We start from the raw sequence: 72,089 nt of genomic DNA, 5'->3' as shown, positions 1-72,089 counted from the left end.
GCCATGTATGAATTTCTCTCTATGTGAAATAGAATGGGTTCGAGGGGAATAATTGGAATAATTAATTTCGTAGCGATTTTCTCCCTTCTCTTCCGAGACTCGTGACAACTCTCCTCTCTCTCTCTCTCTCTCTCTCTCTCTCTCTCCTTTGAATCTGAAGGTTTGATTATCGGCCCCCCTCTCTCTCACTCTCCCTCACTCTCCCTCTCGCTCTCCTCAAACTAAAGTCAGAATCAAAATCAAACTCATACTCTCAAACTCATACTATCAAACTCAAACTCAGACAAAACACAAACCCAGATTGTTAAAAGAAAATTTGAAGTAGTTCATAGCAACAACAAGAAATGCACACCCACCCCAAAATGGCAAGATGGCTACTAGCCTTGAATATGCATTTAATGTAGGCTAAATGTGATTCAAATCCATAATTTGAAAAGTGTCAAATTACTAAACCACCATCTCATCCAAATTTCTTAGATATGCAACATAAAAAAAAAAAAAAAAAAGAATAATTAGCAATCATATTGGAGTGTTTTCTGAGTAGGAAAGCTTGAAGTGGAAGATGATAATCTACATAAGAGGATAGTAGGAAGAGTTCCACAGAAGTCAATAGGACCAATAAAAAAACAAAGGAGCTGAAGAAGGCACAAAAAAAAAAAAAAAAAAAACCATAAACAAAAACAACATAAAACTAATCGATGGGAGACAAACAAGAAAAAAAAAATCGAATGTTTTACGATTAACTCCATATGTATAGGCAAATTGTGTGGTAAACGTAACAATCTACTTACAGAGATTAGGGAAAAATCAAAGGGAGGAAAAATCAATTTCCAATCGCGACTTGTGTTTTGGCTAGTAGATGGGTTCCAAATTTCCAATCGCTTCTTGTGCTCTGGCTAAAGTAGATGGGAGAGAGAAGCTTAAGGAGATGAGAGAGAGACGGAAGAAAATTGAACGTAAGAAGCCTTTCCTTAAGGAGAATGATACAGAAATAGGGGTACTAGTCTAAAGTTACACACATGATAAATAAAGTGAACTTCTTATGTGTACCCTGTCTATTGGATGGTGTAAATAGAAATTTACACCATCATCGATTTGAAGCTTTTCTCGAAATCCTTGGAGCCGGTTGTCGTTAAAATATGTTTTTACAGCCAACCAATAATAAGTCGCCACATATGCATTTCATAAAATTCATCCTTGCGCCTGGCTACACCTGATTTTCCTCTGTTTCTTTCTCCCCCTCTCTGCCGAAAGACGACTCCTTCTCCTTCTCCTTCTCTGTTGAAAACACTCAAAAGAGTTTTCCATCTCCCGCACGGGCTCACAGTCCTGCTTTCCTGCACACATCACGCAGGTATATTCATTGCAATTCCTCTGTTTCTTTCTCCCCTCTCTGCCAAAATGTCTTATCCTTCTCTGCGTAAAACACTCTCATCTCTCCATCTCCCACCAGCTCAGTCCTGCTCTCCCGCACGCATGATGCAGGTAATTTCTTCTGCATTTTACGTAGGTGAGTTTCTTCTCTTCATTTTCTTGAAATTATAATTTTTTTTTTCTTGAGGGGGAGAGAGAAAAAAAAACGGTGCTGACAGACACCCAGCCACCCACAGAAGAACCCGACGGCCACAAAATCACCCTCCGACGACGCCGACGAGCACCAAGGTTGCCGATAGACCCAAAAATGACAACCCACAACCGAGAACCAATGTCCACTCCAAAAAAAAAAAAAAATCAATGTTCACCAGCAAATTCAAACCCACAAGGTTTGATGCTACAGAAATCAACGACTCCCACAAAGTCGTTGAATTTGTGGCTATCGGTAAGGTATGATTGTAAATTTGAGGCTATCGGTAAGGTATGGTTTGTGCTCTCTGGTTCAGTCGCCGTGAGCTAGATTTCATTTGCCGTATTTGTGGCCATCAGTAGCTTCTGAGGGTAGCAGTGTGCCTGTTGGCACCTTCTGTTAGTGGATACTCTTCGTGGATTTCAGATTCGGCAGAGAGGGGGAGAAAGAAACAGAGGAAAATCGGATGTAGCTGGCGCTAGGATGGATTTTATGAAATGCATACGTGGTGATTTATTATTTGTTAGCTGTAAAAACAGATTTTAAAGATGACCGGCTCCAAACTTTATTCTTTCTCAAAACGGTATCATATTTTGAGTGATTTCATAAATCAGTTACTTAAATAAAATAAAAAAAATGATCTATACAGATTTAAAATGTACAAATCCTACACAGCTAGGCTTAAATAAATAGATTTTTTAAAAAAAATATTATCCAACTTTTCTCAGGCTGCATGAAACTTAAGCACTCTAACCAAGATCTAGTTAAAAAAAAAAAAAGTTACTTCAATTATAAAAATATCTGATCATAAAAATAAACTTACAAACTGGCGTAACTTGATATGATATATTAGATATATTTTATAATAAAAATTATTTTATAATATAAAATAACACATCAACTTACATTAATTTATAAATTTATTTTTATAAAATATATCTATTGCTAAAGCATTTTTCTAAAAAAAATATTAAAAATGTTACATGCCAATTGGCAATCGTAATTAAAAAAAAAAAAAGTCATTCTACAAGTACAGTGAGAAAAACAAAATGGACAGCTCACATATGGGTTACTGTTTATATTTATTGTTCGTAAATAATAATGACCTATATTATCACACGTGAGTACAGTTTAGATAAAATTCGGTCAATATGCCACTTTTTTATTTTGACTAATTATTCAAAACTTAAACTCTATATTAGATTAGTCATATTATTTTATATAATAATAAAATATTATTTTTTTTAAAAAAAATTTATTTACTTTTTTAGTGTATTTATTTATTTATTAAATATTTTTTATTTTCATTTTTATAATTTTCAACAATCTATAAATCAAAATACATAAAACCCATCTATCAACCTAAATTAACTTCATTTTCAATACAAAACATTAAAATATATACAAAATCAACTTCAAGCTCGTATCATATCCAAGAACCTAGAAATATAAATCAAAATATGTAAAAATTATGTCAAATTGAAACACCTATTTGATATACAAGAAAAAGGAGAGATCTCTTAGGCTGTTGAAATTGTAAATTGTTCAAATACTATAACTAACTCAAACTGGGATTTTTTATTTTTTTATTTTTTATTTTTTTTCTCTATTGTTATTATTATTATTATTGTATGGGCAATTCATGTACTGTAATTATAGTATGGGCAATTCATGTGTAATATCTAACTCAAATATGTTTCGTGCCTTAGCCGTTAGCCATATATACTGTAATTATAGCAAGCAATTGAGCCATTTCCAGTTCTGGGGGAGGTGGTGTTTAGTGGAATTAAACGTAATTGGGCTGCTTCTTTATAGGATCAACAAACACGTACAATGATAATATCAAAATGGGTCCGTTTTCAAGCTGAAATCGGTATTTATTTATTCTTTGGATATGATAAAAGTGCATTAAATATCGTCACATATTGACACCTTAATTTTTGGGTGACTCGTGGAATCGGGCTTGATAACAATTTCAAGGAACTCAACACTAAATATAATCCTGACTAAATTTTTTAGAGAATTAAGCCTAAATATGGCTTTGGAGTTTTCTTTCGGTCGTTGCAATTTACCTCATGTATGCATTTGCGTGGTTTATTGCTGTCTGTTTTGCGATTAATAGGCCGAAAACTTCAACAATTTCATTATTTGATTGCCTTTCAAATGTAAGTATTGCGGGTTAAAGGCTCGGAAACTTAAAAAGGCAGGGGTCGAAAGTTGGTAAACCGTTCATGTGGACTTGTGACACTACAAGTTAAATTTGGATATGCTCTAAAGTCTTAGGCGAAAAGCATCTTATATATGTTTATCATGGGACACTGGGTTTTGACATGGCTGCACTTTCAATGCTTTCGGACGATATTAGTTTCTAAAGCTGCCTCTGGTCCAGTTCTTGTTGAGCTTGTTGATTTTATATCAAAGATGGCATAGTCCTTCCTCGGTCTGGTGGTCCAAAACTTGCAATTTGATTTTAAAGGATGGAGACTTGATTGGGTGCGGGAGATGGAAAGCTTTCTTATTTCTTATTTCTTATATTTATTATTATTTTTATTTTTATTTTTTAAAATAGAAAACAAATTTTATCAACCGACATCAGCCTTATAAGTGTTTTTCAATCCAAAAAACTTGAAAAATTACATTAGAGAAGTTCCCCACCATAAACTAATATCATTGACATTCCAATCAAATCTTGAAACCTATGTGCGGCGTTATTACACATCCTTCCCACTTGTCTAACATCATAGTTTTGAAACCGTGTCATCGGCTCTTTTGTATCCTTAATGACATTGTGTAACGACTTGATTCAATAATTCTAACGTCAAGATATTAATAATTTTTATTAGGCCTAAATTACATTTAATGGGCCATATTAGATAAGCCCACGAGGAATAAATTAATGAGGTTGATTAAGAGTTTTTAATTAGATTCAATAACTTGGTTAAATCTCATTTATTATTTATTGAATGAGTTAGACTCATTTTAAAATTTAAAGATTGACTATTAGAAATTTATTTCAATTTAAACTCATCATTGATTGAAGTTCCCTATATAGTTTTAGTCATTGCCAATCCTACATTTAATGAACTACTAGATCATGTTTTAAATTTAGACTCTCTTCTTAAATGATTGCAATCGAGTCAAACTCGAACTCAAACTTGCTGGCATCCTATTCCTACAAGGATAGAACTCTACAAGTCAACTTCATGTTAAAACTTTTTAACCGAGTCCAACTCAAACTAGTCGTAACCCTCTCCCAAATCTCTCTATAAATATCTCTCTAGTCAATGTTATTTGAAACAAAAAACCATAACCCTCCCAGTTCAGCACCGTGATCAATTTTGTGTAGGAGATTTTAGGAAGCAACACTATACGGTAAGTAACTTGATCATAAATTAGGATTAGCATACAATACCTAATTATATATATATATATATATATATTATTAAAGCCAATTCCTTTGAAGCCAGTATTTACGTATCACGCATATCATGATATTTGCAAGCATATCATTCATCATGTTTCATTCTACATACTATAGTTATGTATGTATTATGCACCTCATGCGTCTCATATTGCATAAGACACGTAAGCTATCTTAAGTTCAAGTGCAAGATAAGATCATATTAGTTAATATGATGGCCATTCAGATGTATGGTATAAATGCAGTTTTAGGGTGGGCGTGCAAGCCACGGACTTAAGTGTGGTCCACCATAGTACTCTAGAGTACTGCACAGTTAGCTTCTTTTGCTGCAGTAGGGGAAGTTAGTGCACAACCTTGTACATAGGGTTAACTGTGTTGACCAGCCAAATAAGTCAGATTAGTCAAATAAATCAAATCAATCATTTAATTTAGATAAATCAGTCATATGCATAGCATAAGCTTGAATATGATCAGACATGATTTTAAATTCTTAGCATTAAATGGTTTTTGAAAAAAACCTTATGTTAAATATGTTTACATTATGATGAGTTTTTTTTTTAAGTCATTGACTCATTTTAGTTTTTTAATGTTTTTAAACCACCTCAAATCAGGATATTTATGAAGGTAGAGTTTTAGGACGGGAGTCAGTTCAAGGAGGCGTGACAGTGGCTTAGATCATATATAGAGATTTTAAGTTATGAATTTTTTATGGCACAGATTTTGAGAAATTTTAATAAACACTTCCGCGCACTCTCATTTATGATTTTAGTATTTTAATTCAAAACAACTTTATTCATTATAAATAATCTTTGTACTTGGCACTTCCTTTAGAATAAAAGAAAAGGAAAATATTTTTAACTAAAGTTCAGTACTAGCACTTCGGCACCTAACAATTCTAAAAGTGATTTTTATTATTAATTGTGGGGAGCGGGGTGTTACATATTGCCTAAGATAGACATGGAAGGCTCAGCCTGTTGCACCTCCTTCCCCATGATCAAGAAGTCACTTTCTATGATAAAGTTATTGATTCCCAAGTGGACACTCAGTTGAAGAGCTCTAAGAATAGTTAGCATCTCAATTCTTGTTGTATCACTGACTTCCTGCTCTTTCTTACTAGCTGTCATAAGAACCACACCAAGGCAATCTCTAAGAATTACTCCAATACCTGCACTGTGATGTGGTGGAAATATGGCTCCATCAACATTTAATTTAAACACCCTTGGAGGGGGGTGTTCCTATTGGCAGTGGTGTCTCACTAATTTTAATGGCTTTCATTTAGTCTCTTTAAAAATCTTCCGCATAGCCATAGCATGTTTGATAGTTTGTTTAGGATGAAGGCACTTGTTCTAAAAAATCAATAAATTTCTTCTATACCAACAACTCCAAGATATCATAAAGAAAAGTTCAAGATCTTCCTTCACCCCATCCCACTTAGGTGCCCTGCAATGTCGCCATACTATTTGTGAGAGTCAGCAACTCTAACAAAAGATAGATACTTGTCCCAGCATTCTTGGATGGTAGGACAATAGCAAAGAGTAGGGCCACATCCTCCACCTCAGTACTAGAGAATTGACATATCTTCTCAGTCAATTCCCGTCTCCTCTTCAAATTATGTTTGGTAGGTAAACTCTCTTTACAAACTTTCCAAGCGAATATCTTAATTTTACTAAAAGCATTCACATTGGTTTATGCATGTGGATATGCAAAATCATCTCTTTTGGAGATCCACTTTGCCATATAAGCAAAACTCTCACATTAACTTATGCAAATTTGAGACAAAATAATAAAAAAATATTATCATTTTATTATTTTTTTGCCTAATTTTTTGTATCGAGTTTGTAATTTCCTTGTATTGGGTTAATACATGCAATTAGCACCCAAAAAAATTCTATTAGCATCCAATACATGTACTCAGAACCTGTGAGAGAGATGTGCACGGGTTTGATTTTCAAATATGTAAAATATTTGAATAAAATATTTTTTAGGGAGTGAATGAGTAAAATATGTAAAGGTAAAATATGTAGAGTGGGAGAAGAGAGAAAAAATGAGTAAAATATGTTTTAGACAGTGAATATTAGATCTTCAAATATGTAAAAGTACTGCTCATAACTATGCAAATATTTGAATATATATAATTCAATGTAGATGAATTTAGGCTCATATTAAGCAAATATGACTTTGCATATGCATATGCATAGACCAATGTGGATGCTCTAGAGCTGTATAGATCATATACTTCTCCACAATTGCAAGGACATATTCTTCGAGCATTCACTTCCATGCTGATTTTTTTGACTCTGAACAACTAGTATGCACTTTTCACACTAAAATTTCCATTGTTTTTAGGAGCCCAAATTACCTTGTCATCTGGGGTACCAAGGCTAAGTATCAGTTTTAGCACCTCATTAGTTGCTTTTGTAGGTAACACAGTTCTCACTTTCTCAACATCCCACCACTTTGTATAATGGTCATTAGGCTGTCCATAGTTGCATTGTTGTCAGTGATTTCCTCTTCTTGAATGTTGTTAACAAGTTTAATGTGACCAAGAATCCAATAGTCTCTCTAGATATTAATGGACTTACTCGTGCCTACTTTCCACCCCCACCCCAATGCAATATGCTTTTTGGCTTCCTATATTCCTTTCCATGCAAAAGAGAGATTTAAGAGTCCAAAAACTGAACCCTTGAAAAGTATTTGGTTTTAAAAACTTGGTGTAGCAGGGTTGTGGTTTCGCATAATCTTCCATCCCTGCTTGGCTAATAGAGTATCATTGAAGGTTCTAAGATCCTTAAAACCCATTCCCCCAGCCTATTTAGTCTCACACATCTTAGCCAACTTATCCAATGAATTTTATGTTCCTCTTTTTTCTGACCCCACTAAAATCTTGCCATCATTTGTTCAAGCTCATGACACAAGCTTCCAGGGAATTTGAAACAGCTCATAGAGTAAATAGAGATTGAGAGAGCTACAACTTTGATAAGAACCTCTTTACCTCACTAAGACAATATCTTCAACTTCCAGTTTTGCAATTTTGTCTACACTTTATGTTTGATATTTGAGAATGCTTTTGTTTTAGCTCTACCAACCAAGGGAGGCAAGTCTAAATATTTTTCATACTGTAAGAACTGATGCACACCCTAGAAGGACATAAGCTACTATTAGTTCGCAGAATCCACATTCCTGTTGAATACCATTGTATTCTTTTCTCTATTAATGTTTTGCCCCAAAGCCTCCTCATATCTGCCTAGTAACTATTGAATTCGATTGTTTTATTCTATATTAGTCTTGCAAAAAAGGATACTATCATTAGCAAATAGAAGATGAGAGATTCTAGGAGCCCATTGAGATGTTTGAATTATAGACAATTGCCTTTCGGTTTCAGCTTGGTGAAGTAAAGTGATAAGACTTTCTGTGCACAGCAAAAAGAGGTATGGAGATAAGCGGTCCCCTTATCTTATCCCTCGTGTGGGTACAATATGACCCTTTGGCTCACCATTTATCAGCATTGAAAAGGTAACATATTTGATACAAATCATCATAATTGCAATCCATTTAGCTTGAAACCCCATCTTGCCTATAACAATCTCTAAGTATCCACATTCAAAACGATCATAGGCTTTACTCCTGTCCAGCTTAGTAGACATGTAACCATCCTTGCCTTGTCTCATGTTCCTCAATAAATGAATAATTTCATATGCTATTAGGACATTGTCAGTAATGAGGCAACCTAGTTCAAAGGCACTTTGGGAACTGGATATAATATAATTCAAGATAAACTTGAGCCTATTAGCTAACACCTTAGAAATTAGTTTATAAACAACATTACACAAGCTAATAGGCCTAAATTTAGTAATTTTCTCAGACTTCTTTTTTTTTGGAATCAAAGTAATAAAAGTGTGGTTAAGAGAATAAAGAATTGTACCATTCCGTGGGACCTTAAGAATAGCATTAGTGACAGCATCACCAACAATGCGCTGGTATTGTTGGGAAAAAAAATGGGTGCCATTCTATCAAGACCTGAGGCTTTGGTAGGATGCATTTGGTCAAGTGCAGCTTTCACTTCTTCTCTCTTGAACTCCTTTAACAGCTCCTTATTCATATCATCAGTGACTGGAAGTAGTTTAAAATCACTTGGTCCCTTCCCTCTTCAAATTGCCAAGCTTTTTCTCATCCTTTAAACATTTGATCCAATTTTTATTTATCCTTTGGGATGCCTTATGATGGAAAATTTTGATTTTTCAATCTCCCTCTTTTAACCAAAGTGCCTTGGATCTTTATTTTTAAAGGATTTCCTCCCTTTGCAGCCAACATTGTAAGTTATTTTGAGCAGCCTGGTGATCATTCACTCTAACACAATGTGGATCACTGATCTGAATTTGCTAAAGCTAGTCTCGAGCATGCTTGATCTTTTTGTGGATAAGACCCAACTTCCATTTATTCAATGCTTCCAACCTCTACCTCCAACCTTCATGCTCCCCTGGCCATGATCTAGCAATCACACATTCACAATCGTCATCTTTCACCCACATAACTTCAAATTTGAAAGGCTTTTTCTTGCTTCTCAATATTTCATTGCTCTCATACAAAATGATTGGTATATAGTCAGAATGTGTTGTTGTTCCATGTAAGACACAAGCATATGGAAAAGCGCTAGACCAATTCTCATTAGCCAGGAACCTATCTAGCCTTTCACTGATACTATTATGCATTCCCCTCCTGCTACACCATGTGAATTTAGGACTCTTATAGCCCAGGTCACTTAAAAGGCAGTCATCCAATAGCTGCCTGAATTTCCTTATTTGTCTCTCAAGCCTGGCTCTTCCTCCCATTTTCTCTTATCCACAGAGAATTTAATTAAAGTCTCCAAAGACCAACCATGCTTGAGTCCCCTCCCTCTTTAGTGATTTGGTAAGGTTCCATGTGTCACTTCTCTTCTCAGTTTCAGGGTTCCCATAAACACTAGTTAAATGCCACTCATTTCCACTATCAGCTTCATAAACCATAGCATCTATATGATGTTTAGAGAAACTTTTAATCCTGAGTTGAATCTCTTGCTTCCACGTTAGAGCTAGACCACCACTTCTTCCTTCACTTGCTTCTGCAAAACAATATTCAAATCCCACCTTAAGTCTTATGTATTCCATATTTTTCACAAAGAGTTTTGTTTCTTGAATAAAAAGCACCACGGAAACTTCTTTCCTGACTAAGTCACGAAATGCTTGAACTCCTTGCAGGTTTTCAAGCTCACGAGAGTTCCAACTTATGATTTTCATAACTTTTGGCGGGGCTGATCCACAGCCTCCACCATTTGTGATTGTAGGATACTTGGTTCTTGCATTCCCATTTTTGGGCTTTCCTTCCCCATTGTCCATATGTTGTCTCGGAGCAATGCAACTTCCTTTTTGCCTTTAAGTTCTGTTGTACTTAGGAAGTAACAATTGAGTCTTGGTTATTTTTCTTCACATGTTGCCACTTCCTCCCACTATTGGGCCCTGTGGGCTTGATCAGTTGGGCTAGTGGGCCTTCCTCATCAGCCCTCTCAATCATCACTAGATAGTCACACTCAGAACTCACGTGCACTTCCTTTCTCTACATGCAGTCTATCTTATCAGCCTTAATTTACTTAGCACCATATTTTCACCTTCCATACCTAGCTCATTTCCCTCTACCTTTGTATTAACGTGGCTAGCACCATTTATGGGATCCTGGACAATCCCCTGCCCCTCCTTAACCGAATTGTCCTCTTGCTTAGTAATCAACTTCCTTCCCTAATATTCTCTTTAGAAATCATGTTCTGGGAACCCTTCATAGCAGATTTGCACTCTGAGTCCACCTTTTCTCCTGCCATGAATTCAGCAATCCTCCAATCAGACTCCATCGATCGGACCGGCAAGGAATTCCAACCAACATAACCCTTTTGCGTCTTGTACTCTCTTCCCTATCCGATAGTGCCCCTTACACATATCCATGGACCAAATGGCAGGCAATCATCCTTTTGCATGTCATGTTGAGTGTGCTACAGGGTGCATTCTTTATGGTTATGGCCTAATTTCCCCAAAGTATGGCAGAAATTAGGCAGTCGTTCATATGCAAATTTGATCCAACATGAACCAAGCGCACCAAGATCGATCCTTATACAACACATTAATGGTTAAGTTATATCCATTTTCACTCTTATCCGCAAGTATTCTCCCCATGCAACATCTCCCTGTTCTACAACGACTTCCTTCACAGTGCCAATTACACTACAAATTAGTCTCCCCACCCACTCATTCATAGTGTGTAATAGCATATCATATAATCTGACCCAAAATGAGGCTTTTGTAATTTTGATCTTCGTAACCTGTAACTCTTCTTCCATTGCTTTCAGAAGTACAAGATTCCTATCAAAAGACCAAGGCTCTTCTCTTAGAACTCAATGTTTATCAAGTTCATCTTAACTTAATTGGCATTAATCTGGATCCCAACTCTTTGAACGCGATTTTTCTAATAGGCTGCCAAACTTTCTTCAACGTACTCTTAAATGCTTCTCGATTGTAATACCGCTATGTAAGAAGGGATAAAATTAAGCATTTTTCCCCACATGCAACTGTTAGCTCAATGATATGAGAATCCACCAATAATTCCCATTTTCCTTCTCCAATAGAGACATTCTTGTAAAATGTTTCAAACTCGTTAGCCATCATCACCGAATGGCAAAACCTATACTACAACAGGAGAGAGACCTCTACAAAGAAAGGAGATTAATGATGACTGTTTTTGGATGTTAATTTTGCTTTCTTATTTCAATGCAAGTATTTTTTTTAGTAGGACTTTCAGCTTGTTTCTTACCTTTCGATTGTATGGTAGCGGTAAATTATTGGGAGCTTTTACGTTGTACATGTTTTTATATTTGTGAAAACTTTTATTTGTTGTAAAAAAAATCTAAATTTAGGGTAATTTTGTATATCTAAATAGGCCCTTATCTTAAGTGGTCTTTGTAATCATCATTTGGATAGAATTTAAAATAATAATATAAAAGCACACGTCTCCTTGTAGGAGACTTGAAGGTGGCTTATGTGCCACACCCTTTCAAATATATTATATATATTTATTTAATAGTTTTATATTTAGATTAAAACTCTGGGTAATTAAAATAAAGATACTACTCATTTAAAACCCAATAGTTACATTCTTTGATGGAAGGAAGCAACACTTAGAAAACAGTGGATAAGGGTCTTGGCCTATCTATATATAAATGCCTGTGATTTTCCATCAGTCACAATTTTCATGATCTAAAAAAGATAGGCTGAAAACCCCTACCCAATACTCTCCATATAGAAATCTGTGAGGGTTCACAATCCAGAAACAATTGGTTCCTGCAAATACTTGATCAACGATGGCCAGAGGTTAGTGTTCTAACGATTCTTTTTATTATTAGATATTATCCAAAATCTTACAATAGTGGTATCAAAACAAACTCTTGCGCCACGTTGTTTAGTATGGATTTCGATTGTTACACGGATTGTTAATTGGTAGAATACATGTTTGGATATTTGGATTATTCTGATCTGTGCGTTATGGTTAGAGTTCATTTCTGTGAATTAAAAAAAATGTATGTTGGGGCATATACGGAAGAACACAGATCGAATATATATTAGAGTTCATCTTCGTTTTTGAGTCTTTGACCCAAAGATTTTTTTTTTTTTTATTCATCAAGGTTTATTTCGATTTGTGTTTTTACTCCTTTCCTTTAGATCTGAAATGTTTTGACTTTGTAAATCAAAAACTTTTATGAATTTTTGATACTTAAGAGTGGATTTATGTTTTGGGTCTTACGTTCAAACTTTATAAACTGGGTTTAGGTTCAAAATTTGATATGTTATTTTTTGTATCCATATATTTTTTGTATCCATATATTTTTTAAACTCATCATTAGTGGTGATTTGAGATTTTTCCGAAGAAAAAGAAAATCTTTCGATTTTTTGACCAAAAGATTAGAATAGAAACTGAAATTGAATTACAGAGCGGTCTGAAGGTTAGGGATGAGTACGAAATGGTACCTTTTGGTGATAAGACGTTTGGATTTAAAAAAAAAAAAAAAGTTTTGAGTGAAGTGGTACTGACTTTTGGTGAAATTAGCAATTGTTAATTCATTTTCGATGGGCAGGGGTTTGCACTTTCATTTCAGAAATGTGATATGAAATTAAATCGCTTTGACCCATGTGATAAATAAACACGTGTTTGACTGACTCTTGGGCAACAGATTTTGATTTATCATGAATAATTTATTCGGTTAAGGTTTAAAAACTCACATGTAGTTTCGTGCAATGATACTAGTCAGTGTATATATATATTTTGAATCATCTTGATGTTTGATTATTAGTCGATGTAATAGCATCATGATTAAGTACGTTATAGTGAATAATGCCATATTAGAATATAAATATTATTGTGTATTGAGAATGGCCACAGCATCTTAACACATAATAATATTTTAATATATTATTCTGTTTGATTTTATCATGGCATTTTCTATTGCAATTAAATCATTCTAGTAATTACTTGGCCCTACAGGGAGGTAATTATTATAAAATATATATATATATATATATATGATTTAATTAGAATAAGATAGTGAAAAACAATATTAGGGAAATGAGATTTCCTATACCCATAGGTGCGGGATCTCGTTTCCTAAGTATTTGTAAAACACTAGTCTTATTATAAAGAAAATATAAGCAAATCTTATGCATATTGCAATCTTTACCCACAGGGAGATTTAGATTTGTTTTTTGAATTAGACATTGGTCAATTCAAACTATAGTTATTGTTTGATTCAAAGCATTGATATATGTTATTGGTTATGTTATTGCAGCTACTATGTCTTCCTTTTTAAATAGTGAATCTTCTAATATTCCAATTCTGAATGGGGAAAATTTTTCGGACTGGAAAGAAAAGGTTCTTTTAACATTAGGGTGCATGGATTTGGACTTGGCACTCCGTGTGGATGAACCACCTATACCCACTGAATCAAGTTCATTGATAGATAAAAATACCTATGAAAGGTGGGAGCGGTCTAACCGATTAAGTCTAATGCTCATCAAGTCACATGTGAGTAAGAGCATTAGAGGTTCAATCCCAGAGTGTGATAAAGTCAAAGACTACATAAAGGCTATTGAAGAGCAATTTGTTAGTTCTGATAAGGCATTGGCTAGCACCTTAATGAATAAATTATCAGTTATGAAGCATGGCAAATCCAAAAGTGTGCGTGAGCACATAATGGAAATGAGGGATATTGCAGCCCAACTAAAGTCTTTAGAGATTGAGATTTCAGAGTCATTCCTTGTCCATTTCATACTCAACTCTCTTCCTACAGAATATGGACCATTTAAGATTTCCTATAACACAAATAAGGAAAAATGGTCCATCAATGAACTTTTAACCATGTGTGTACAAGAAGAAGAGAGATTGAAACATGAAAATATTGAGAGTGCTCATTTTGTTACTCAAAGAAAGGGACAATGGAAGAAAGGCAAAAGTGTCGGTATTAATAAGTGGAAGAAGGACGGGAAAGCGACATTCAAACGCTATAAAGACAATGATGCATGCTTCTTCTGCAAGAAAAAAGGGCACAAAAAGAAAGATTGCATAAAGTATAAATCATGGCTTGAGAAAAAAGGTAATCTCAATTCTCTTGTGTGCTATGAGTCCAATTTTGTAGACTCTCATCATAATACATGGTGGATTGATTCGGGTACCTCAATTCATGTTGTCAATATCATGCAGGGTTTTCTCAGCCTAAGGAAACCGATGGGAAGTGAACAAGGCATCTACTCAGGAAATGGGATGCGTTCGCACGTCGAGGCTGTAGGAACTTTTAGACTTATTTTAAATAATGGTTATATTTTGGATCTTGAAAACACATTTTATGTACCTTCATTTTCTAGAAACTTGGTCTCTATATCTAGATTAGTACCTTTGGGATTTAAATTTAATTTTGTGAATTCAAATGTTTATGTATTTAAAAACTCCACATTTGTAGGATCTGGGACCTTGTTAAATGGTTTGTATAAATTAAATTTAGATTCTATTTTTGAAAAAAGTCTATTAACTCTGCATGATGATATTGGCACTAAACGTAATATTGTTGATGAGTCCTCCTCTATATTATGGCATAGGAGATTGGGACATATCTCCATAGAGAGAATTAAAAGATTAGTAAATGATGAAGTCCTAAAGACTTTAGACTTCTCAGATTTTGGTACATGTGTGGATTGCATAAAGGGTAAGCAAACCAACAAAACAAGTAAAGGTGCCAAGAGGAGTGACGAAATTCTTGGGATCATACACACTGACATCTGTGGACCGTTTAGTACCCCTTGCATAAATGGTTAGAGATATTTTATCTCATTTATTGATGACTATTCACGGTTTATGTATCTTTACCTCCTTTTTGATAAATCTGAAGCACTAGATGCTTTCAGAATATATAAAAAGGAAGTAGAGAAACAATTAGATAAGAAAATAAAGATCGTAAGATCTGACAGGGGTGGAGAATATTATGGTAGATATACAGAGTCAGGGCAACGACCGGGTCCATTTGCAAATTTTCTTAAAGAAGAAGGTATTATTGCTCAGTATACAATGCCAGGTTCACCTCACCAAAACGGTGTTGTTGAAAGGCGAAACCGTACCCTTATGGATATGGTAAGAAGTATGCTCAGTAATTGTAATCTTCCTCTATATTTGTGGAGTGAGGCCTTAAAAACTGCAGTGTATATCTTAAATAGGGTTCCATCTAAGGTTGTTCCCAAAACACCATTTGAATTATGGAAAGGATGGAAACCTAGTTTAAGGCATATGCGCATATGGGGTTGTCAAGTTGAAGTTAGGGTCTATAATCCACAACTAAAGAAATTGGATCCAAGGACAGTCAGTGGTTATTTCATTGGCTATGCAGAAAATTCTAAGGGCTACAGATTTTATTGTCCCTCACATACACCTAGAATTGTGGAAGCCAGAAATGCAAAATTTATTGAGGATTTTGGAATAAGTTGGAATAATGTTTCTCGAAAGATAGAGTGGGAGGAAACACGAAATTCAGATACTACATCCGTGAATGGAAATGAAATGATTGTCATTCAAGGAAATCAATATGATATTCTTGAAGATCAATCAATTCAAGAACCACCATCATCTCATGAGGAACATACCAACTTTGACTCTACATTGCAACATCCACATAATATAGATGAAAATGTAGAATTAAGAAGATCCTCTAGAACAAGGAAGCCTGCTATTTCTGATGATTATTATGTGTACCTACTAGAGTCCGACTTTGATGTGGGACCTAAAGATGATCCAATCTCTTTTTCACATGCCATGAGTGGAGAAAATTCAAAATTTTGGCATGATGCTATGATAGAAGAAATGGAATCCATGGCTAAAAATCAAGTTTGGGAAATTGTCAATTTACCTAAAGGAGTTAAAGTCATTGGTTGTAAATGGGTTTATAAAACCAAGAAAGACTCAAATGGTAATATCGATAGATATAAAGCCAGACTTGTAGCTAAAGGATTTACACAAAGAGAAGGTATTGACTACCATGATACTTTCTCTCTAGTTTCTAAAAAGGATTCATTTAGAGTGATCATGGCATTAGTAGCTCACTTTGATTTAGAGCTACATCAAATGGATGTGAAAACAGCTTTTTTAAATGGGATTCTTGAAGAAGAGGTATACATGAAGCAACCTGAAGGGTTTCATTCTGATAAAGGTGATCATTTAGTTTGCAAGTTAAAGAAATCAATTTATGGACTAAAACAAGCATCCCGTCAATGGTATTTGAAGTTTCATGATGTTATTACTTCATTTGGTTTTACAGAGAACATCGTGGATAATTGCATATACCATAAATTTAGTGGGAGTAAGTTCATTTTCTTAGTCATATATGTTGATGATATTTTGCTTGCAACTAATGATTTGGGTCTACTACATGACACCAAAAAATTTCTATTCCAAAGCTTTGAAATGAAGGATTTAGGCGAATCTTCTTATGTTTTAGGCATAGAGATTCACCGAGATAGGTCTAAAAGAATTTTAGGACTTTCTCATAAAGCCTACATTGAAAAGCTGTTGAAAAAATTCAGAATGAATGAATGTACACCCAATGCAGCACCCATATTAAAGGGTGATAAATTCAGTTTAAGTCAATGTCCGAAAAATGCTTTGGAAAAGAAAGAAGTAGAAAACATTCCATATGCATCTGCTGTTGGTAGTTTAATACATGCACAGGTTTGTATAAGACCTGATATTGTATGTGCTGTGGGAATGTTGGGAAGATACCAAAGCAATCCTGGAATAGAACATTGGAAGGCTGCTAAAAAGGTTATGAGATATTTACAAGGAACCAAGAATCATATGCTTACTTATAAGCATGTTGATTGTCTAGAAGTGGTTGGATATTCAGACTCAGATTTTGCGGGTTGTCATGACTTCAGAAAGTCCACTTCAGGGTATGTCTTCATGTTAGCAGGAGGTGTCATATCATGGAAAAGTACTAAACAGACAGTCATTGCATCATCTACCATGGAGGCAGAGTTTATAGCATGCTTTGAAGCAACTTCACAGGCAAAATGGTTGAGGAGTTTCATCACAGGGCTTCAAGTTGTGGATTCAATATCTAAGCCATTAAGAATTTACTGTGATAATTTGGCAGCAGTTTTCTTTTCTAAGAATAACAAGAGTGGGAGCAAAAGCAAACATATTGACATAAAGTATCTTGCTGTCAGAGAGAGAGTTAAGGAACAAGAAGTCACTATAGAACATATAAGTACATCCTTTATGATTGCAGATCCCATGACAAAAGAGCTCTCAATAAAAATGTTTTTGAAACATGTAGAGAGCATGGGATTAATGAGCTCATTTTATGTTTGATTTAATTATTGTATACAGTACTTGTTGTTGTCAAGAATAATATTTTTTATTTGTGCACATAAAGTATTTGCTCCTAATCTATGATGTATAGACCCATAATGACTTATAGGAAGTCATTCATAAAGAGATATTTCACATATGGAAATTAATTTAGAGAGGTTAATACAGTGTAATACATGGAAGGAAATGTTAATATAATAACATAACCGCCATGATTCATGTATTATATCTTTCTACTACAGTTTATGGTTTGAGTAGTTTTATTTGTGGCCATATTCGGTTTTGGTTACCCAGATAATTTTAAATGACTGTCACGTAAGCCAAGTGGGAGAATGAAAGCACACGTCTCCTTGTAGGAGATTTGAAGGTGGCTTACGTGCCACACCCTTTCAAATATATTATATATATTTATTTAATAGTTTTATATTTATATTAAAACTCTGGGTAATTAAAATAAAGATACTACTCATTTAAAACCCAATAGTTACATTCTTTGATGGAAGGAAGCAACACTTAGAAAACAGTGGATAAGGGTCTTGGCCTATCTATATATAAATGCCTGTGATTTTCCATCAGTCACAATTTTCATGATCTAAAAAAGATAGGTTGAAAACCCCTACCCAATACTCTCCATATAGAAATCTGTGAGGGTTCACAATCCAGAAACAATTGGTTCCTGCAAATACTTGATCAACGATGGCCAGAGGTTAGTGTTCTAACGATTCTTTTTATTATTAGATATTATCCAAAATCTTACATAATATACATTGAAATGAAACGAGAAGAATGAGATCAGGGAAACTTTGAAGATTCTCAATAAAATGAATATGGAATATAAATAATAGATTCTTATTTATTGAAAAATTACATTGGGATGAGATAAGAAAAATATCATGATAATTAATTACAAAATTAAATATCTTGAATTAGATAAGGATAATTTCATGATTTAAGATTTGAAAGCTTCTAAATATAAAAGTTATGGGCTTAGGGTGGAATTGTTGCTGTCATGCATGCAAAGAATCATTGGATTGGAGCCTGTTTGGTGGGAAAGCAAAGATTGTGAAGAAGATCATGGAGGTTTTTTTTTTTTCTTTTTTTTTTTTTTTAAATATTTTTAAGTTAAGTGTGTTTCAAGCAAGTTTTAGCCTACTTTTTTCGTTTTCTTTTCTTTTATTTTTTTTTTATTTTTTTAACTCATTGTCGTTAACCCAACATAAAGCTTTTGAGGCTTAAAAAAAAAAAAGGAATAGAGAAAAATAGAAAAGTATATTCGAACTTATCTCTCTTTGGAAGGTATAATCAAATCAAAGCTATATGTTGTTATTTTCTATATTCTATGTCTGCGGTCTAAACGCTAAGAATCCAGACGATTATTTAACTTTTCTTTTATTTGTATTCATGGCTTGAGAGTGTTGGGGGTTGCGAGGAATTAAATATTTCTGCTTTGCAGCTCACTTGGACGTTGTTTCTGAGCAGTGTACTCCTCGAATATCACGGTTTGGTTAGTAAGACGAAATAAGATAATTTTAGATAAAAGTTATTAATTAAATAAAATATTATTTTTTAATATTTTTATTTTTTAAAATTTTAAAAAATTAAATTATTTATTATATTTTGTGTAAAAATTTATTAAATTATAACGATGAAAGATGAGATGAAATGAAATACTTTCACCGTCCAAATGGGACATTAAAGCTATACAAGGATATTAAGATCACTTTAATTTATTTTAAATTAATTATTGATAGAATTTGTTACTTTTTTAAAGTTTCTTTTGAAAAGTTAAATCAATTCCAACATATTTCATATATTCAAATACTCATCTTAATCTATTTGCAATATGGCTATGTTTGGAATATGAACCAAACTCAATTCATTTCAAACTAATCATTAATAAGACTCATTACTTTTTTAATTTCCCTTAAAAAAGTTAGAGCCAGTTTGGATAGTAGAGTATGAATACTTTACTACTATTTATTATTTTATCATTATTTTTCACTTACCTTTTACTATTTTGTATGACTATTCACTACTATTCAATATTTTATGATTACTTTTTCACTACTTTTTCCCTTCTATTCATAGAGTATCTGAAATTATCTCACTACCTAAACACAACCTTAAACTTATCTCAACCTACTTCATACATTTCAACCAAAAAATTTAAACTTATTTCAATCTAAAAAAGTTAAGAATTACAAAATATTATTATTCACAACTCAATTCAACATCAAAATGTAGTCTCAAACACATCTCAATGAGACTCACAAAATATTACTATTTATAGACCAACTCAGATTATCTGAAATCACCTTAACATCACCTTTAAATACCTACTGGATACAAGATTAAGGGGTTATTTGAAAAACTAATCTCATCATCTCGTTCCAAAAATTTTCTTAATTTTCTTACCAAATATCACTACAAATTTTAATCATTACAAAATTTTCAAACTTACAGAAAAAACATAAAAAATAATACTACTTTTCAAATTTTAAAACAAAAATTATATTTCAACAAAATTTTAATTTTAAAATATTTTTCTTCAAGTTTTTTTTTTCTCGTTTATCAAAATCTAATAAAACATCTTAACTTAAATCATTTCATTATTATTCATAGTTTGCCAACTTATCTCATTTCTCAAGTGTCCCCTAAAAATTAGTGAAGTTAAGAGCTAAATAAACTCATGAAGTAGGTGAGTCCTCATTTGGACGTTGAGTTGAGATGATACGATATGAGAAATTTGTAAATAATAGTGAATGTATTTGTAAATAGTAATGAAATTATTTGAGTTAAGATGGTTTATGGAGATTTAGAAAATAAGAGAAAAAATGTTGAATAAAAATATTATAAAATTGAAATATTATTAAAATATAATTTTTTAATATAAATTTTGTTTTGAGATTGTAAAAACTTAAATTATTTTTTGTATTTTGTTGGAATTTTGAGAAAATTGTAAATTTTATGTAACAATACTGCTACGGACAGGTGAGTTCACGCACGAAGTTTGGCACACATGCGAATAAGTTCTGATTAAAAAAAAATATTAGGAGAATAAAAAAACTTTCACTATGTTTGTCTGTTTTGAATCTTCTAATTCGATTCATCTCCCTTTCACAACAAGTGATTCCAACCCCACTTTCACTCCGCGACCCATGTCGTTCCTTGATTGCGCTGCACTCCTCTGCCAGCCACCCCACCATCATCTCCATCTCTGCCAATCGTCTAGGCGTAATCCCTGCCGATCAACGTAATGGAAAAGCTCTTGTTACATGACTTGGCACACACCCCTGTGCACGAAGATCCAACGAATCCCATGTAGAAAATGACACGGTGCGTTTCAAGTGGGTTTTCTAAATGGTCCATTTCGTGTTTTGCTCTCCATTTCCCTAATTCCCTCCTTAATTCTTACTCTACTCCATCTCCCTCCTCCATCTCCTCCATCCCGTGACCCGATGTAGTCACCACTAAATTCGTACTACTTTCATATGAAACTACTACTGAAGTGAAGACATCTTTTAGGAAAAAAAAAATGACAACATCACCGCCATCTCTGTAAGTCATCTAGGCATCAACCTTGCCAGGAAAGCAATCTGATCCTTGAAAACTTGCCTCATGGGTCTAATGAGCAATGCTATGCTTATCTCTGAGGATCCCCAGAATCTCGGGTCCTTAGCTGAAAGTAGTAAGGCCACCAATCGTGGTCTAGAGGAGGTAACTAAAAAGGTTAGTAATCTCGACCCCCTTTTACCTTTCAACTCACCAATAGGAAAGTTGGCTAGCAATTGTAGAATCAATGTGAACGACACAGTTCCTCTTTCGACAAAATCCTCTATTTTTGGACATTCTACTTCTGACCTCCCCACCAACCCCCCCTCCCCCCCCAACTGGCTCCCAAAGCCTCAACATGGAAAAGGAAATCCAAAGGTTAGACCAATGTTTTATCAGATGTAACAAATACCTCTTCACAACTCATAAATCCCAAAAGATTGCAAATGCTTTGGACCTCCTTACCTTCATTTATGCACCAAAGAAAAGAAACACCAAATGCTTGGACCTCCTAAGCAGTTTTTTTATGTTTAATTTCAGAATTTATAAAAGTGCAAGTCAAGCCCAGTCAAATTCAAAGGAGGACATTCATGGGGTTTGAGAGCAAATTGGAAGAAAAGAAAAAGAAAAAAATCACAAAATGAAACCATAAGAAGTCCAAGTCCAAAATTCGCTAGAAGATAGTCTGGACATACTTTAGTCTTTTGACTATATCTTTTTACTCACATATCTGATTGATACGATTATTAATATATTAGAAAGTTATCTTAAAGAGCTATAACTTTGTCTCTAATAAGAATTTCCAAATTAGAAGTCTTGAAGGGCGTACGAGGCTGCTAAGATGAGTCTTAAAATTTAGTTCTTTTTTTTTAATGCTAAAATTAAGAGGATATTAGAGTTTCTTTCATACTCTATATAAGTATATCATTAGCACGAAATAGAGAGGAGGAGGAGGCACAAGAGGTAGATCTGAAGAGAGGAGAAAACCACTTCCATGGCCACCGTTCGCTTCAGTTTTCTCTGGAGATTTTTGTTATCTAGTATATTTATGGGTAACTAAATTCTCAAGTAGGGTTAGACATGAACTTGCACATTAAATGATATTTCTAATTTATTTTTAATTCATTTATTTGATTTTCAATTGTCAAAACTCTTTTATTTTATCATTATCAATTCATCGTTGTTGTTTTCTTCTCTGAATAATCATATAATTTATTCTGTTTATGGATTTAGTCATGCTTTTTCTATTGAATGGATTAGTTTTTTTATTATATTTAGATCAATTATTTATCTATATTGATTTAATTTTTTGCTGCAACATCGCTCCCTGAGTATATTGTTGTCATTGGATTTTCTCAATAGGAGTAGTAATTTACATATTTTAAAAGTGGTGAATGATTTTTCAAAGGGTTACATTTAATTTAATTTTGGTTTATAAATTTATACCTTCCGATTGAAAATTTCGTAAATTGAGTTATCCAATAAATTAAAAATAATTAAAATACCAGATTTGTGCAAGGGATTCTCGACACTCTACTATTCATCAAATTTGAGTACTTTTTCCATTAATCACTTTGCTTCACTATTATTTTGCAGTTAAAATTAATCTTTGCTCTTCATAACTTATTTAATATTTTTCATTTAGTTTCTTTGTTCCTTTTGCTATTCTTTTAATTTGTCTCCCTATGGAATCGATACCCTAAAGCTGTGCTACAACTATCGCATTATTCTTTAGGCGTAATCAAATTTTGGTGCTGTTGCAGGGGAGACGGTAGAAGAATTGTGAGATAGTTTTTCTTTTCAACAGTTTGTAAATGTGGTAACTTCGTTCCCTTTTTTAGCTTGGTGCATCTTTATTGTATTTTCTTTTTCTTTTTGTAGCTTTTTTTTTAGTGTTGCATTTTTCTCTACCTTACATGCACAGGTATAGAGACGCCTTGGGTCGGTTTACTTGTAGACCTGTGTTAGAGTCAGAGTTTAATTTTTCTAATCATTTGTTTGATAATTCTTCTAATTCTAAGCAAATGAGTGAACATGAAGATTAACCCACTAGGACCCTTCAGGATTACCTCCACCCTACACGCACAACTACACCATCATGCATCATGTTTCCAACTAATACTCATCAATTAGATTTTAAAAGAGGGATGATACAGTTACTCCTTACTTTTTATGGCTTGGAAAATGAAAATCTATATGTGCACATTAGGGAGTTTGAGGAAGTAGTTGCGACTTTTTATAGTCAAAATGCAACTGATGACATTGTGAGACTTAAGTTCTTTCATTTCTCTTTGAAGGATAGAGCTAAGAGTTGGCTATACTCATTGAGACCACGATCTATTGGGTCATGGAATGAGATGACTCGAGTCTTCTTTAATAAATAGTTTCCCCAACATAAGACTAATACTTTAAAAAGGTAAATCTCCACCTTTGCACAAAAGGACAGTGAGATTTTGTATTTGTCTTGGGAGAGATTTAAGGAGCTATTGAGTATGTGTCCTCATCATGGGTATGAGAATTGGCGCTTAGTGAGCTATTTTTATGAGGGACTTACACCTCTAGAGCGTCAATTTGTGGAGATAATGTGTAATGGTGAGCTCTTACAGAAAGATCCTGATGAGGCTATAGAATACCTCAATGAGTTTGCTAAAAAAGCTCACACTTGGACTAGACCTAATGCTACTGAGAGCAAAAATAGGTCACAACCTGTAGGAAACCTAAATGGTGGTGGAATTTACCATATCAGGGAAGAGGATAACCTAAAGGCTAAGGTTGAGATACTCATTAGGGAGCTAGAGGTGTTGAAGAATAAAAACTTAAAACCAACACACGTGGCTAATCATACAGAGTCTTTTGGACCATGTTTTGTGTGTGGCGGGGTAGATCATCATGCTAAAGAGTGTCCCGCATTTGCTGAGATGAGATGGATGTATGAGGAACAACGTAATGCCTTAGGTATGTACATAAAGCCTGTTTCACCTTTCTCTGATACCTACAATCCTGGGTGGCGTAATCACCCCAATTTTAATTAGAAATCTAAAAACCAGCATCCTACACAACCCCCTAGATCATATCATGCACCTTCATCTTCTAGAAGTCCTTTAGAAGACACTTTGCATACTTTTATTGAGGCACAAAGTAAAACTAATCAAAAGTTTGAATATTTGATTATGCAGGTTGTTGAATATAACAAAGAGATAAAGATTTATATATCCAAGATAATGAGCTCCTTGAGTGTGAATGAGCGTGGCAAGTTTCTTTCTCAAGCTCAATCCGCACCCCAAGGTCAGCATATGGCACAAAAAAATTTGAAAGAGGTCAATGCCATTGTGACAGAAGTGGTAAGTCCTTACACATCCCAACAGCTGATAAGCCAAAGGATGTTGAAGAGGAACAAAGCAATGATAGTACCGAGTTTCCCAAGAATGCCGAGGTAATCAAGAGTCCAGTTAAGGTACTATTTCCTCAAGCTTTAAAATCTGGTATGCGAACTTTGGATTCTAGTAATGAAATCTTGGAGAACCTCAGCCAGGTAAAGATTAACCTTCCTCTTTTGCATGTTATTAAACAAGTTCCCACTTATGCAAAAGTTCTTAAAGATTTGTGTATAACTAAGAGGAAGCACCATGTCAAGAAGAAAGTATTTCTGACAGAGCAAGTTAGTTCTCTAATTGAGCAGCGAATTCCGCCTAAGTACAAGGATCTTGGTTGTCCAACGATTGCATGTAGTATTGAGAATCATGAGTTTGGACAAGCCTTGCTAGATTTAAGAGCTAGTGTTAATTTGATGCATTATTCCATTTATATGCAGCTTGGTTTTAGTGAAATTAAGCCTACTTCTGTTGTGTTTCAGTTAGCTGACCGTTCAGTTAAGAAACTGAGAGGGACAGTCGAGGATGTTTTGATCCAAATTGACAAGTTTTATTATTCTGTTGATTTCTTAATTTTGGACACTCAATCAGTTGTTCAGTCTAATTCTAAAGTTCCTTTCATATTAGGTAGACCTTTCTTTGCTACGGCTAATGTACTTATAAATTGCATGAATGGGTTGATGAAGCTATCATTTGGAAACATGACCATGGAGGTAAACATTTTCCATATTGACAAATAATCAACAGATGATGAGTGCCACTGAACGTACATGATTGATGCACTCATAGATAAGGGAGTTCACACAACTCGTGATTTTGATCCCCTTGAATATCCTCTTGTGAATTCTGAGTTTGATACTATTAGTGATTCATCTGATGTTATTGATATTTGTACTATTTTTTATGAAACTCAGGATTATGGCACACAGACTTGGCAACAAAAATTTGAGGAGTTGCCTAAGAAAGGTGGAAAACAGATTCGTGTAAGTATGAAAGCACCAAGAGTTAAATTAAAACCTTTGCCTAAGTCTAAAGTCTATAAGGTTAAAATGAAAACGTTTCATGATAAAAATAATCTTAGGAAGAGGTTTGAACCTAATGACCGAATATACTTATATGATTTTGGATTTCACAAGCACCAAGGAAAATTTCGGTTTAGGTGGACTAACCCATTTGTAGTGAAAAATATTTTGAAAATGGTGTGGTAGAAATAGAAGATCCTAAGGATGGTCGGATCTTTAAAGTAAATGGTCAACGCCTTAAAGTATTAATTGATAGGCAAGTTCCGGAAATGGAAGACATTCTACTTGTGGATCCAATCTATCAACCTTGACCACACCACCCAGGTATGTTTTTATTTATTTATTTTGTTTTGCTCTGTTTTGTTTTCGTTTTCTCTTATTTTCTTTCTTTTCCTTTTTGCTTGCTATTGTTTTCTTTGTTTTTGATTGTAGGATAGTTTCATTTCATCATTTCAGGTTACCATCTTTGGTGCTTAGCGAGCTACCCACGTCACTCTTCAGGTGTATTCTACCATTTTCAGTTACTCCCTATTCAATTTTGATTCTTAAATATTGAGGACAATGTTTCATTTAAGTTGGGGGTGGTGGTGCAAATTCAGTATTTAAAATGCTTGTTGGAACTCTGTGGCATATTTTCATGTGTAATTTTTTTTTTAATTTGCATCACACGTGCATCATTTTCACATGTGTACTCATTCTCATTTATAGTCATCTTCGTGAATTCACCAAACCCACCATAATCAGTTTTGCTGAAGCATTTACAAAACCCTTAATGCACTTATCTAAGCTTTGTGGTAAGATGGGCGTTTGACACATGTAACTAGAGAACTCTTTTGCTTAAGTATTCATGTGAGTTTGAAGAGGATTGAGAGCATACAAATGCAGTAAATTGTGATAAGCGTTTATTGATCTGTTAAATTAGGCACTTCTTTTGATAATATCAATACATGGTTTATGGTACGATGGTGGATATACTTGGGATATGACGAAGGTTAACTTAGGATTAACGTTTGAACCTTTCAAGCTATCCATTTCCATCATAGATCCCTAGTAGCTAACTTTAAGCCAATAAACACATGTAGCCTTGTCTTTTCATATGCCCATACCAACCATGCCTCTCCACATTAAAGTATAACCTATATACTGATTTTCTTACCCTTTTTACTTCCAAGTGTATACTAGGTATGGAATTTGCATTTTCTTTCTTTTATTTTATCATTGTCAATTAAAAAAAATAAGAAGACGACAAAAAAAAGGAGTACAAGTTGCAAAGTGTTTAATTGAGTGAGCTTCGAAAAAAAAAAGGATGGTAGAAATGAAAAGAATACAAAAGTGGCATGTGTTTGTCCATCAAATTGCTAAAAAAGAAAAGAAAAGAGGAAAAAGAAGGAAAAATATTATTATTTGATGATCTGAAAAGTTGGAGAGTACATCAAGTGAGAAGTGTGGTCTATTGAGATCTTTAATAAAATTCTCTTTGTATGTACTTGGAAGTTTTTTAATCCCTTTCATCTTTTTATTTTTATTTTTTATTTTTTATTTTTTTATATAGCCCCGAACCTAAGCCACATTACAACCTTTTGTATTGACCATTCTGATATTAAGTAAGCTGTTGGAAAGACTGGTGGAAATCTCATTTGTTAGTGTTCCTATCATAAGATCAATGTTTGCTTGTTGTTTATACATAATTGCCTAATTTTCCATGAGAGTGTGTGTACACCCATTGTCAACTCCATAGAGAGAGCCCTTACACAAAACACTATTATACCCGTGAATTATGGAGTTGAACCTTTTGCTTGAAACGTTCTTGATGTCGCATGTGTCAAGGTTAGTGGTAAGATGGTTATGACTTGGAGAATACACACACACTCTGTAGATTGCTATAGGTGGATTGATCTTGATGGGTTATTGGATTCCTTAGATTGTTTTGATATGTGAATCTAGAAAGTGTGACTTGATGACCTTTATGTGTGATTTTCTTTAGTCTCTTTCGTTGTTTTGACATGAAAATTGTTAGGGACTAGCAATTAGTAAGTTGGGGGGTGTGATGAGTGTGCGAAAGTGCACTCTAAATACCCTATTATTGGACTAAAATGCTAAATGTGAATAGAAATCATAGGAATTAATGTGTATTCTTAAATTGAGTTTCTATTTACGTTGGGATACTCCTAAGCAGTTTTTTTATGTTTAATTTCAGAGTTTATAAAAGAGCAAGTCAAGCCCAGTCAAATTCAAAGGAGGACATTCATGGGGTTTGAAAGCAATTTGGAAGAAAAGAAAAAGAAAAAAAAAATCACAAAATGAAATCACAAGAAGTCCAAGTCTGAAATTCGCTAGGAGACAGTCTGGACATATTTTAGTTTTTTGACTGTATCCTTTTATTCACAAATCGGATTGATGCAATTCTTGATTCATTAAAAATCCATCTTAAAGGGCTATAACTTTGTCTCTAATAAGGATTTTCAAATTCAAACTCTTGAAAGGCATACGAGGCTGCCAAGATAAGTCCTAAAACTTGGGTTTTTTTTTTATGCGGAAATTAAGAGGACATTAGGGTTTCTTTCCTACCCTATATAAGCATATCATTAGCACGAAATAGAGGGAAGGAGGAGGCACAAGAGATAGATCTGAAGAGAGGAGAAAATCACTTCTATGGCCACCGTTCGCTTCAGTTTTCTCTGGAGATTTTTGTTGTCCAGTATATTTATGGGTAACTAAATTCTCAAGTAAGGTTAGGGATGAACTTGCACATTAGATGATATTTCTAATTTATTTTTAGTTCATGTATTTGATTTTCAATTGTTCAAACTCTTTTTTTTTTTTTTTTTTATCATTCTCAATTCGTCGTTGATGTTTTCTTCTCCGAATAATCATAGAATTTATTCTGTTTATGGATTCAGTCATGCTTTTTCTTTTGAATGGATTAGTTCTTTGATTATGTTTGGATCAATTATTTATCTATATTGATTTAGTTTTTTGCTGCAATATCGCTCCCTGAGTATATTATCATCATTGGATTTTCTTAATAGGAGTAGTAATTTATGTATTTTAAAAGTGGTGAATGATTTTTCAAAGGGTTACATTTGATTTAATTTTGGTTTATAAATCTATACATTCCAATTGGAAATTTCGTAAATTGATTTCCTAATTGAGTTATTCAATGAATTAAGAATAATTAAAATACTAGATGTATGCAAGGGATTCCCGACACTCTACTGTTTGTCAAATTTGAGTACTTTTTTTGTTAATCACTTTGCTTCACTATTATTTTGCAGTTAAAATTAATATTTGTTCTCCATAACTTATTTAATATTTTTCATTTAGTTTCTTTGTTTTTTTTGCTATTCTTTTAATTTGTCTCCCTGTGGAATCGACACCCTAAAGCTGTGCTCCAACTACCGCGTTATTCTTTGGGAGTAATCAGACACCAAGTGTGAAAAATAAAAAATGGACAGAACTCGAGCAAAACTGGGTTTTGAACATTGTTTTAGTGTAAATTGTAGGGGAAGAAGTGAGGGTTTGGCCCTACTTTGGAACTCCTCAATGGACTTAAAAATCATCTCCTATACTGATTGGCATGTCTCTGTGCTCATTAACTTGCCTAATTACAACAATCCTTGGGTGTTAACTGGTTTCTATGGCTAGTCAATCATTGCGAAAAGAAGTGAGTCCTAGCAGCTTCTTAAAGCACTAGCTCCTGCACAAAATGTCCCTTGGTTATGTCTTAAGGACTCTAATGAAATCACCAGCCTTATGTAAAAAAAATGGGTGTTGCTACTAGACCCTACAGACAGATTGTGCAGTTTAGACAAGCATTAGAACTTAGTGGCCTTCATGATCTTGGTTACAATGGAGATCAATTTACTTGGGCCAATAATAGAGATGGGATTCACTTCACCAAAGAGGGACCAGATCAAGCATTTGGTAACACAGCCTGGTTTGCACAATTCGACCATAATTCAGTATTACATTTGTCAGCATCTTCATCAGACCATAGGCCTATCTTGCTTCAGATCCAAGATAGTTTGGAAACCACTAAAAAAGAAAGAATCTTCATATATGAGGCTAGCTAGAGAGGGAGGGGTGTGGGAAATTGATTCAACAAACTTGGGACCATCCACTAAGGCATTTTGATGCTCTCGAGAACACTTTAATGGAATTAAGCAATTGCAAGGAGGGGCTTAAATGTGGAGTAGACACTTACACAAAAGTCAGGGGGAACTTTTGAAATCCAAAACTTAACAGCTCAACTTCTTAAAAGAACAAAATGAGGGGCACCTCAACATTGAAATTAGAGTTTTGCATAAAGAAGTGGAGTCAATCCTTGAGGCTGAGAATACCAAGTGGCAACAGAGAGCAAAGAAAGTTTGGCTTGCTAAAAGGGATACGAACGCATCCTATTTTCACAAGTGTGCTAGTAAAAGAAGGAAGCTTAACTCACTTACAAAAATCCAAGATGAGACTGGAGCTAAATTCAACAACCAGAAGGATATTAGTCAGGTGTTTCAGTCCTTTTTCCAGGCTTTGTTCAGTACCTCAAATCCCACTGATATTGATGTTTGCTTATCCTCAATGCCTACAAAGATCATTGCTGACATGAATCTTATACTTAACGGACCTTTCACAGCAATAGAAGTTAGAGAAGCACTTTTCAGCATGAACCCTTTTTGGTCTTTTGGCCTGATGTTTTCCTTGCTGTTTTCTTTTAGGACCACTGGGAAATAGAGGGTGCTTGAGTGACAAAATCGGTAATTAGAGTCCTGAATGAAGGGAAATGGTCTAACTCCATGAATGAGACACTCATTTGATCCCCAAGAAACATTCCCCCACCCTAGTGACTAATTTCGGACCTATAAGTCTTTGCAATGTTTTCTAAAAAATCATTGCAAAGACTTTGGCCAACAGATTGAAAATCGTATTGCCAAATATCATAGCCCCAACCCAAACAGCTTTTGTACCTGGAAGACTCATCATAGATAACATCATTGTTGCCTTTGAGTCCCTGCACAACATGAAAGCAAGGGTTAAATGGAGAGATGGTTATATGGTCTTAAAGCTCGACATGAGCAACGTATATGATCAAATTGAACGGCCCTTTCTGAGTTCAGTGATAAAGAAGCTCAGGTTTGAACAAAAATGGCATGACCTAATCATGGAATGTGTGGGGTCAGTTTCTTACTCCATCATACCAAATGGGGCACCTCAAGAGAGCTTCAAACCAACCAGGGGATTAGGTAAGGTGATCCATTGTCCCCTTACCTTTTTATTCTCTACATAGAGGCACTCAACAACATGCTTAACCAAGCTGAGAGAGATGCGATCATAACTAGCCTTCCAATTAGAAGAAATTCACTCTCTATTAACCACTTGTATTTTGCAGATGACAGCATTATTTTCTGCAAAGCTAACTCTATAGAATGGAGAAACCTTTTCTACCTGTTGGAATCCTATGAACATGCCACAGGTCAAAAGCTCAACAAAGAGAAAAACCTCCATCTATTTCAATAAGAATACTAGAGAAGAGACAAAGGAAATTATCCTCAGCATAGCAGGCATTAGGGCCACTAACTCCTATGAAATGTATCTAGTCCTACCAGACTTTATAGGCAAGTCTCAATCTCAGTCCTTTAAAAACTTACTGGACAAGGTGTTAGCCAGGACAACAAATTGGAAGACCAAGTTTTTATCACAAGCAGGCAAGGGGTTAATGATCAAAGCTATCTTACAAGCCATACCCACATATAGCATGGGTATCTTCAAGTTACCTAGACAATTGGTCCATGAGTTGAACAAGATGATAAAAAAATTTTGCTGGGGGCAATAGTCTCAGGAACACAGGATCCACTAGGTTAATTGGGATAAAATGAAACGAGCCTAATGCCATAGAGGACTTGGTTTGAGAGACTTTGGCAACTTTAATTTAGTTATACTAGCTAAGCAACGCTAGAAAATCATATCCATGTATGCCTCTTATCTATGGGAAAGTTTTTTAGCTGCCAGATCCTTAGGACAGGAGGGTTTGATATGGAGAATAAGTGATGGGACCTTAGCCAAAATCTGGACAGACAAATGGTTGCCAATACCATCATCCTTTAAACCCCATAGTTCAATTAGATTTCTCCCTGCATACTCCACAGTCTCAATGCTCATTGATCACTCTGTTCACCAATGGAAAACTGACCTTGTTAAGGCCATGTTTGCAAAGGAAGAGGCTGACATCATTTAAGTTATCCCCCTTAGTCCATACCCTAAACCTGAGAGATGGATTTGGCAGCCCACAAGCTCGAGAGAATTCAATGTCAAAAGTATTTACCACTTGTTAACTGAGCTTGATAGTTAACAGAGGGGGCAACCCTCCAATCTCACAGGCTCAGGACCCCTAAACCAGGTTGTGGGACTTGAAAATCCCAAATTCAGCTAAAACCTTCTTATGGAGAGCATGCATGAATGCTCTGCCCACTTGAGCTAATCTTGTGAGGAGGAAAGTGCTTGAAAACCTAGCATGCCCCATTTGCTTCCAACATCCAGAAACAGTGGAACACATATAGTGGGAATGCCCCTCAACAAAAGATGTATAGGATCAGAGCTCTAGAAAACTACAAAGGCAAGTCCCCATCATCACCAATTGAAAGACCTTGTAAAAGATCTACTGGAGACCCTTGAGCTCTATGATTAGCTATGTTTTACTATCACCTCTGGCACATATGGAAAAGGAGAAATGCTCTGGTCTTTGAGCAGTAATTCCTACACCCTCCAAGGTTGCCATACAATCACCACAATTGGTGGGGGACCTACGGCAAGTCACGAACTTGCAAACATCTCAAGCTACCTCCTAGCAGCAGCAAACTAAGTGGTTAGCCCCTCCTCAAGATAGACTCAAACTGAACTAGGATGTGGCACTCAACGAGACAACTTGCATAGTGGGAGTTGGCGCAATCATCAGAGACAATGAGGGCAAGGTCCTATCCACTCTCAGAATGTAGCAACATTTGTTCCTTAACCCCATGCTGGCTGAAGCTTATGCTGCTTTCCAGGCATCAATTTTCTGCAAGTCTTGTGGTTACAACAATGTCATCCTTGAGGGAGACTCTCAACAAGTAGCCACGAGACTCAACTCTTTAGTGATCACCCATACATATGTATGCAAGCTTATCTCAGATACCAAAATGACCATTGATTCTTTTGCAAGATGGTCAGCTCGGCATACTATTGGAGCAAACAATTATGTCGCTCATGCCTTAAGTAAGGATGTTGTAAGCATGAGTGGTTACACCACGACTTTTAATTATGTTCCTCTTTGTATTCAGGCGCTGGTTTAAAGCTTCTATCAATATATGCAGTTCTATTATTAAAAAAAAAAAAAGTGAAAGACAAAGATAAAAAACCAGATCTTTGTAACATGAACCAACATCATCAATAAACTCAAGCATGCTATCATTTTCAACAAGGCATCCATTTGATATGAGTCCACTGGAAATTGATCATAGCATAACACTAATCTATGAAGTTTTAAGACAATCATAAAGTGCCTTCTGGACTTTAATGAAATTGGGGGAAATGTACCCACTTGCCACAAATGACACTGACAAATGGCCAAGGTGAAGTGTTTAGATTTGGCGAAGGTGATGCTAACGTCGACTAGCAGAGTTGACGCCTAGATGATTGGCAGAGAGGGAGGTTCTTTTCAAAAAATTTGATGACAATGGGGTGGGTGGCCGAAGAGTGCAGTGCAACCAAGGAACGACATGGGTTGCGGAGTAAAAGTGGGGTTGAAATCATTGGTTGCGAAAGGGAGACAAACAGAATTAGAAGATTCAGAACAGACGAATGGAGTGAAAGTGTTTTGCTTCTTCTGATGTTTCCTTTAATTAGTACTGACGTGGCAGGTGTGCACAACTTTGTGCGCGAACTCGCTTGTCCGTATTGTATGTAATAATTAGATAAAAAAAATTCATTGAAGTTAAAAAATATTTATTGTATTTGGATGTTGAAATGAGATGATATAATATGAGATGAGATGATATGAGATTATCTTGTAAACCAAATAATTTTTCTCTCCATTTATTTATCATTTCTCATAAGAAAAATGCTACTATCACCGATAGTTGGGTTCCGACATTTTTTTTTTACCTGAAGATTAAGTAAGTGTTTTTTAATGATATTATGAATTTGTTTTTTAAAACAGAATATTTTAAGAATATAAAAAAAAAATTGCCCTTAACAAAATGCATCTCGTGCTAGCACTATTCTTGTAACGTAAAGAAAATGAGTTACTTTAATAAAAATAATTAGGTTCGGTTTGGGAAATAAAAATTTTAAAATAAAAATTTTGAATTTTAAAATAAATTATTAAAATATTATATTTTAATATTTTTATTATTTTAAGATTTGAAAAAATTAAGAAAAAATTAAATTATTTATTATATTTTATATAAAAATTTTTAAAAATTATAATAATAAAATAAAAATTTTAAATTTGAAATAAGAATTTTATACAGACAAATCGAACCTTATAGTTATCATCTTAAACAGTTTATTTTTAATCTTTTAATTTTTTTAATTTTTTTTAGGTCGGACATTTTATCGGGATTCTTTATCATTTTCTTACCTTTTATAGGAAAGATGCTTGGAGCCATTTCACAGAGATAGAGATGGACACAGCGAGAGAGAGAGACATTGACTCATTTGTGCCTTTATCCTCAGTAAACCCTCTACATTTGTCTTTCTCTGATCTCGTCGTTTAACCGCTTAGAATTCAGATGATCTTTGAACTTTTCTTCTTATTTTGTATTCAGGGCTAACGTTGCGAGGTAATAGTTCCGCTTTTCGTCTCACCTGGACGCTGTTTCTTAGCAATGGATTTTTATGGACCTGAACTAGAAGAGATCAAGGTGCATTTTTACTAGTTTTTGTTCTGTTTTTAGTTTAGTTTTGTGTTTGGTTGCTGAGAGAAGGTTGGAAAAATGAGAAGGTTTGTTGTGTTTATCATGGATTAGCTTTCATGAATTTCTCTCTTCCTTTGGGCCTCTTGTTGTGTTCAATGAGATTAGTTTCTATGATTCTCTTTTTAGCTTCGGATTTAGCTCTTGGTTTTTAAACATAGTGACCTTTTGTATACTTGCTGTTACTTAATTGGGCTAAATTTATTTTATTGTTCTAATATATTTTAATATACTTGAAAAAAAATTATCATCTCAGTCCATTGCACAAATCTCAACTCTTATCTTCTTAAAGTTCGAGCTAGCTTCCCCTGCGGTATGATTCTTTAATAGCAATTTAGTAAAGGGATCCTTTTGTTCTTATAATCTGACTGGAGCTTTACCTGGCCGGGTTCCGATCGAAAGAGTGTAGATTTGTCGAAAGGATTGGTGTGTTTGTTTCAACTAGGCAGAGCAGTGGCGAGGCGCTAGGTAACTGGGATAAGAAAATAGAACCAAGGAAAGGAAAATACGACTTATTGAGTGGTGTTGTGGTTGAAACGGCGGGAAAAAACAAGAGAGAGGGAACTTAATGTGAAGTGAGTTGTATGCTTTCTCATGCGGTAGGAGAGAACAAGAGATGGTAGTTTTTGTTGAGTTGAGCGCTAATGATTGAGGAAATTTAACACAAGGAAATCACAGCAAGGAAATAATGAAAATAAATAAGAGAGAAATGGGAAAGGGGAAGAGAATAATGAAAGGGAGTGGAATTTTGCCCAAAAAACTGTGAAGCAACCAAAGGAAAGAGTTGAATTGGGATGTTATAGAGATAATTGGGAAGGAGAAGTCTGGGGAGCTGTGTAGATGAGGAAGAAAGAAAGGAAAATTGGGGGTCTCTCTCTTAAGCAAAACACACCAGTTTTCATCTTTCTTGTTTTAACTTAAGGGCTGAGCTTTGTTTTATGGGTTGGATTAATGTAACACCTCATCTCTATAAGGTTAGGAATGTTATTAGCTTTTTTTTTTTTAATTTCTAGTTATGAGTTAGGCATAAAAGATTTCATATTTAAAATTAACATAATAATTTATTAATAAATAAATAAAAGAATTAAGATCTCCTTCATTCATTAGATTCTTTTTTCTCGTTCGTTACAATTTACTTCATGCATTGGTGTTTCTTTTGTGCTATTAATAGGCCTAAGAATTTCAACTAATTAATTCAGGTTCCCTTTCAAATGCAAATATTGGAATCTTAAAATAGCTAGGAAAAATGGTAACCTGTTGTGAACTTATGGCTCTACAGGTTAAAGTTGGAGATACTCTGAAGCTTATCAAATATGAAAAATATTCGGCCCTTGAAATGGATAGTTTGAGGGAGGAAATCCGTGATTTATTTAATATTCCTGTTGATGCTGACTTTACCCTGACATATGCTGACCATTTTGGTGATGTGATAACAATTTCTGATGATCATGATCTGGATAAGGCGGCTGCACAGGGCAGGATCACTGTGCAACTGAGCAACATTAACAAAGGTGTTAACTCCTATGCTCCATGTCCGAATATCAAAACCAGAGTCATTGCTGAGGGTTTACAATCTGTGCCACAACAGATCTGTGAAGCACTTAAACTACATGAAACACTTTTAAAGATTCCGGAGGATATAGTTTCTAAAGCTGCCACTGGTCCAGTTCTTGTTGAGCTTGTTGATTTTATATCAAAGATGACACAATCCTACCTCAATCTGGATTCGCAAACTACTCAATCTCGTGCAGACTCAACTACACAGAATAAAAAAAATAAAAATAAAAATAAAAATAAAAAAACTACACAAAATGTGGCTGATGGTACAAAACTTCGAATGCCTTATGGATTCGCGAATGACAATTAGGGGGTAAGTTTCTTTTTTTGTTGAGAGCATGATAAATTTTTCAATATTAGCCCTTGTTTTTGTAGTTTTGTTTCCTGACTTTGATTGTATGGTAGCTTGAATAGAATGCATGATAATGAAATGGACGAGAGGCTGCTGATGAAAAACGAAGTACTTATTGAGCATGCTGCAATGGATCTCATAGTGGTAACGGGAAGAAGGCTTAAGTTGAAGACTCTTTACCATATAATATATTATTAATGGAATGATTTGTTTTTTCTCGATGGCAACTTGATTGCGGTGTGTCGCGAAAATATATATATATATACACACACACACACGTATGTGTGTGTAAAACATGGCATGATGAAATGTATGATTTATTACTCTTTTAGATAATTGTCTTTAAAGTTTTTACATTAACAATATTCATGACTTATATTCTTACTCGCTTTGGTGTTTGAATCATCGTTTTTAATCTTCTGATAAGATACTGTTAATGTTTGTAAGCTGGCTAGAAGGACTGCCTACTTCAAATATGTGCTCTCATCTATTCTTACTCATATTCTTTCGATCTCATCCCTCCCAAAAAAATCATTGCTTCCATTCACAAAGCCTTTGCTAATTTCTATTCGGTTGACATTGATGGTAACAATAAGAAACACTGGATTTTTTGAAATCACATATACTGACCTTTATTGGAAGGTGTTCTTGGTATTAGAAATTTACATGATATTGTTGATGCTGTTCAATGTAAATTGGCTTGGAGATTCGTTAATTCGAACTCTCTTTGGACTATCTTTCTTCACCAAAAATACATGAATGATGGTCCCTCCTTAGACCTTATTTCAGCCAAAGCCTACCACTCTCACTCTTGGAAAGCCATTTGAAAACTTCTTCCCATAGTTCACAACGAGAGTCAATGGAATATTGGTGATGACTTTATTAATTTCTGCATGACAATTGGGCATGCAATTGTTCCCTTATCCAAAAAGGTTTCATTATTTCTAACCCCTATTTACAAATCAAATATGTTTGTTCTCAAAATGGTTGGAAGCTTAATTTGATCCACAACCTTTGTGGCCGGCCCCTTGTCAAAAAAGGCCTAGATATCCTGATGCAAGACATTAACAAGCAAGTTGCTAAATCACCGATGAATGACCAGGAATAGCCTGTTTGGATCGCACCAGTGCAACTCAATATTCTCCACAATTTCTTTCCCTTTTCATAGCAAATAAGATGGATTGTTTTCTGTTTTCTTTCCTATTGTGGTTCTGTTTCTTTCCTTAGCTTATTATTCTCTTATGGTATTTTTACATTAGAATAAACTTTCCTTTATTGTTATTCTCCTCCTACAAATAATCTGTAAGTGGGAAGAGAATGATTATTATTATCATTGTCAAAGTTTCAAAAGTTTTATCAATAAAGTTGATATCAATTTCGTTCCAAGAAGACAAAACTCTTCTTCTTAATTTTTTTTTTCATTCATCTTCCGCTATGCCAATTTTGGCATCAGAGTAAGGTTGCACCTGGCTCAATGGTAGGAGAGGAAGGTAACCCTCATGATGAAGGACGTGGAGTACCAGCCCTTTGGGCCAATGTCCAGTCACAAAATCAACAAAACCGACGACAATTTGAGGAGATCAAAAGGATGTTGTAGGAAATCCTAAGAGTCGTTATCAACATTCATGTTGGTGGTGATGGGCATCAAGAGAATAGGAGAGATCAAGATCATCCACATAGATACTGTGGTTTCATACCAAGGCAACGAAATCAAGTGCTAGATGATTCATCTAGTGATGAAGAGATTGCTGGTTTAGATGGAGAAGGCCGAGGTAATCGGAGGGGCCTAGACCAAAATAATAACTTTCGAATAAAAATTGATTTACCATGTTTTAACGGACATCTCCATGTCGGGAGCTTTCTCGACTGGTTATTGCAAGTAGAATTTTTTTTTTTTTTTTTTTTTGATTACATGCAGACCCCTAAGGCACAATAGGTGAAGTTAGTGGCATATAAATTGTGTGGTGGTGCATCAGCGTGGTGGGAATAGATTCAAAACAATAGGCGACGACAGGGTGAACAGCCAGTGTGACGCCCCCAAATTCCGTTTGGGATTGGACGGACATTTGAAGCGTCGAGACATGCAACACAAGGTTACCTGCCCCCGTTCATGACATATAAGATGCAATATTCCTAACATGCATCTAACATTATGCAATATTCGCAGCGGATAATTTTTTTTCTTTAGCAATACTATGCACCAAATTAAAAATATCCCAAATGCTTAAGACATACTTCATACATAAAGACCCATTGAACAACTAAGATCACAACACTAGTCCAAAATGGTTATGATCCAAAAAATACTGGAGATGCAACTCCATAGTACAAGTAGTAATTTACGTTAACTACTATATTAACATTGTCGTCATATTGTCGCTCAGTCAACTATGTCTAGTTGGTCAGCTCCTGATTCTCCTTCAGGTCCTGTAACAAGATCTACCATTCGGGGGGAATGGTAGTTAGGACTACCACAGTGAGATTTTATTACAAATCTCAGCAAGTTAATAAAAAACTTTCACACAGGCTAATGATGCATGGATGACAGTAAAAGCATAAATGAATAATCAAATTCATAAGTAATCAAAGCATAACTTGGCATACAACATAACATAATTGACATAACTTAAATTGAAACATGAACTGAACTTGATTTGACATGAACTTGATCTGAAACTTGACTTATCATGAACTTGTTTTGAAACTTGACTTAACATGAAAAATACATACTCCACAGTTGTTGTGGCCCCATGTATTCTACGTGTAAATACATACTCCACAGTTATTGTGGCCTCATGTATTTTACACAAACTTGACTTAACATGAAAAATACATACTCCACAGTTGTTGTGGCCCCATGTATTCTACGTGTAAATAAATACTCCACAGTTGTTGTGGCCCCATGTATTCTACACAAACTTGACTTAACATGAAAAATACATACTCCACAGTTATTGTGACCCCATTTATTCTACGTGTAAATACATACTCCACAGTTGTTGTGGCCCTATGTATTATACGGAAACTTATTCTTTAATTGCTTAAATACATACTCCACAGTTGTTGTGGCCCCATGTATTCTACGTGTCACAATTGTTGTGTCTCACGTAGTGTATGCGTCACAATTGCTGTGACCCCATACATAAGTAATCAAGATGAAACGTGACTGGAATACGAAAGGACTGAAGCCCTGATGTAACATAACGTGACTTGAACATAACTTGAAATACATGACCAACTTGAGATAGAAACATTTCGTAACATGACATAACATATAATAGACAACATATTTAACATGACATACTTACAACAGTGAATATTATATGACTTGACATACATGTAATAGATGGCATACTTAGCATGACGTACTTGTAATGTACAGTAATACATAACAGAATATATTATGTAACAGATAAAAATTAATGACAGAATAAATTCTGTATAATAGACAATTACGTGATAACTTGGCATGGCATGACATATATGATAACACACATACATACACTGTAGTTCTTTTACTTAGCACACATACACAGTAGACTACTAGTAAGTTAAAAGCTAACTTACCTCGATCTCCGCGTTTCTTATAAAACCTCAAGTGCGATCACGAGGAACTATAATTAGTGATTCTAAAAGTTAGCACTAAATCACTAATAACTTGAAATATGGAAAATACTAACTTAAAGAAATTTTACTCTCTACATGTAGGAAAATGACCATTTTACCCATAACTTAAGGATTTTGCATACTAAGTCCAAAAGTCACCAAAATTTACATGCCTCATGTAAATTTTATTCTCAATTCAAATATCAATTTAGAAAAATTTAAAACTAATCAAAACTATTAAAACTCCATAAGGCCGAAATTCTCATATGTTATTTCTATTGATTTTTGTTTCCAACTTGTTTTAATCAACCTTTTGATCTATGACTTATAAATATGTGATCTTCAAACCAAACCATCACATGGTTTAAAAAGATGTCCTAAAACATATATAAACTTCTAATTTAAGATCACATGATTAAAAATTAACCAAAACATAAATTTAGCCAAGAACATCCACACTTTGGCTTATTTGAATATCTCTTTACATAAAATTTCATATCTTTGAAACTAACATTAAATATCTTCAAAATAATATTCTAATATGTATATAAGATGCTTAGGATCCTTCAATAAAATTATCAAAGTCATTGGAATAGGTTTAGACTACCAAAGAGTTAAACTTTCTCAAAACAGAAACTGTTTTTCCTCTTCCAGTTTCTAAGTTTCTAAATCTAAGAAAATATTTCATCAAAACCTTTAATCATGCAAAAATCCTCAACCAATAGTTATATATACATGTTAACAATACTCCATAAAAATTTCGGACCAATATCTATCCATTAGCTTGGTCAAAAACTCCAAACTATAACATATTCTCCAGTTTATCTCCCAGAATGACCTTTCTATAGTTTACATAATATTTGACTGACCAAATGATCTTCAAATGGGACAAATAAGATATCCATGTAAATTAGACTAAAAAAGGAACAACTTATATGAAGGAGACTTTATGATAAAACACTTACAAAAGCTTCGAAATGGGCGTGCAAAAGAACTCCTAAAAGCTGTCCGAGAGAAAGTGTTTGATATTCTTTTAAAGGAACATGTAAATGAAGATAAGTTCGTGGGTGATGGCTGGAGATGCTTATGGACGAGATAAGGAAGATGATAAGGCTGGAGTTGAGAGTTGAGTGTAGTTTTCTCCTACCCAAAATATCTATAAAAGATTATCTCAAAATATTCTATCCAATAATATTTACAAAAATCAGCTTAAAATATTTTCCAAATGTGGAGTAGACTTGGAAGAGTAAGGTGGCTAAAATATTTCCATGTGTATTTTAAATCTCTGTTCTTAAGATATTTTTCAAATGTATATTTTGCTTAGGTGTCATGATCTCACACCTTGATTTCTTTCACAATTCCATCTAATGGTTTCTCTTTATGCCAAGTATCTAATACTATTCATTATGTGTGGTTAAGATCTTGCCAAGTGTCCAAATAAAATTTCGCTAACCTAACTTAGACATTTCACACTGTGATTTTAAAAATATTATGCTTAGTACGTTTATCGAGGTTACTATTCACTCCAAAAATAAACGTAATAAACTTAGTACTGAAAAATCCTAAATATTTAATTAAGCCTAGTGGTGTAGACTATAATGTATTCTGACACTTCTAACTATCTCAAATAATTAAAATCGCATTTCTGGCACCATAGTGAGTGATAACACTAACTATGTTGACAGGCTAAAACCTATGCGATTAGTGGATTCGTGAAAGCTTATAGAGTCTTCACGAGATTTTTAAAGTCAATAGAAATTCTACAATTGAATTTCTAGCGGACTGTTACAGCCAGTGTGAGCATGGCCGAAGATGAAGTGGTTGTTGAGAGCTAGGTTCCTCCCTCTGGATTATGAACAAATTTTATCCAGTAGTATCAAAACTGCAAGCAAGGAATGAGGACTATTAGTGACTACATAGAAGAGTTTTACCGATTGATCTTAGGTAAGAATTTGTCCAAAACAGAGGGGCAACAGGTTGCCAAGTTTGTGGGAGGGTTATGTCTGGCCATCCAAGGCAGAGTTTTGTTGCACACCGTGGGACTCTATCTGAGGTTGTCAACTTAGCCCAGAAAATTGAGCTACAGTTGTCCCAACCACAACCTAGATCACCATCTTTTATGCCACCCGTCAAGAGTGTTGATCAACAGTCTCGACCAAGCAACTCACAACCAAGTTTGTCTAGTCGGCCTCAGATAGGAAATGCCAATAGCCAAACAATGAAAGAATCGACCACTCCAGTAGTACAAAGAAGCAGTACCAATAATAATCCCTATTCTAGGCCCATGATGGGAAAATGTTTCCGATGTAATCAGCTTGGACATCGCTCTAATGAGTGTCCCACACGTTGACCGGTACATATGATTGAAGAAGAAAAGGGAGGTCGGGAAGATGAGGGCGACAGTGGAGATGAAGAACCAAGGGAATTTGTAGAATGTGATGAAGGCGAACCAGTGAACTGTGTCATACAACTAGTGATGCTAGTGCCAAAATTTGAAGAGGAGAATTAGAGGCACTCGATATTCAAAACACGTTGCACTATCAACAATAAGGTATGTAACGTGATCATAGACAGTGGTAGCTACGAGAATATTGTGTCCAAGGCCCTTGTTATTACACATGCATTAAAAATTGAGAAGCATCCACGATCCTACAAAATCAGCTGGATTCAAAAGGGGGTTGACACTCGCATAAACAATTTTTGTAGAGTTCCTTTCTCCATCGAAAAATTTTATAAGGATGAGGTGATATCCAATGAGGTTGAAATGGATGCTTGTCACATATTACTGGGACAACCATGGCAATTTGATGTGGATGCCACTTACAAAGGGCGTGAGAATATCTATGCGGTTTGGTGGCAGAGGCGAAAAATAGTATTGGTTCCTATAGGGGACAAAGCACATGATTCAGCTATTGAAGATTAAAAAAAAAAAACTCTTTTCTCACAATCCCTGAAGCCCAATGTATGGTAGATGCTAAGGAGGTAGGGGAGGTTAGGATCCTTATGGTGAAGGGAAGTGACGTAGTAAAAGTAGTTGATATTCCCTTGCAAGTGCAGCACCTCTTATATGAGTTTGAAGACATCATGCCGCAGGAACTACCTGAAGGCCTACCTCCTATGAGAGATGTCCAACACGATATCGATTTGGTCCCAGGAGCAAGCCTCCCGAATCTATCTCATTACCTCTTGAGTCCTTATGAGCATCAAATTCTTCAAACCCAAGTGGAAGAACTCATCCCAAATGGCCTAATCAAGAGAGTATGAGTCCATGCACTGTGCTAGTGTTGCTCAAACCAAAAAAAGGGAAGCTGGAGGATGTGCATGGATAGTCACACCACCAACAAGATCATGGTAAAATATCGATTTCTCATTCACCGTTTAGTTGATATGCTTGCCATGCTTGCAGGGTCTAATGTGTTCTAAAAAATAGACCTACAGAGTGGGTAGCATCATATTAGAATTCGGCCTAGTGATGAGTGGAATACAACTTTTAAAACCAAGAAAGGCTTATACGAATGGTTGGTGATGTCATTCGGCTTATCTAATGCACCAAGCACTTTTATGAGGGTCATGCACCAGGTGCTCAAGCCATTCATCGAGAAGTTTGTCATCGTTTATTTCAATGACATTCTTCTCTATAGCCGAGATGAGGAAGAACATGTTGGGCATTTATGAGAGGTTTTATCTGTGTTGCGAGACAACAAGGTGCTTATCAACATCAAAAAATGCACCTTCATGAGTGACCAATTGTTCCTTCTGATAAGTGCAGAGGGCATTCACTTAGATGAAGGAAAAGTTAGGGCCATTCGAGAATGGTCGAGACCTGCAACTCTTGGTTAGGTGTGCAGCTTCCACGGACTGGCAACCTTCTACTGAAGGTTCATTAAGAACTTCAGTTCCATCACAGGTTTCATCACCGAGTGTAAGAAAAAGGAACTGTTTCATTGGGAATAAGAATAAGAAGCTAGTTTTGCTCTAATAAAAGACAGGCTGTCTACGGCACCTGTGCTGGCACTACCAAGGTTTGAAAAGCTCTTTGAAGTGAAGTGTGATGCATCTATAGTGGGCATTGGTGTAATTCTGTCCTAAGAAGGTCGGCCTATAGAATTTTTCAGTGAGAAGCTAAATGAGTCTTGGCAGAAGTGGACAACTTACGAACTAGAATTCTACGCTGTTATTCGGTCTCTTAAACATTGGGAACATTATTGGATCAAAAGAGAATTTGTTTTATATAGTGATCATCATGCCTTGAAATTTATAAACACTCAAAGTAACTTGAGCCGAATGCATGCAAGATGGATTGGGTTTATGTAGAAGTTTACCATGGTATTGAAACATAAATTGGGACAACAGAACAAGGTCACCGACGCCATCAGTCATCGAGCAACCTTGCTAGTGACTTTGAAGGCTGAACTCACAGGCTTTGAACATTTGCAAGAGTTATATGCCGATGATCTGGATTTCATTGATATGTGGAGCAAGTGCTCAAATGGACAAGTTGTGGGAGACTTTCACATTCATGCTGGCTATCGTTTTCGTGGGAACTAGCTTTGCATCCCTTGAATTTCTTTGCGCGAGCACATTATCCGAGAGCTTCATGGGGGAGGCTTAGTATGACATGTGGGAAGGGACAAAATCATTTCTTTGGTGGCTGAACGCTACTTTTGGCCTCAACTAAAGAAGGATGTGGGCAAGTTGGTGCAGCGGTGCCTTGTGTGCCAAGTGGGAAAGGGGCAGTCCCAAAACACGAGACTCTACATGCCACTACTCGTGTCGAAGAATATTTGGGAAGACTTGAGTATGGATTTTGTACTCGGCCTACCCTGAACCCAACGTGGAGCTAATTCCATCTTTGTGGTGGTTGATAGATTCTCAAAAATGGCACACTTCATACCTTGCCGAAAGACGTCGGACGCGTCTAATGTCGTTTATCTTTTCTTTAAAGAAGTGGTTTGCTTGCATGGAGTCCCCAAAACCATCACTTCGGATCATGACTCTAAGTTCCTAAGCCATTTTTGGGTAACTTTGTGGAGAAAGTTTGGAACGTCCCTAAAAAATAGTAGCACTTGCCATCCTCAAACCGATGGCCAGACTGAAGTGATTAATAGAACATTGGGCAACATGTTTCGGTGTATTTCTGGTGATAAACCGAAGCAATGAGACGTGAGCCTTCCATAGATAGAGTTTGCTTTCAATAGCATGTGTAACCGCTCCACAGGAAAGTCATCATTTGAGATTGTCTACACTTAACCCCCTAAACATGCCCTGGATTTGGTTCCTCTTCCTAAGCTACCAGGCTTCAGTGCAGCTTCTGAGAATACGACTTTAAGAATTAAGCAAGTACAATAAGAAATTCAAAACAATCTGGAAAAGGCCAACAAGAAATACAAAGCAACAACTGATAAGCGTAAGCAAGCTAAAACATTTGCAAAGGGTGAATCTGGTCATGATTTATTTGCGCAAGGGGTGTTTACCATCGGGTGCATACAACAAATTGCAAAACAAGAAGTGTGGTCCATTTCGTGTCCTTAAGAAAATCAATGATAATGCTTATGTGATTGAGCTACCAAAAGATATGGCAATTTCATCAACCTTTAATGTGGCATATTTGTACGAGTATCATCTACCCGATGAGCCAGTCTATAGCAACAACGACTCGAGTCTTCTTCCAAGGGAGGGCGAGTTGATGCAGGACATTAATAAGCAAATTGCTAAATCACCGATGAATGACCAAGAATAGCCTATTCATATCACACCAACATAGCTCAATATTCTACATGATTTCTTTCCTTTTTCATAGCATACAATATGGATTGTTGTTCTGTTTTCTTTCCTATTGTGGTTATGTTTCTTTCATTAGCTTATTACTCTCTTATGGTATTTTTCCATTAAAATAAACTTTCCTTTATTGTTATTCTCCTCCTACAAATAATCTGTAAGTGGGAAGAGAAGGATTATTATTATCATTGTCAAAGTTTCAGAAGTTTTATCGATAAAGTTGATATCAATTTTTTTCCAAGAAGACACAGCTCTTCTTCATATTCTTTTCATTCGTCTTCTGCTACGCCACGTTCGTATTTGGAAGCACAATAAAGATGTCATCTTCTCCTTCAAATTTGTCTGGAATTTTCTTAGAGAGCACTATCCTATATTTTCTTTAGCCCCCTTCATTGGAATAAAACCCTCCCTGTTAAGATTTATGTTTTTCTTTGGAAGTTGCAGTTCAATGGTATCCTTTTTTATGATAGGTTCCAACATTGTGGCGTCCATATAGCTTCTAAATGCAATAACTACACAGTTGGGTATGGTGATACCTCTAATCATATGTTCTTCGATGGTAAGCCTTCCAGAGAGGTTTGGTAGCATTTCTCTACTATCTACAAACACAATCTACCATAGTTGGAAACTTAATGCCACTCATTGGTAATCCTTCTTTAGAGGTTCTGATCACCTCCATTTACTCGCTTACCTTCTTTCTCCCTTAATTGGGAACTTTGGCTTGCTAGAAATAAATCTTGTTTGGAGACTTTTTTACCCCTGTTGCCACTATCATTCATAAAATCACCAAGGTTAAGAGACCTTAATTCTCTCTGTTGATGTCGTGTTTCGTGGATCAAGCAGTGCCACAATGGCCCAAACTTTTGGTACCCACAAGAAAGAAGAATAGTGGGCTTTGATAAAGTCTAAGGACCCTCCGATGCCAAAGTCAATAGAGAACACTTAAGTAGTGAAGAAAGCTAAGTGAACCAAGAAGAAGAAAGAACCCAGCACCTTCCCCTGGTGGGATCAGGCCGTTTATACATGGCTCAGATTTGGTTGTCGAGGGAGATTGTGGGGTGTCAGGTCATGCTTGGGTCAGACCTGTCACCGATCTCCTATCCTGGCAGGGTGTAAGGTTAAAGTTGTGCCGTCCTACTACGCCGGCATGTCATTGTGTGTTTGGGCCTCCAGACACTTATTAAATCCAACGTATCCTTAACCTGGCAAGCCTAGCCACCTGTGCTATACGGTAGTTATCGGTCATGTCCATTAGAGTACCAGGTGCCTGCTATCCTATTGTGGAATCTTGGCTTGGGTGGGGCCTTGTACCTTGGCCTATTTGAATGAGGGAGCGCGTTGTGGGCCCTACATGTGTTTCTAGGCCCCTGGCTTGTTTTAGTTCTTGCTTGAAAGGCTCGAAGCCTCCGTGGCCTGGTCTCTTTGGGCTTGGGCCTTTCTCAGGAAGGGCCTCTCTCACAGTACCTCGCGAATTCTTATCACAATCTTGTGGTGGGAATTCAATGCACCTCGCCCTACCTCTTAAAACATGCTCCCATGACCAACCAATGTCTGGGGAGGGGCCCCCTGGACTTTCGAAGCCTCTCTAGCTTTTGGCAGTTAGAGTTGACCCTGAGCCTTTGTTTTTTCTCCACTGTAGATCAATTGGCTTGTGCCGTCCATGCTCTCCTTCTCCTTATCTTCTTTTTTCCCCACTCCTGTGTTGTCACCCACCGGTTGAGTTCCTGAGGCCACCAATTCCCCCTATAAGTGCGTGTCTCCTTGATTCCCGACAATTGATCGGACTGGTCTATCACTTCGCTTCCCTTGTATTGGGAAGCTCATCGGTCCATGCCTCCCACTTACCTGACACATCGGCTGTCACTCATGTCGATCGCGCCTGTTGGGATTCTTGAGCCATTTTGCTGGCATCATAAATATTAGTATCGCTTTGCTTCCCACACATCCTCAACTAAGGCTTCCCCATCTCCCTTTTTCCCCATTTATGCATGTTCCCCTCTGTGTTGCTCGCATCTCTTCCTTACTCCTCAAGCACCCTCTACCGTCGTGCCTCTTTCACCTTTTCGAGCTTCCTCTTACCCTTGCTTCTTTTTCCGTCGTCATTTCTTTATTTCTTCCCTTTTGATCTCATGGCCCCCAAAGCTTCTTTCGAGTCCCTCCCCTGTACTTCGCAAGGAAGCATTAGAACTCGCGGGTCACTGGAGCGGATCTTCAGATCCTCCAAACCAAATACGACATTCCTTGTTCTGTCGTCCTGGAAGTTCCTTAATCGAGGGAACATGCGATCACCTCCATTGGTGACGGCTCCCATCTTGGGTTACCGGAGAGGATACGCCAACCATCCTTATGCCACCGCTAACCCATGACAACTCTTCCCTCATTGTTTTTCCTTGAACCGTAACCCCATACAAAAATTCTGTTAACTCCTCTATGTTGAGAACACATGTATAGATCAATACGTAAATTTATAAATACATGAAGTTTATATCCGAAACATATGTTATACATGAATATGTAAAACTGAATCACAATTTATACATTTACTTCAATATTATATTTTATCGAAACCATAGAATATATATAACCTATAGCTCTTATACCACAATTAAATATTTTAGCATGAAACATTAAATTTTAGGATTTTTGATTTTCTATGACCCACGATAATAAATAATAACAGTTAAAAGATCTACATTTCTCCATCTGAGCTTGATGAAGAATCTGACCTGACTATAAGAGAATGATCACTCTAACAATTTTACCTCCGAGTATCTCCCGATGGCCAGAGGCACAATTATGTTATAGGTGAGAATCCTTTAACCCTTCAATATTATTTATAGACTTCTGACCATCATAAAATTTAGAGACATTTGTAGCCCACTATGACTAAATTTAGAGGCATTATTGTGCCACAAACTCCCACCGTGACTCATTAATTAAGTGATAATCATTTAGCTAATCTAAACCCATTAGGATATGGGTGTACAAGACACAGGGTTTTAATAAAACTCTTACATGTTAATGTTAATTTTACCCTTACATATAATATTGACAAACTAAGATGGCGATGCAGTAACAATTTTTGATGAAAAAGATCTGTGGTCAGGCAGCGCCTGAAAGTCTTGAGGATATAGATCTGTTAACTCATATGGTCGATCTATTAGAAATTCAATTAGTTGTCTTCAAGTCCAGCATTTATGTTCGAATATCAAAACCGGTGTTGCTGAGGTTTTAATTAAATTTGTGCCGTACAACAGCTTCGGGAAGCACTTCAACCACATGAAGCACTTTCAATGCTTTCGGACGATATTAGTTTCTAAAGGCGCTGCCTCTGGTGCAGTTCTTGTCGAGCTTGTTGATTTTATATCAAAGATGGCACAGTCCAAAACTTGCAATTTGATTTTAAAGGATGGAGACTTAATTGGGTGGGGGAGATGGAAAGCTTTCTTATTTCAATGTAAGTTTCTTTTTTAGGACTTTTGGCTTGTTTCTTACCTTCTGAGTGTATGGTAATCATGGTAAATTATTGAGAGTTTTTACTCTGTACATGTTTTTATATTTGAGAAAGCTTTTTTTGTTGTAAAAAACCTCTAAATTTAGGGTAATTTTCTATATCCAAATAGGGCCTTATCTTAAGTGGTCTTTGTAATCCTTATTTGAATAGAATTTAAAATATAATAGACTTTGAAATGAAAAGGGGAAGAATGAGAATGAGATCAGGGAAACTTTGAACATGGAATATAAATCATAGATCCTTATTTATTGAAAAATTACATTGGGATGAGATAAGAAAAATGTTACGATAATTAATTATCTTGAATTAGATAAGGATAATTTCATGATTTGAGATTTGAGAGCTTCTGAATATAAAAGTTATGGGCTTAGGGTGGAGTTGTTGCTGTCATGCATGCAAAAAATCATTGGATTGGTTGGATTGGAGCCTTTTTGGTGGAAAAGCAAAGATTGTGAAGAAGATCATGGAGGTTTTCTTTTTTTCTTTTTTCTTTTTCTTTTCTTTTCAAGTTAGTGTGTTTCAAGCAAGTTTTAGCCTACCTTTTTCGTTTTATTTTATTTTATTTTTTTCTTGGACTCGTTGTCGTTTTCTTGTTTGGATCTTCTTTTACAAAAAAGAAAAGAACTTAACCCAACATAAAGCTTTTGTGGCTGAAGAAAAAGAACAGAGAAAAATAGAAAAGTATATTCGAACACAGCACTCTTTCGAAGGTATAATAAAATCAAAGCTATATCATGTTGTTCTTTTATATATCCTATGTCTGCCGTCTAATCGCTAAGAATCCACACGATTATTAAACTTTTCTTTTATTTGTATTCAGGGCTAGAGCGTGTTGGGGGTTGCGAGGAATTAAATATTTCTGCTTTGCAGCTCACTTGGACGCTGTTTCTGAGCAATGAGATCCTATAATAGCAAGGCACAGGTTATCAAGGTGCGATTTTTACAAGTTTTTGTTCTGTTTTTAGATTAGTTTTGCCTTTGGTTACTGAGAGAAGGTTGGGAAAAATGAGAGGGTTAATTTGTTGTGTTATAATGAATCTGTGGCTACGGGCTTTTTGGTTTTTTAACGATCGGTTTGGTCAGCGAGAAGGGGTTCGATTTTGAATTTAGTTTTCAAATATAAAAAAGTCTCGATCGGCATCTTAATGCTAGCTAGTTCATGTGGCTCTACAGATTAAATTTGGAGATACTCTCAAGCGTATGAAAGTACCTTACTCCTATATGGGCATGACTGATTTGAGGAGAACGATCCGTGATTTATTTAAATTCCCTGCTGATGCTGACTTTATCTTGACATATGTTGACGAAGATGGTGATGTGGTAACACTTTTTGATGATGATGATCTGTTTGCCGCGGTTAATCAGAGCTTTAAAGCCGTGAAGATCTATGTGCAACTAAGCAACAACAATGCTCAATCTGGTGGAAGCAGCATTTCTACCCAACGTCTTACTTCTCTTCAAACCCAGCATCCATATCCGAAGATCGATGCCGGTGTTGTTGCTAAGGTTTCAAAATCAGTGCTGCAACAGCTCCGGGAAGCACTTCTGCTACATGAAGCACTTTCAAAGATTTCGGAGGATATGATTTCTAAAGCTGTCTCTGATCTAGTTCTTGGTGAGCTTGTTGATTTCATATCAAAGACCGCACAGACCTACCTCAATCTGGATTCACAAACTCATTCTGGTATGGATTCAACTACGCAGAATGTTGGTCATGGCGAAGGGGACGAAGCTGGGTGCCAATGAATCGTGCAAGAGTTTGGTTTTACGCTGACAGAAAACAACAAATCAAGTAATGAATATCAAGCTGCGTACGTGCTGTAATAGATATCACAGTGGGAAGAAGGATTATATATATATATATAGTAGAAACTTGGTGTTTGTAATGGAATGATTCGCTTTTTCTCAAGGGCAACTTGATAGAACAACATGCCATGATGATATATATGCGTGTGTGATGTATTGTATTGTTGGTAATATGGTGATTTTATTCTATTGTGCCTTAGTTTTCACATTAACAATATCCATGACTTACATACTCTTGCATACAAGAAATGTTATTCATTATTAAATTCATCTTTTTAATGTTATCAGACACATATGTGTCTGTGGTGGACCACGCTTATATATGTGACTTGCACATTCATAGCTTATAATTTCTTTGGTACCATGCATCTCTATATATATAATCATCTTAATGTTTATCATATGAGAATTTTCCTAATATGACGTATGACCAGCATGTTTCAACGTAAATAACATAGCTAACATAAAATAATAAAACTATAATCGTGTAGTTCGTCATCTATATAAAATGATTACTTTATGACAAGATCAAATGAATTTCTTAATAATCACAAAATTAAAATCTTGAATAATATGACAATAATTATAAAATCAAATCTTATTTTTAACAAATTCGAGAGCAGTTGAATATAAAAGTTAGAATAGATATTGTCTTAAGATTTGCTAGCTCTACACACTGCTTTTAAAAAATAGTGAAATATGCTTTTAAAAAGTAAGATTTTATATGAGTCTCATATTTGTTCACTCTTTTCAAATAGAGTACACAGAAATTAAAAATTTTAAAACTATACAAATCATTTCACTTAGGACATGTTTGGGTAATATAGAATTCTCAAAATATCTTATAATTTCATTTCCAACTATAACTCAAATATAAAACATTTTTCAATTTGAAATATTTAAAATTTTCATCTAACAGTTATTTAATTATTGCTCAAACACAAAACTGGATACAATTTTTACAAATTTTAAAATAAAACATAAGAATCAATATAACTTTTATATATTTTAAAATTAAAAATACTTTAACTTCATCGAATCACTTTAAAAATATTTCAATATAATATTTATTTTAACATATATTTCTATCCTGTTTTTAGTCACTATTTTTTAAAATTCAATAATCACCTACACTCAAATTATTTCTTTAAGATTTACAAAATTTTGATTGAGATACCTTAAGGCTACGTTTAAATATTGAGTTGAACTGAGTTGTGTTAAGATAAAAGTTAAAAATAAAATAAAATATGATTAGAATATAACTTTTTAATATTATTATTATTTTAAATTTAAAAAAATTGAATTATTTATTATATTTTATGTTAAAATTTTAAAAAATTATAATAATTAAATAAGTTAAATTGAAATTAGTAGAAATCAATTGAGTATCCAAACCGGCCTTAAACATCATCCTAAAAATTATAGGCTTATGGTTGAATTCTAGCTGTCGTGGAAAGAATCATTGGAGCCCGAGCCTTGCATTCTTCTTAGGAAAATGATTCGGAATTTGTGTCTCCAACATTTTTTGTTTTTTAAGATTAAATAAATGTTTTTTAATGATGATATAAAAATTTTTTATTTTTTAAAAAAATATTTAAAAATATAAAAGGAATCAAAAAATCAAAAAAGTAAAAAATTTATTTTACCTTATTCAGTAGGTATTCTTTTCCTTTTTATTTTAGAGAATGTGTCGGTGTAAGTGCTTTCAGGGAAAGTCCAAGATTGTACGTGATTTGTGAAGATGTTAGTAAAGATTAGATATACAAGGATGTCAAGATCACTTAATTTATTTTAAATTAATTATTAATTAAATTTATTTATTTTTAAATATTTTTAGAAAATTAAATTTATTTCAACATATTTCATATATTTAAACGCATACCTTAATCTATTTGCATGCTATGTTTGAAATATGAACTCAACTCAACTCATCTCAAACTAATCATTGATAAGACCCACTACTTTTTTAAAATTCTATAAAAAGGTTAAACTTATCTCAATTTATTTCATACATTTCAACCAAAAAGTTTAAATTCATCTCAATCTAAAAAAGTTAAGACCCACAAAATACTATTATTTACAACTCAGCTCAACTCATTTTAACATCTAAGCGTACCCTCAAACACATCTCATTGGGATCCATAAAATATTACTATTCATAAACCAATTCAGATCATCTGAAATCACATTAGCATCGCCTTTAAAGACTTACTGGATACAAGATTTAGGGGTTAGTTGGAAAACTAATCTCATTATCTCATTCCAAAATTTCTCATAATTGTTTTACCAAACGTTACCACAAAATTTTCAAACTTACAAACAAAATACAAAAAATAATATTACTTTTTCAAATTTTAAACTAAAAATTATATTAAACAATTATATTCTAACAAAATTTTAATTTTAAAATATTTTTATTCATGCTTTTTTTTTCTCTCATTTATCAAAATCTAATAAAACATGTTAATTCAAATTATTTCATTATTATTCCCATATTTTTTATCCCATCTCATTTCTTAAGCATCTCCTAAAAATTAGTGAATATAAGAGCTAAATAAACACATGAAGTAGGTGAGTCCTCGGACGTTGAGTTGAAATGATACAAGATGAAAAATTTGTTAATAATAGTAAATTGATTTGTGAATAGTAGTGAAATTATTTAAGTTAAAATATTTTAAGGAGATTTAAGAAATGAGAGAGAAAAAGTTGAATAAAATATTATTAAAATATAATTTTTTAATACAATTTTTGTTTTAAGATTGGAAAAAGTTAAGTTATTGTTTTTGTTTAGTTTGAAAGTTTGATAAAATTGTAAGTATTATGTAACAATATTGCTCTAGACAAACGAGTTCACGCACGAAAGTTGCAGACACATGCTACGTCAGTTCTAATAAAAAACAATATTAGAAGAAACAAAACACTTTCAGTCCATTCGTCTGTTCTGAATCTTTTGATTCTTTTCATCTCTCTTTTGCAACCAATGATTCTGACCCCACATTCACTCCGTAATCCATGTCGTTCCTCAATTGTGTTGCACTCCTTTGCCACCCACCACACTATCATCTCCATCTCCCCCAGTCGTTTAGGCATCATCTCTACCAATCGACGTAATAGAAAAACTCTTGTTATAGGCGACTTGGCACACACCCATGTACACGAAGACCCAACGAATCCCATGTAGAAAATGTTACAATGCGTTTCAAGTGGGTTTCCTAAACGGTGCATTTTGTGTATTGCTCTCCATTCCCCCAATTCCCTCCTTCATTCTCACTCTATTTCATCTCTCTCTTCCATCTCCTCCATCCTATGACCCGATATAGCCACCACTAAATTTGTACCCACTTTCATCTGAAACTACTACTGAAGTGAAGACATCTTTTAAGAAAAAAAAAAATATGACAACATCACCAAGTAAAAGACGGAGACGGAGGTTCTCTCCAAAAAATCTTATGATGGTGGGGTGGGTGTTGGAGGAGTGCAGTGCAATTGAGGAACGACATGGGTAAGTTCATTGAGGATACATGCACAAATGAGTCTACGACATGTGGCTGATGGTTCAAAACTTCGAAAACCTTATGGAGACGAGGATGACAATTAGGGGTAAGTTTTAAGTCTTCTTCTTCTTCTTCTTCTTCTTCTTTTTTTTTTTTTTTTTTTTTGGAGGGCATGATAAATTTTTCAATATTAACTTTTGCTTTTATAGTTTTGTTTCCTAACTTTGATTGTATGGTAGCCTGCATAGAATGCATGACAATGAAATGGAAGAGCAGCTGATCATGAACAAAAGCGAAGGAACTATTGAGTATGCTGCAATGGATCTCATAGTGGGAACGGGAAGAAGGGTTGAAGGCTCCTTACCATATAATATGTAATTTATATATAAGAAGCATGCCATGATGAAATGTGTGATGTATTATATTGCTAGATAATCTCGTGATTTTATGCTATTGTGTTTAAGTTTTTACATTAACAATATTAATGATTGACTTTACCTGCTTTAGTGTTTTAATCATCTTTTTTTAATTTTCTGATATGATATAGAATAATTGATATATTATTTATTATTTTTATTAATATGTTTCAAATTTGATGTCACATCAAGAGAAAAAAAAAGATTATTTTAATCATATTAATTCTTAAAAATTTATTTTCATAACATTTTTATATTTACAGGTTGACCATAATTTTCGGTGGCCATCCAACCATAAAATCCCACGGTAGCCCAACTACCCATAAAATGGTATCGTGGGAATAATATTATATATGATCGTAAAGTATGTAAGCATCATATAATTATTTTAAAAAAGAATATAGTTTTTAATTAAAAAAAATTAATTTTTATTTCATCTGAGTTTTATATTTACTCATTTTTTTGGAAGAGATTGTATGTCGCTTACATATTCTATGACTGTAAATATTATTTATATTAAATAAAAGGTTTTAACTTCAATATAATCATCTGTTAAATCTTACAAAAATTTTCTAAAATTACATATCATATAATCAGTTGTATAAATTTTTAAAGAAAATTCAAAACTTAAAACAATTTTCACAAAAAGTATATAACTATCACAAAAATTTTATGGAAAATGATCCTTGGCTCAATGAATTTGCCCCCTCAAAATTACAGTTAAGATATTTTATTTTTTTATTATTGTTTTAGTAGTTAATTAAGAAGTGATTATTAGTAAAATGATGTATTTTTATTTTATTTTATTTTATTCAAACAACTAACACATTTCAAAATTTCTGATTCAAGTGACTTTTCATTTTTTATATTCAGATTCATAAAAATCATTAAAAATATCTCCCAAAACTTTTGCATCCAAACAAACATATCCTAAAGACATGCTTATTTCCTTAGTATAAAATTCTTAAAAATCCATTTTTTAAAGGAAAATGATAAAGCCACGAGGCTTTCTACCGACTTGTATTTTTTTGTTTTTTTGTTTTAACTTCATGGTTAAGAAAGTTCTTTTTAATGAGTGTGTATTTAAAAAAAAAAATGCTTAAAGAAACTTTAAAAAGCTTAAAAAAAGTAAATAAAAAAGCATTTTTTTAGTTAATGATTTAAGAAGTGTTTTTTAATGAGTTTGTGATTTTTTTAAAAAAGAAAAAATTAAAAAAAATTAAAAAAAAAATCATTTAAAAAAAAAAGCAAATAAAAAAGCAAAGTGCAACTTTCGGTGGAAAGCCTCCGTGGAGGTAGCATCGTCTTTTTTATTTTTAAGTTAGTGTATTTCAAGCACATGTTTAGGTGTCAAATATATTTTAATCTATCTCAAATCAATTATATTTAATATAATTCATAATGTTTTCAATTTTTTTTATGAAAAATTAAAATATATTTAATTTATTTTATGCATTCAAATATATATGTCAATCTATTTCATACATTTAAATATATTTTAATAGGATTTATAAAATACTACAATTCATATATTAATTCACATACGAGATTAAAGTCCCGTTTGTTTATACATATGATATTAGATGAAATGAAATTAATATTTTAAATAATAAGAAAAAAATATTATTATAATATAATTTTTTAATATTAATTTTATATTAAAATTTGAAAAATTTAAATTATTTATTATATTTTATATAAAACTTTAAAAAAATTATAATAATAAATTGAGATTAGATGAAATATTTTAAATTTTGATAACTGATCGGGGCTTAAAACGCAGCGCCCTGGCCTATTTTGACTGTTAAAGTTGCAAAAAAATACCACAGAAAAACAATTTGTCGTTTTCGTATCTGTATCTTCTTTTGCAAAAGAAAGAAATATAGCCTTTAACCCAACCTAAAGCTTTTGAAGGTTAAAAGGAAAGGAAAATAAAATAAAATAAAGAAGAGAGAGAAAAAAGAAAAGGATATTCGGATTTGCCCTCTTTCAAAGGTATAATAAAAAGAAAAATATAGTTGTAAATATAATTATGTATTAATCTGTGCATTAATATGATGTGATTAGTCAAAAAGTAAATTTTATTGATAATAGTATTGATTTAAATTTTAAGTATGAATAAATCAATGTTGATACACAGATTAGTGCGCGACTGTGCTTGTATGTAGTAAAACTCATAATAAAATCAACCGGGGTTAGTTTGGATATTAGTAGCATTTTATTTTATCTTTTTTTATTTAATTCTTATAATTTTTTAAAATTTTTATATAAAACATAATAAATTATTCATTTTTTTTCTAATTTTAAAATATTAATAATTTTAAAAAATAATATTTTATTCAACTTTTATTAACTTATCTCATCCAAACTCTTCAAACGGCAAGTAAATGTTGTTAATTTATCCCATCTCTACCGTCCAACCGTTAAGAGTCTGAAGATTATTTAACTTTTCTTTGATTTATATTAGGGATAGAGCGTTTTGCGGCTTAAATAAATATATCTTTTAAAATTGGAGTTTTGCTACATACAAGCACAGTCGCGCATTAATCTGTGTACCAATACTGATTTATTCATACTTAAAATTTAAATTAATACTGTTTTCAATAAAATCTACTTTTTGACCAATCACATCATATTAGTGCACAGATTAGTGCACAATTGTGCTTGTAACTATATTTTTCCTTAAAATTGTGTCCAGCTTCTCTCACATTTATGGGGCTGCATGAAATATAATCTTGACTAATCTTTTTAGACTATTAAGCCCTAAATATGGCTTTGGACTTTTCTTTCGGTCGTTGCAATTTACCTCATGCATGCGCGCATATGCGTGGTTTATTGCTGTCTATTTTGCGATTAGTAGGCCTAAAACTTCAACAATTTCATTATTTGATTGCCTTTCAAATGTAACTATTGCGAGTTAAAGGCTCAGAAACTTAAAAAAGGCAGGGGAAAATTGGTAACCTGTTGTGTGGACTTGTGACTCTACAAGCTAGTTAAATTTGGAGATGCTGATCTAAGGCGAATAACGTGTTATGTTTATCATGGGACGCTGGATCTTGTCATGGCTGGTTTGGTTTGAGGGGAAAGATAATCCATGGTTAGATGTTATATAACTCATGAGTAATTTTACTCATAGGCCGGTATAGTCTCCAACACCACACACCAACTGAGTTGGCAAACCCAGTCTCTTAAACACGGTCTAATCCCTCTCTGCTCTTCCCCCTCCCCCCTTCTAAAACCTAACCGCACCCCTCAAGAAACTAGGTAGAAGACTGAAAAATCTTCCACGAAATCCCTCCCTCCATGCCTTTACCGACTGTGACAAACCTGTTAACACCCCTCAAGACATACTCCAAGTGATCTGAGAAACACTCCCACCCTAACCCAGCCGAATCCCCCTCTCCCATTGATACCATACTTTGAGAAAAGCCCTAACAAATCTGAGAATACCCACTCCCTTTTCCCATTGACACCATCCCCTTCTCCCTAACCCGTTGACTACATCGTAACAATTTTTTTCTTGTTTGATCATTCTGATTTGACTCATTATGTAAAAACTAAGATGAAGTAATATATACGAGGATTGCCTAAATTTATGTGTCATTTGATGCGATCTGGGCAAACAAACTCAAATAGATTGAAAATGATTGATTCCCCTGCATTGTTCAGTTGGGGTTGGTAAGAAAATGGCGGAAGGGCAAATCTTAGTAAAAGATTTGGGGGAGAAGGTGGAAAATATGGGGAGTAGTATTCTAAACGAGTCGTTTTGAAAAAAAAAAAAAAAAAAAAAAAAAAAAAGAAAAGGCCAGCTGTGTGTGGTGTTGGAAACTTAAAGTGGCCTGTGAGTAGAATTACTCATAACTCATAAGCTCGATCTAGTGGAAATTCTACCGCACTTATTTCTCTTCAACTCCAGCATCCATGTTCGAATCATTGGACTGGAGCCTTTTTGGTGGAAAAGCAAAGATTGTGAAGAAGATCATGGAGGTTTTTCTTTTTTTTTTTTTTTTTCTTTTTTTTTTTTTTTTTTTTTAAGTTAAGTGTGTTTCAAGCAAGTTTTAGCCTACTTAATTTAGACTGTATAGAGTGTCGAAAAACCACAGAATAATTTGTCGTTTTCGTTTTTGGATCTTCTTTTGCAAAAAAGAAAAGAACTTGACACATCATAAAGCTTTTGAGGCTAAAGAAAAAGAAGAGAGGAATAGAAAAGTATGTTCGGACTTGGCTCACTTTCGAAGGTATAATCAGATCAACCTATATGTTGTTCTTTTATATATCCTATGTCTGCCGTCTAATCGCTAAGAATCCAGATTATTTAACTTTTCTTTTATTTGTATTCAGGGCTAGACGCTGTTTCTGAGCAATGGATTTGAGGAGCAAGGCGGAGGCTATCAAGGTGCGATTTTTACAAGTTTTTGTTCTGTTTTTAGATTAGTTTTGCCTTTGGTTACTGAGAGAAGGTTGGGAAAAATGAGAGAGGGTTAATTTGTTGTGTTATAATGAATCTGTGGCTACGGGCTTTTTGGTTTTTTAACGATCGGTTTGGTCAGCGAGAAGGGGTTCGATTTTGAATTTAGTTTTCAAATATAAAAAAGTCTCGATCGGCATCTTAATGCTAGCTAGTTCATGTGGCTCTACAGATTAAATTTGGAGATACTCTCAAGCGTATGAAAGTACCTTACTCCTATATGGGCATGACTGATTTGAGGAGAACGATCCGTGATTTATTTAAATTCCCTGCTGATGCTGACTTTATCTTGACATATGTTGACGAAGATGGTGATGTGGTAACACTTTTTGATAGTGATGATCTGTCTGCCGCGGTTAATCAGAGCTTGAAAACCGTGAAGATCAATGTGCAACTGAGCAACAACAATGCTCAATCTGGTGGAAGCACTATTTCTATCCAACGTCTTACTTCTCTTCAAACCCAGCATCCATATCCGAAGATCGAAACCGGTGTTGTTGCTAAGGTTTCAAAATCAGTGCTGCAACAGCTCCGGGAAGCACTTCTGCTACATGAAGCACTTTCAAAGATTTCGGAGGATATAATTTCTAAAGCTGTCTCTGATCCAGTTCTTGTTGATTTAATATCAAAGACCGCACAGACCTACCTCAAATATCTGGATTCACAAACTCATTCTGGAACGGATTCAACTACGCCGAATGTTGATAATGACGAGGGGGACGAAGCTGGGTGCCAATGAACCGTGCAAGAGTTTGGTTTTACGCTGACAGAAAACAACAGATCAAGTAATGAATATCAAGCTTCGTACGTGCTGTAATAGATCTCACAGTGGGAAGAAGAATTAAGTTGAAGGCCCTTGGGCCTTTAGCATATGGTATATTACTATTACTATTATAAGTTAATGCACTATAAATATATACATATATATATATATATATATAAACTTGGTGTTTGTAATGGAATGATTCGCTTTTTCTCAAGGGAAACTTGATAGAACAACATGCCATGATGACATATATGTGTGTGTGTGATGTATTTTATTGTTGATACTATGGTGATTTTATGCTATTGTGCCTTAGTTTTCACATTAACAATATCCACGACTTACATACTGTTGCATACAAGAAATGTTATTCATTATTAAATTCATCTTTTTAATGTTATCAGATACATATCTAGGTGGATCGTGCTTATATCTGTGACTTGCACATTCACAGCTTGTAATTTCTTTGGTACCATGCATCTCTTATATATAATCATCTTAATGCTTATTATATGAGAATTTTCCTAATATGACGTATGACCAGCATGTTTCAACGTAAATAACATATATAGCTAACATAAAATAATAAAACTATAATATGACATGGCATAATGAATGAAATACACTACATAACTAATTATCATGCTTTACATATTTAACATCACAATTTGGTACATAAAAAGGGTTTTCAAGAAAATGGCTTTATCTACTTGCCTTGTAATGCTAATCCAAAATTATAATCGTAGTGTAGTTCGTCATCTATATAAAATGATTACTTTAAGACAAGATAAAATGAATTTCATAATAATCACAAAATTAAAATCTTGAATAATATAACGATAATGATAACATCAAATCTTATTTTTAACAAATTCGAAAGCTGTTGAATATAAAAGTTAAAATACTACTAGATATATTTTTAAAATATGTTAGCTCTACACGCTCAATTTAAAAAATAGAGAAATCTACTATTAAAATGTGAGATTTTTTATGCGTCTCATATTTGTTTACTCTTTTCAAATAGAGTACACAGAAATTAAAAATCTTAAAACTGTACAAATTATTTCACTTAGGACATGTTTGGGTAACTATAGAATTCTCAAAATATTTTGTAATTTTATTTTCAACTATAACTCAAATATAAAATATTTTTCAATTTTAAATATTTAAAATTTTCATCAAACAGTTGTTTAATTATTACTCAAACACAAAACTGGATATAATTTTTACAAATTTTAAAATAAAACATAAGAATCAATATAACTTTTATATATTTTAAAATTAAAAATACTTCAACTTTATCTAATCACTTTAAAATATTTTAATATAATATTTAATTTAACATATATTTCTATTCAGCTTTTAGTCTCTATATTTTAAAATTGAATAAACACCTACACTCAAATTATTTCTTTAAGATTTACAAAATTTTGTTTGAGATACCTTAACATCCTAAAAATTATAGGCTTATTGTCGAATTCTACCTGCCGTGGAAAGAATCATACTGAGCCTTGCTTTTTCCTTTTTATTTTAGAGAATTTGTCGGTGTGACTTGTGAGTGCTTTTAGGGAAGGTAAATGCTGTATCAACAGATAGTTTACCCATTTTATTTTATTTTATTTTTTAAAATTCTTGGATTAAATAAGTAAATATTATTGAGTTTATGTATTTTTTTAAAAAAAAATTAAAAGTATTAAAAGAATGAATAAAAGAAAAATTTAAAAAAAAAAATTTGAAATGAAGGGTCCCTCTAGCATGATCAGGGAAGGGTAAGAATCATGAAGATTGCTTTCGGTGGAAAAGCCAAGACTGTGATTTGTGAAGATGTTCGTAAAGATTAAAGGTATATCATTTGCAAAGGTATAACTTCAATTTATTTTAAAAATTAATTAATGATGAAATTTGTTATTTTTTAAATCTTTTTTTGAAAAGCTATATCTATTTTAATATATTTTATATATTCAAATACATATTTTAATCTACTTATATGACTATGTTTGGAATATAAATTCAACTCAACTCATCACAAACTAATTATTGATAAGACACACTACTTTTTCAACATCCCATAAAAAAGTTTAATTTATCTCAATCTATTTCATACATTTCAACCAAAAAATTTAAACTTATCTCAATTCAAAAAAGTTAAAACCCACAAAATATTACTATTCATAGACCAATCCAAATCATCTGAAATTATCTTAGCATCACCTTTAAAGACTTGCTGGATTCAAGATTAAGGAGTTATTAGGAAAACTAATCTCATCATCTCGTTCCAAAATTTCTCATAATTTTCTTACCAAACATTATCACAAATTTTAATCATTACAAAATTTTCAAATTTACATATAAAACACAAAAAATAATACTACTTTTTCAAATTTTTAAATAAAAATTATATTCTAACAAAATTTTAATTTTAAAATATTTTTATTCAAGCTTTTTTTTCCCATCTTGTTCATCAAAATCTAATAAAACATCTTAATTCAAATCATTTCATTATTATTCATATATTTTTCATCTCATCTCATTTTTCAAATATCTCTTAAAAATTAGTGAATATAAGAGCTAAATAAATACATGAAGTAGGTGAATCCTCGTCTAGACGTTGAGTTGAGAATATACAAGATGAAAAATTTATGAATAATAATGAATTGATTTGTGAACGAGAAATATTTTGGGTTCCGAATTCGGGACCCAAATTGTGTCCCGAAAGATTTTTTATTTTTTTACTTAGTGATTAAGTAAATGTTTTTTAGTAATGTTGTGATTTTTTAAAAAAAATATTTAAGAATATAAAAAAATGAAAGAAAAATAAAAAAATAAATAAATTATTTTTTTTTTGCCTTCTTCAGTGGGTACTCGGGCTACATCCCTCGAGAGATGTAGCAGTATCCTTTGTGAATAGTAATAAAATTGTTTGAGGTAGATGGTTTATGGAGATTTGGAAAATAAGAGAGAAAAAGTTGAATAAAAATATTATAAAATTAAAATATTGTTGGAATATAATTTTTGTTTTGAGATTGGAAAAAGTTAAATTATTTTTTATGTTTTGTTTGAAAATTTGATAAAGTTGTAAGTATTATGTAACAATACCGCTACGGACAAACGAGTTCACGCATGAAATTGCGCACACATGCCACGTCAATTCTAATAAAAAAAATATCAGAAGAAGCAAAACACTTTCACTCCGTTCATCTGTTTTGAATCTTTTGATTCTTTTTGTCTCCCTCTCACAACCAATGATTCCGACCCCACTTTCACTCCAGGAGCCATATCGTTCCTCGGTTATCTTGCACTCCTCCACCACCCACCCTACCGTCATCTCCATCTCTCCCAGTTGACGTAATGGAAAAACTCTTGTTACAGGCAACTTGGCGCACACAGATGTGCACGAAGACCCAGCGAACCCCATGTGGAAAATGATATGGTGCATTTCAAGCGGGTTTTCTAAACGGTGTATTTTGGGTTTTGCTCTCAATTCCCTCCTTCATTCTCACTCTGTTCCATCTCCCTCCTCCATCTTCTCAGTCCTGCGACCCGATGTAGCCACCACTAAATATGTACCTACTTTCATTTGAAACTACTACTGTAGTGAAGACGTCATTTAGGAAAAAAAAATATGACAACATCACCAAGAGAAAGATGGAGATAAAAAAGAAACCAGATCCTTGTAACATGATTCAACATCATCGATAAACTCAAGCATGCTATCATTTTCAGAAAGGCATCCATTTGATATGAATCCAGAGGATAATTGCTCATAGCAGAACATTGATCTATGAAGTTTTAAGACAACTATAAAGTGCCTTCTGGACTTCAATGACAATGGGAGAAATGGACCCCCTTACCATAGATGATGCTGACAACTCAAGGAGGTGAAGTGTTTAGATTTGGCGGAGATGGCACCGACATCAACTAGCAGAGATGACGCCTAGATGACTAGCTGAGATGGAGGTTCTCTCCAAAAAATTTGATGGTGGTAGGGGAGAGCAATGCAACTGAGGAACGACATGTAGGGCTGTACAAATTTTTGAAAATTTTGAGTCCGATCGAACTTCGTTCTGATCCCAACTTTGATGGAGTCAGAGTAGTTGGAATTCAGAGTCAGAATCGGAAAGACTCCGAAAATAGAGTCGGAGTCGGAGTTGGGCTCCGAAATCTGACTCCAACTCTTTTTTTTTTTTTTTTAAACACAGATTCAAAACGACGTCGTGTTGAATCTGTGTTTTTTTTTTTTTTCCCTTAACTTAAACAACGGCGTTCCTTGAAATAGGAACGACATTATTTTGCTACGTAAAGATAACCCCCATTGTCCCTTTCTTCTTCATTTATTCTTCCCTTGCTCAGCTGCTCACTCGCTCAGTGCCTAGTGTCTCAGTCTCGCACTTCTCATTGTCGTTCCCTTTGTTCCCCCGTTTCATTTCTTCTTCGTGCCGCTATCGAAACTGTGCCACACCACTATTTGCCTTATCGTCGTCTTCACAGAATCACAATACCGCTGCCCACGCCTCAATCCTTAGTGCAAAATCTTTGTTAGAAACTTAGGGTTAGTATTTTCTTTATCTTATTTATTCTCATAGTTGGTAGACTTTTGTATTTCAATCATCTTTGGCATCTTTGTTTTCTTTGAAGGCAACAAACGTACTTGAAGGTATTATACATTTAGAATTTCTTTTGTATTTTGTCCATATAATGTTTTATATTCAATTAGATCATTTTCTATTTATTTTTGTGTAGATTTGGATGTGGTTGTAATTATCTTATTATCCAAAAGTACTGTTCACTCATTGGAAGTTCTATTTTGTAAATCATCAGAGTTGATGAGGATATAAATTATTGGTTGAATTAGTTCCAGGTTTTGTCTGTTGTCATGTCCATCTTTTTCTTATTCTCAATTTCTTTGCATTCATGTTTATTATATCCAGTAGCGGCAATCATGAATATATTCCCCACTTAGGATGTGATAATTGTAGATGTGTTGTTTTATATTTAATTAGATGATTATTTACTTTTTTTGGTATATATATTGTCCTAGTTGTGCTGTCAATAAAATCTATTCGATTTTATTTTTTAGGTTATCATTCTAAAATTAAATAAGAATTTGCTTTCATAAATTTTGTAGTTATGAATCATGAACACAGACATGTGATGGTTCTTGTTGGGAAATCAAAATTCGTTTTTTCCTAGAATTTATTATATATTATGTATTTCTGGATAGTCATATTTCTTTGACATTTTGTTAAGTATCACTTCCTTGACTATCAAATTGACTCTGTATGGATGATTTTTTGAATCTTCTTGATCATTAATTTAAGTATGAAGACTTTAGTTTTTAATGAGGAATTTGAATATATAATTTGGGTTAGGTTTGGTTGTGCAAGGCATAATTGGACATTGTAGCAAGCTTACAGTCCGGCAATGGTTCAGGGTTGAAATATTAACGGACAGCACCATATGTCTGTATGTTTGCTCATGCATATCGATCATGTATACATGTACTGAATATATAGACTTGAGTGAGTATAATATGTATGCATATTTATGGTTTCCACATTTATTGAATGCAAAGTTTTATATGGTTCACCTTTCACGATTTTAGCTATATGATCCTTTTGAATTTGGAAAATATACTTATGTATGGATATATTCATTTCAAGTCAAAACAGATCCTGTTTTTCTTTTCTAAAAATAAAAATAAAATAAAAAAGTAAAAATAAAATTGTAGATCCATTCCCTTAGAGAGTCTCTTTTATTTTAGTTATTTTTCATAAAGCTATTTTCCTATTCCAGATGCAAGTTGAAATTATATATGATCTCCTCTTGCATGATTCACCTTGCCTCAGAAAGAATATTAGAGGGATTTTTAACAATGGTAACAATGGTAACGTCGATGCATCTTCCATATTCACCCAAAACATAGTTAAGCATACTATTTTTTCAAGCAACAAATGATCCATAAACATTAACATTAAATGCAATGTTTAAAGAGAAATGATATTTGAAGTCGTGATTGTATAAGCGATGTACAATTATTTTGAAAAAAATAAATTAATATGAGATCCATATAAAAAAAAATTAACTTTTTAATCATAGACTTTATTTTTTTTTCAAAATAATTATACGATATCTATAATTTTATGACTGTATGTAATATTGCTCATATTTAAATATTTGAGCCTCCAAGTGTCGGGTGTCTATTCTTGAGAGCTGCCCCCTTCATGTAAGGTGAAGGTTGGAACTGTATCAACTTTATATAGCTCCTCATTACCATTATCCTGCATTCCTGCTGTACTCTTCTGTATTTTGGTATATAATAATGCCTTCAATCCTTAGTGGAAAATAAACTGTAGTGGAAGGATTAAGATGGGATTGATATCTGTACGTTATGCAGTCTAATGTCTTTTCTCATTATTCATGATAATTGAAGCATGATTTGTTTTTGACCTTTTGGAGTTTGAGAAGATGATTTCACCAACAACCGAGTCATTTATTGCCGAACTGACCAAAAGTAATGACATTTCTTGAACCTCTGGCAAATATGTGGAATTTATTGCCGAACTGATCAAAAGTAATGGCATTTCTTGAACCTCTGGCTAATATGTGGATAAGAGTTGGTTCCAAAATCAACTGGTGTAAAATTGATAATTTTATAAAAAAAAATACTTTGCAGTAATATATCCATCCATGTGGCATAACTATTGACCATTTATAATTATTGGGATGGTTATGCACTATTTCGCTTTTGGTTGCATTTAAATTGGCTTCCGACCGGTTTTTCTTTATTCTTGCCTTTGGTAGAAGTAATTTGGATTTGGTTATAATGTTCTTCGCGCCCCTTCCATTTTACTCAATCTTTAAAAGAGATAGATATAATGAATGTTTCAATATTTATTTTATTTTATTACCATTCATATAATATTCATAAAAATATTAGATTAAAAATAAATATTATAAAGATTGGTACGTACTCAATGCATATATATATAAATATATATGTATATCCTACTAGAAAATTATATATATATATATATCTAAGTACTGGATGGATGGATAAGAATGGAAGGTAGGAAAATACCAAGCAGCTTGCATGTGAGCTTATTTAAGGCAGTAGCCTCCAAACTAATTTATTTTATTTTTGATAGATATAGATGATTCACCTAGTGGAAGGTCAGAAGGAAATCCAAATGCCACAATTCCATCACCGAGTTCTAGACCCACTCATAGAGCAGCTACTTCTTGTACAATTAGTCGATTCTCACTCCCAGTAAACATAAAAGATGAGGATGAGTTTAATAAGGATGAAGATATGCATATTGGGGATCTACCACCTCCATCTACAACGCCACTTCAGCCACGAACTACTAAAAAAAGGTCTTGGACATGTGAGCATTTTACCAAAATTCCTGGTAATCGTGAGAATCCACAGGCGAGATGCTACCACTGTGAGCAACTCTGTGGATGTCATTCAAAGAAGCAAGGCACATTTGTCTTGATAGCCCATCTTAATGGTTGCCAGCGGTATAAAATAGCAAAGGGAGAGGTGGTTACTGATCAAACCAAGCTCAATTACGAAACTTTTACGGCCACTGATGGTACTCAGATTAAGAAAATGGACATCCTTCAATACAGTAAGAAATTGGTGAGGGATATGCTTGCAGATATGATAATTGAAGATGAAATACCTTTTACCACAGTCGAGAAAAGAGGCTTCTGAAAGTTATTCAAGACTATTGAGCCACGATTTCTATTGCCATCACGATATACGGTGATGTGGGATTGTATGAAGAGGCATACAAAAGAGAAGGTGGAGATGAAGAAAATGTTTAAATCCACTAGCCAGAGAGTGTCACTTACGACTGACATATGGACTTCCATACAGAACGTTTCTTATATGTGTATCACAGCACATTACATTGACAGTGAGTGGAATTTGAGAAAACAGGTTATTGGGTTCAAAGAAATTATTGACCATAAGGGTCCTAAGGGAGCATCAATTGGGGCACTGATGGATGATTGTTTAAAGGATTGTGGAATTCAAAAGGTTCTATGTATTGCAGATGACAATGCCATTGCCAATGACACTGCAATTGAATGGTTCAAGATGAATACGAGTTTGAAAGTTGATGTCATCCGCAACCGCAATTTTATTCATGTTCGATGTTGTACTCATACCCTCAACCTGATTGTCGTTGAGGAGTTAAAAGAGGTTAACGATTCAATTACCAGAGTCCGCAACATTGTGCGATATGTGAGGGATTCCCTCAAGGCTATCCAAGTTCAAGGCAATAGCCAGTCAGCTATGGATTTCATGTTCCAAGACATTGTGCTTGGATGTCCCGACTCGATGGAACTCGACATACATTATATTAGATGTGGCACAGAAGTACCAAAAAGCATTCGAGCAGATGGAGATCAAGGATGTGGGCCTTAAGTATGCTTTGTTGGAGCTTGCAGGAAAAGGGCTTGGTACACCAGACACACATGACTGGACTAGTGTGGGGCACTTTGTAAGATTTTTGCAAGTTTTTTATGACACAACTATGTGGATATCTGGATCCGCATATACAACTGCAAACTTGTTCTTCAGCGAGCTCTCAGAACTTCACTACCACTTGCAAGAAGGTTGTACTGATCCTAGCGGACTATTTTCTGGTATATATGGTTATAAGGATGTAGGCCAAATATGATAAATATTTGGGGGATGTTGAGAAAATAAATAGATTACTTTTTGTGGCTGTGATCCTTGACCCCTGCTATAAGTTGGTCTTGATAGAATTTTGGACAAATTTCACAATGGGGGCAGTGAAGGTTGCACGGTTTATTACATATTTTAAAAGGGATCTTGATAACTTATATTCCCACTACAATAATAGTAGTCAGCCTTCATCCGTAGCGGACACCTCACACTCGATTCTGACACCTCTCTCCGATGACCGTAGCTCAGATGGCTCATTACATCCACGCCGTCGAGGTTACAATATTGTGAATCAGTATCATCAACTCATTGTAACAAGGAATATTATGCAGTGTACTTCTAAGATTGAACGCTATTTTATGGAAGAGGTCGAGGCACCTTTATTAACTTGGTGGAAGGCTAATTCTAGGGCTGAGCACCGACACAACCGGAGTCGGTATCTGGGTCGTCCGTGTGACGCCCCCAAATCCCCACGCCCGAACACGGGAAAATCGAGACGTCCGGATAGTGACAACCCGGGTCACCATCCCATCGACGGGTACCAAGTGTGTGCAAAGGCAACAAATGTGCAAAAGGAAACGCAGCGGATAACGAAAGTCATATAACTAAGTACCAGAATTTTTTTCTTAATATAATACAAGCTGTTTAAAACATACGTAAATAAAATATTACAAAAACCCAAATACAGTTTTAAACAAATATAAAACATATCATCAGCAACCCGGCGGAGTCGCATCCTCGGGCTCAGCCTCCTCCTCCTCATCCTCATCACCTGCACCAAAAGCTACGGAACCACAAATGGTTCCGCAGGTAAGTAAACTCAAACGCTACCAGATAAAAACACATAGGACTCAAACAATATGCATGAAACATGCCCAATGCACAAAGCCCATAAAACATAATTTTTTTTTCCACACACGCCAAAAATCCAATTTGGCCCAAAAACATATCCTTTCCGAAAAACACGCCAAAAGTCACATTTGGCCGCCAAAAGTCCATTTGGCCCAATATCTCGCCAGAAGTCCATCCGGCCCAATATCTCGCCAGAAGTCCATCTGACCCACGCCAAAAGTCCCATTTGGCCTCACAAACCATTATCCAATTTTAACCGTATACACCATGACCTCCCCTAGGGGTCATCCGCACACCCTGGCTCCAGTGTCACACCGTAGAGTACCACCACGCATGTGACACCTAACGAGCGATGCCCAGTTCCGCGCCCCGCGCGTTCGTAGCCAAGCATCCTCTAGCTCTCGCCAGCGAAGGGCCACGGAGTCGGTGAGTAGGGCGATGCCCGGTTCCGCGCCCGGCGCGTTCGTAGCCAAGCATCCCCTAGCCCCGCTCCCGTCATCGCTCTCGACAACTCAGGGGACATCACTCAGTTTATTCCGCTCCCGAGTGACCAGAGGAGCTCCACCGAGATAATAACCCATCCCGGCTTGGGCTCGTGATATACACGTACCCGCAATACACTTACGCCAATACACAGGCTTTTCACATAAATCCACAAACACACGTGCATGCACCATGTAATGCCATAACAATGCATAATAAAATAATCCAACAATCATAAATCAAATAAACAGGCAACTCCGTCCTCCATCCATCCGACCTCCGAACTCCTCGGACTCAGTCCGAAATCAGCCAACCAACAGATAAAATTATTGAATGAGCAATATATATTTAAATCTGAAAATAGGGTTTGGAAAATACTTACAGCGCTATATGGCAATTTTAGAAAACAAGCGGCGTTGCAAACGGCGGAGGAAAAGCAACGTAACAGTGTAATTTACACTGTTGCCGTGGGTAATAAATTAACCACTTTCAAACGAGGACAAACCAAAGCTCGGGATTGATAGGGAAGGGTCTTGAGATATTTATGAAGCTAAAGGAAACGAGTTTTGGCCGTGGGTGGTAGTGGAAACGGCGGTCGAAGGCCAAAAAGGGGCTGAACAGAGATGAGCTCGTGGGAGCTACTCCGGCAACGGATCGGGGCCGAAATTAGGTGGGTTAGGTCGGCAAGAGGTAGGGGAAGAAGCTGTGAAGAGATGGTGGCCGGAGGTGGTGCGACGGCGCCGGAATCGGTGAAAAACCGTGTGGCTTCAAAGGGCTTTTCCGGCCAAACGGCCGGCCGGATGGGGGAGATATTTGGTGGGAAGGTGCGCCGGAGGGAGGGGGTTCGAACAAGACCGGCGGCGAGCCAAACGGTGGCCGGACGGCGGCGGTCTGGGCTGAAGAAGATTCCGGCGACAGGGGCAAAAGCAGAGCAGGTGCAACGACTTCCGGCGGCTCTCGAAGGCTAACGGCTGGTCCAATGGCAAAATTAGTGAGGATGATCTATGGTGGAAGGGGAAGAGAATGGTGGTGACGGTGCATCAAACGGTGGTCGGACGGCGGAGAACCGGCCGGTCAAAGGGGCAGCGACAGGATGGATAAATAAGAGAAAAACGCACGGGGGGGAGGGGTCGACGCACGGGAAGAAAAGCAGGAGAAGAAAAAGAAAAAAAGAAAAAAAAAGAAAGAAGAAGAAAAAGGAAAGAGAAAAAGGAAAAAGGAAAAAGATGTGAAAAGAAATGAGGTCCAATCCTCACTCCGGGAAAACAAAACAAACCGCCGAAAAGAGATTAAAAACCACAAAACAACTAAAAGAAATAAAACACAACATCAAGTAAATTAAAAACCAATTTTAAAACGCATGTAAATTAAAATAATAAACTAATATATTAATTAAAATAAAAACAACCATTTCAGCGAAAATACACTCAAAAGCGGGTCGTCACAGTCCGACTCCGACTCCGACTTTGTCGGAGGCCGAGTGCGACCTCCGACTCCGGCTCTGAAGGGTAT

General features: G+C 34.7%; 3 protein-coding genes and 1 non-coding gene across 7 annotated transcripts; 3 read left to right on the top strand and 1 right to left on the bottom strand.

Annotated features, from left to right (window-relative positions):
- Positions 1-23,859: 23,859 nt before the first annotated feature.
- LOC122283572 lies at positions 23,860-23,967 on the bottom strand. The gene has a single exon (XR_006230970.1). It is a non-coding gene; the product is annotated as a small nucleolar RNA R71 (small nucleolar RNA).
- A 10,456-nt stretch (positions 23,968-34,423) lies between these two features.
- LOC122282936 (protein NBR1 homolog) lies at positions 34,424-37,085 on the top strand. 3 transcript variants are annotated; one of them, XM_043095025.1, is made up of 4 exons: positions 34,424-34,550; positions 34,644-34,739; positions 36,070-36,660; positions 36,762-37,085. In XM_043095025.1, exons 2-3 carry the CDS (start codon positions 34,704-34,706, stop codon positions 36,655-36,657), a joined length of 624 nt encoding a protein of 207 aa, XP_042950959.1. In that variant the 5' UTR covers positions 34,424-34,550; positions 34,644-34,703; the 3' UTR covers positions 36,658-36,660; positions 36,762-37,085. The 3 variants fall into 3 exon arrangements, with proteins under 3 accessions (XP_042950959.1, XP_042950956.1, XP_042950958.1); XM_043095022.1 differs by having other exon boundaries at positions 36,753-37,085; XM_043095024.1 differs by lacking the exon at positions 34,424-34,550 and having other exon boundaries at positions 34,557-34,739; positions 36,753-37,085.
- A 13,083-nt stretch (positions 37,086-50,168) lies between these two features.
- LOC122280703 (protein NBR1 homolog) lies at positions 50,169-51,609 on the top strand. Of its 2 annotated transcripts, XM_043091687.1 has the most exons (3): positions 50,169-50,307; positions 50,418-50,528; positions 50,771-51,609. In XM_043091687.1, the coding sequence occupies exons 2-3, from the start codon at positions 50,493-50,495 to the stop codon at positions 51,341-51,343; spliced, it is 609 nt and encodes a 202-aa protein (XP_042947621.1). In that variant the 5' UTR covers positions 50,169-50,307; positions 50,418-50,492; the 3' UTR covers positions 51,344-51,609. The 2 variants fall into 2 exon arrangements, with proteins under 2 accessions (XP_042947621.1, XP_042947620.1); XM_043091686.1 differs by lacking the exon at positions 50,169-50,307 and having other exon boundaries at positions 50,334-50,528.
- Positions 51,610-59,240: 7,631 nt separating this feature from the next.
- LOC122280650 (protein NBR1 homolog) lies at positions 59,241-60,875 on the top strand. Its single transcript, XM_043091628.1, has 4 exons — positions 59,241-59,300; positions 59,461-59,551; positions 59,655-59,709; positions 59,954-60,875. Exons 3-4 carry the CDS (start codon positions 59,677-59,679, stop codon positions 60,518-60,520), a joined length of 600 nt encoding a protein of 199 aa, XP_042947562.1. The 5' UTR covers positions 59,241-59,300; positions 59,461-59,551; positions 59,655-59,676; the 3' UTR covers positions 60,521-60,875.
- The last annotated feature ends 11,214 nt before the right edge of the window (positions 60,876-72,089 follow it).

This window comes from Carya illinoinensis, chromosome 11 (assembly GCF_018687715.1).
Source record: "Carya illinoinensis cultivar Pawnee chromosome 11, C.illinoinensisPawnee_v1, whole genome shotgun sequence".
Classification (NCBI taxonomy): Eukaryota; Viridiplantae; Streptophyta; class Magnoliopsida; order Fagales; family Juglandaceae; genus Carya; species Carya illinoinensis.
This window is presented reverse-complemented; position numbering and strand designations above follow the sequence as displayed.

What these genes read in the sequence shown, in the direction of transcription:
- LOC122282936 (XM_043095025.1), top strand. Translation starts at nt 34,704, where the DNA reads ATGGATTTTTATGGACCTGAACTAGAAGAGATCAAG. An exon ending in CTGAACTAGAAGAGATCAAG is followed by an intron (nt 34,740 to 36,069) that starts GTGCATTTTTAC and finishes ATGGCTCTACAG; the next exon opens with GTTAAAGTTGGAGATACTCT.
- LOC122280650 (XM_043091628.1), top strand. Translation starts at nt 59,677, where the DNA reads ATGGATTTGAGGAGCAAGGCGGAGGCTATCAAG. An exon ending in GCAAGGCGGAGGCTATCAAG is followed by an intron (nt 59,710 to 59,953) that starts GTGCGATTTTTA and finishes GTGGCTCTACAG; the next exon opens with ATTAAATTTGGAGATACTCT.
- LOC122280703 (XM_043091687.1), top strand. Translation starts at nt 50,493, where the DNA reads ATGAGATCCTATAATAGCAAGGCACAGGTTATCAAG. An exon ending in GCAAGGCACAGGTTATCAAG is followed by an intron (nt 50,529 to 50,770) that starts GTGCGATTTTTA and finishes GTGGCTCTACAG; the next exon opens with ATTAAATTTGGAGATACTCT.